General features: G+C 36.7%; 2 protein-coding genes across 4 annotated transcripts; one reads left to right on the top strand and one right to left on the bottom strand.

The window, feature by feature from the left end:
• Nucleotides 1–6,448: 6,448 nt before the first annotated feature.
• GNB1L (G protein subunit beta 1 like) lies at nt 6,449–22,153 on the top strand. Of its 2 annotated transcripts, XM_053471174.1 has the most exons (8): nt 6,464–6,575; nt 7,280–7,452; nt 11,543–11,670; nt 12,154–12,279; nt 14,665–14,821; nt 17,372–17,470; nt 20,374–20,589; nt 21,873–22,153. In XM_053471174.1, exons 3-8 carry the CDS (start codon nt 11,552–11,554, stop codon nt 22,131–22,133), a joined length of 978 nt encoding a protein of 325 aa, XP_053327149.1. In that variant the 5' UTR covers nt 6,464–6,575; nt 7,280–7,452; nt 11,543–11,551; the 3' UTR covers nt 22,134–22,153. The 2 variants fall into 2 exon arrangements, with proteins under 2 accessions (XP_053327157.1, XP_053327149.1); XM_053471182.1 differs by lacking the exon at nt 7,280–7,452 and having other exon boundaries at nt 6,449–6,575.
• Nucleotides 22,154–39,728: 17,575 nt separating this feature from the next.
• Nucleotides 39,729–62,204, bottom strand: TBX1 (T-box transcription factor 1). 2 transcript variants are annotated; one of them, XM_053471142.1, is made up of 9 exons: nt 61,977–62,204; nt 57,382–57,492; nt 54,510–54,918; nt 49,846–49,947; nt 47,754–47,925; nt 46,974–47,129; nt 43,304–43,371; nt 41,758–41,855; nt 39,729–40,129 (listed from the first exon to the last, which is right to left on the bottom strand). In XM_053471142.1, the coding sequence occupies exons 1-9, from the start codon at nt 61,999–62,001 to the stop codon at nt 39,747–39,749; spliced, it is 1,524 nt and encodes a 507-aa protein (XP_053327117.1). In that variant the 5' UTR covers nt 62,002–62,204; the 3' UTR covers nt 39,729–39,746. The 2 variants fall into 2 exon arrangements, with proteins under 2 accessions (XP_053327117.1, XP_053327126.1); XM_053471151.1 differs by having other exon boundaries at nt 54,510–54,867; nt 61,977–62,203.
• Between the last annotated feature and the right edge of the window lie 9,885 nt (nt 62,205–72,089).

Here is a 72,089-nt window from a genome sequence, read left to right as displayed (position 1 = left end):
GTATCTCTAAAGAAATGACTTTTTACATTGGGTTTAGGAAAAGAAAAGGCTTTTATGTGGAGGTCTGGGTACGGTATGTGTGTCCATACCATAAAATATTCCATGGCTAGTAACAAAGGTCACGTAAACTTAAGTAAATTGGGTTTTCTGAGTTAATTTGCTTATGTATGTATTTCAGGGAAGTTTTGTGTTTCTAATCTATTGGTACCTGAAGGAATAATAAACCTGTAACAAGCAGATACTTTGACACAGACATACTTTGTGATAGCTATCTTATTTTAATACTAGATCTTTATGATAAATTCTCACATAGCAGAGCACGGTTTACATTATGCATCTGTAGAATTTACAAATGAAACATATATTATTTCTATAAGATGATGTCTGATACATTTACATTTTTGACAAGTATTGTTTCAATGAATGATTTTCCTTTTGTTTGTAATATTTTAATATTAAAGAATGCGCTTTGATCTCCTAGTACTGGATTGGGGATCATGGTTCTGGTAAAAGGTTGTCCTAATTAAGTTGGTCAGAACATGTCGTAATCAGCTCATATGATGACAGACTGACAAGTCGATTCCTGCCAAAACCAATCTCTAGCACAATGGTTGGCTGTTCAGGGGCTGTGGAAGAGGGAAAGGTCCAAGTTTGGGTAGTACATTGAAGGTAAAGCCTGAAAATTAGTGTGCCAAAGCTATTGTACAACATATCCTACTGTATACCTGCCTTTTTCTTAGTCTGTCTTCCATGAAATTTGGGTATCCATAGGAACAACGAATAGAACAGAAGGAACATAATTATCACTAACTTTCTAAAATATACAATATTTTGTATGCTGTATGATTTAAAAGGGAGGTTATATAAATGGTTCTGATAGCTCTTTTTTAACGTTAACACAGAGGGTATATCTGGGATTCATTAGATGCGTAAGAAAAGCCATAAAATTCCGTCCTAATAGAATAGAGAGCATAAGTGTTGTTGATATATATATATATATGTCTTTGCAAACGCAACATCGTTTATATTATGCTACACTGCACTTACATAGAAGCAATATATTTTTTCATGATAGGTCACTAACAATATTGTTGGGAGTCACCATAATCATGATCTGTGTCATAGATACAAATACGCACAACGAGAAGTTATTAAAAAATAGTTTCCAGACTGATGTTCATGTTTGCCATTTACCAGCGAGTCAACCCCCCACACGCAACCCGCTGCAGAAGCCCTAGCCAGTGGCCTGAGTGCCCTGGTGCTTATGTGTGACAAAATAATCTATATTATTAAATCAATATAACTATTCAGAAGATGACCCACTATCTATAGTGGAATCCAGTTAAAGGCTGTACTTGCACTTGTATAATTCTATAATGCTATGTTGTAAAAATGTAGTAACTTGGGAGGTAAACAGTTTAGTGGAGGTCTTTCTAAGTACCTTCACGTGCCATTTGCCATATAACTAAATAAACGTTCATTGTAGAATGCATATAACCGTTGCTTTTCTGCACTCACCCCCTCTCCAAACCCAGAGTCTTTATGTACTTAAATAAGAAAACAAACACATGCATTTTCCAGTGTGAAACATCTATATTTCATGACTGCAGTCCACGGGGAGGTTGTATACAGGATAGTGCTTCAGCCCGACGGGGAAAAAAAGACTTACAACTGACAAGTGTATAAACACGGTCTTATAAATGGAAATCCAGATTCTGTTCTTGCTCAACATGGCTGGAGGCAAGTCACAGGCTTGACTGGACAAATGTCAGAAAGATATATATCACAAACTTATACAAGGCTAGATGAATAATAGGGTCATTAGAAAAGCATAAATTAGCAAGAACAGTAATAAACGAAATAGATCGTCATGGTAAAAATATGTGTACGGCATAAATTAGTTAGCAAACACCATTGTTTACACTAATTGCACAGTTATTTTAAATTGCTGACAAATATTGTCATCCTTTGGCAATAAAAAGGGAGTCATTCATTTGTTTTTCTTGGTATTTTATTATTTACATTTTATAGATATTTGCCCTTCTAATTATATTTTGTTAAATTACATGTTGTTCCTCAGTTTACTTTGGTGACTTTTTATATGTTTGTTCTGCTGTTTGCTTTCTGTTATGTTATTTTAATGTATTCCTTATACTTTGTATTGTATTTATCTGTCAGCAGTAACGGATAAAGACTATCCAAGGACCTCCCTAGGCATGTGAATTTTGGGATCCCCTTCATTTACAATGGCTGCTCCCAAGACAGGGGGTTATTACTTATGGAAAAACGAGTTACTCTTTCCTATTTACGATACTTTCAGGAGCTCTTTTTTACAGTAAAGAATGTGTGATTGTGGGCACCTAGATTAATAACTGCACAGATAAAACTCATGATAGGTCTCTAGGGTTCTTGGGTGTGTGTATATTTGTACAGTGGGGCAAAAAAGTATTTAGTCAGCCACCAATTGTGCAAGTTCTCCAACTTAAAAAGATGAGACAGGCCTGTAATTTTCACCATAGGTACACTTCAACTATGAGAGACAGAATGGGGGAAAGAATACAGGAAATCACATTGTAGAATTTCTAATGAATTCATTGGTAAATTCCTCGGTAAAATAAGTATTTGGTCACCTACATACAAGCAAGATATCTGGCTCTCACAGACCTGTAACATCTTCTTTAAGAGTTTCCTCTGTCCTCCACTCGTTACCTGTAATAATGGCACCTGTTTGAACTTGTTATCAGTATAAAAGACACCGGTCCACAACCTCAAACAGTCACACTCCAAGCCCCACTGTGGCCAAGACCAAAGAGCTGTCGAAGGACACCAGAAACAAAATTGTAGACCTGCACCAGGCTGGGAAGACTGAATCTGCAATAGGCAAGCAGCTTGGTGTGAAGAAATCAACTGTGGGAGCAATTATTCGAAAAATGGAAGACATACAGAACCACTTATAATCTCCCTTGATCTGGGGCTCCACGCAAGATCTCACCCCGTGGTGTCAAAATGATCACAAGAACGGTGAGAAAAAATCCCAGAACCACACGGGGGGACCTAGTGAATGACCTGCAGAGAGCTGGGACCAAAGTAACAAAGGCTACCATCAGTACCACACTACGCCACCAGGGCCTCAAATCATGAAGTGCCAGACGTGTCCCCCTGCTTAAGCAGGTACATGTCCGGGCCCGTCTGAAGTTTGCTAGAGAGCATTTGGATGATCCAGAAGAGGATTGGGCGAATGTCATATGGTCAGATGAAACCAAGGTAGAACTTTTTGGAAGAAACTCAACTCGTCATGTTTGGAGGAGAAAGAATGCTGAGTTGTATCCAAAGAACACCATACCTACGGTGACGCATGGGGGTGGAAACATCATGGTTTGGGGCTGTTTTTCTGCAAAGGGACCAGGACGACTGATCCATGTAAAGGAAAGAATGAATGGGGCCATGTATCGTGAGATTTTGAGTGAAAACCTCCTTCCATCAGCAAGGGCATTGAAGATGAAACGTGGCTGGGTCTTTCAGCATGACAATGATCCCAAACACACCGCCCGGGCAAAGCAGGAGTGGCTTCGTAAGAAGCATTTCAAGGTCCTGGAGTGGCCTAGCCAGTCTCCAGATCTCAACCCCATAGAAAACCTTTGGAGGGAGTTGAAAGTCCGTGTTGCATAGCGACAGCCCCAAAACATCACTGCTCTAGAGGAGATCTGCATGGAGGAATGGTCCAAAATACCAGCAACAGTGTGTGAAAACCTTGTGAAGACTTACAGAAAACGTTTGTCATCTCTCGTTGTCAACAAAGGGTATATAACAAAGTATTGATATGAACTTTTGTTATTGACCAAATACTTATTTTCCACCATAATTTGCAAATACATTCTTTAAAAATCAGACAATGTGATTTATGGACTTTGTTGTCTCATTCTGTCTCTCATAGTTGAAGTGTACCTATGGTGAAAATTACAGGCCTCTCATCTTTTTAAGTGGGAGAACTTGCACAATTGGTGGCTGACTAAATACTTTTTTGCCCCACTGTATGTATAAGTGTATGGTGTTTGAGTGGGTGTGTGTACGTTTGTATGTATGTGTAAATGTGTGAGGTTTCGGTGTCTTTTTGAGCCGGTATCCCTCCTTTTGCACTCATTGTCCACTGTGTATCTTAAAAAGCCTTTGCACCAGTACCTTGGAGTATGCACTTCAGGCTTTAAAACAGAAAGATCAGCATCCATACCAAGGGGAAAAAAATCAACTGGAAAAGGAAACATTTCACCATTGAATTATTCTTCAGCTGCAGATCAAGTTAATAATCCACCAACATCTTACTTTTATTTTTTCTCTTTAGTACAGCAGCACGGTTTATAATGTAATCCCATAATAATGTTTATCCTCGTAATAACTAAAAATCATTGTGAATAGTTTCAAGAAATGTCACTAAAAAAATCACATACTCTACAAACCAGAACTGGAAAAACAAGGTTGTTTCCAATTCACACAATTCTGCTTAACTATGTTTAGCTTCTGCCTAAGTTGTAATATTTTGATTGGCATCATATAACATTTTCAGTGTTTCATATATAGACATGTAAGTAGTTTATTTTTTATAAAAAAATTTCTATCATTTCTAGGTACACATGCACAGTTTTTTTAAACAACTCAGCAGGTAGGTTGTTCCAAACATCTTGAAGAACTAGCTACAGTTCTTCTGTGGATTTAGGCTGCCTCAGTTGCGCCTCTCTCTCTTCATGTAATCCCAGACAGACTTGATGATGTTAAGATCAGAGGGGGGCCATACCATCGCTTGTCCTTCTTTACGCTAAAGATAGTTTTTAATGGTTTGGCTGTATGTTTGGGATTGTTGTCTTGATGCAGAAAAAATTTAGGATCAATGAGATGCCTCCTTAATGGTATTGCCTGATGGATAAATATCTGCCTGTACTTCTCAGTATTGAGGAGACCATTAATTCTGACCAAATCCCCAACTATATTTGCAGAAATGCAGCCCTGAACTTGCACGGAACCTCCACCATGCTTCACTGTTGCCTGCAAACACTCATTCTTGTACCACTCTCCAGCCCTTCAGCGAACAAACTGCCTCCTGCTACATATAGCCAAATATTTCAATTTTGACTCATCGGTCCAGAGCACCTGCTGACTGCCATTTTTCTGCACCTCAGTTCCTGTGCTTTCGTGAATAGTTGAGTCGTTTAGGGTATTCTTCTGACCAGGCTTCCCTGGGTCCCACTGTTTTCTGGCAATGCTGAGCTGATGGCACTGCTAGATATCTTCTGATTGCAAAGGGAAGCATGATGTGTGTTTTTATGTCTTTTGCACTAGACATGTGCTAATGGTACAAAAAGAATTCATAGTAACTTTTGTCCACGCCCACTTTCACCCTCACACTCTCTGAATGTTTCCCTACTTTCTCGGCCAACTGCTTCCAAGTCTTGCTGCTCCGCTTCATCTTCTCTCTTTGCATCTCTGCGGACATGACCTCCCAGTGAGACTTGATTAGTATTATGTAAAAGTTTGACAAAATTTTGTTCTGTTTCAACAGCCAGTCTCTGCTTGGTCATTAAGTCCATTTTTTAAGAGTTTGTTATAATCTTTTTTTCTGCATGAATGTAGCCACTGGCGTAACTACAGGGGTCACAGCTCTAGGGGGCCCGGTGCGACCCCTTCTTCCTGTCTCCCTGTGCCGGTTCAAAATAGCTTAGAAAGGGCCCTTACGACTTGGATCGGTGCAGTCCAGGACCCTTTCTAAACTATTTTGAACCGGCATGGGGAGACAGGAACGTATCACGTGACCCCGCCGTGAAACTGAGGCTGCCCACGGTGTGAGCAGCTGGAGGAAAATCTGCAAAAGCGATGAAAGGTAAGCGGTGGCAGGAAGTGTATGTATGTATATATATGTATGTATATATATGTATGTATATATATATATGTGTGTATGGATGTGTACTTGTGTGAGCATGCATGTGTAGTTGTGTGTGTGTAAGTACAGGTGTGGGTTAGTATGGATGTGTAATTGTGTAAGTGGGGTGAGATGGAGTGTGTTAGTATGAGTAAGTGTTGTAATTTGTGTAAGCGTGTTTACATATGTTGGAAGGGGTGAAGACCAGTTGTGTGGGGGCAATGATGGCACAGATTAGCTGTTGAAGTTGGGGGCCCCGTGATTTCTAGTTACGCCCCTGAATGTAGCACTTCATTGAGCGCTGCGAAGAGAAGTGTAAAGTAGACTTATGACACACAAGCACACAGCGTTTGCTGATACTGTGACACCCCGCCACTCCACTGACTGTACCCTTTTTTTATCGTTCCCACCTGCTCCGTTATGCTTCTACAACTATACTCCATGCACCAGGAACAGCCTTTTCGAACACGGACGCCGACTGGGCGGAGTCAGGAAGCTTTTCCCGGCGCATGCGCGCAGCTCAGTTTCGCTACCCGGAGCTACAGCCGCTAGATACCGGAAGGACCGCGCTGGATGACGGAAATAAACAACCGTGTGGCAAGAAAGAAGCACGCCTGCGGAGTAAAGACAGAGACATGGATGTGTGTGTGGCCGCATTGTGTTTTATGTAGGTGCTGCTTGCTGCGTGGTTGCAAGTTTATCAATTTACATTACGCTTGAAGCGTGGCTTTGAGTTTACATCCATAGCCCTGCTTTGTAATCACTTTGGCGGCTCTGTTCATAGTTCCAACGAGTAATAACCCAGCACTGTTTAATTAAAATGGCTTTTTTTAATATGTATAATAAACACGCAGTCGTAAAGTGTGGACTTATTACTGCTTGAAATGGCGTTGAATATAGAGAAACAGAGAAACCCCCTCTAAGATCACTTAGCAGTGCCTTTTTGATCCCATTAAAGTAAGTAGAGTCATTTTGATGAAAAGTTTCTCTTTACCTTAATTACTTATGACTTTTTTCAGGTTGCAGAGTAGTATTTTTTTTCTGTAGCGTGGCAATGAAATACCGTATTGTCCTAATGGTAGTGCAGCTGAATAAGTGATGGGTGGAAAAAACATTTGGTACAGAGAAAATGTAATGGATAGATGGAATCTAGAACTTTACTTAGCACACGTTTACATATGAGTAGTGAGTATGTCCTTAATCTGTTGGAATCAGACCTTTAAATTATTCCTTCCCTATTGATGCATCTTTGGTCATTCAGTAGGTTCGCCATCACCTGCGCCACAATAATTGGATATAATGGTATTTGCCCCGTTGTTTACCATCAAGGCTCAATTTGCCTAGCAAATGGTTATTTCCCATCCTTTACAGAACTGGAGTCTGTTGGAAGCAACGGTGTGATAAAGGTGGGCTGATCTGGTGGAATCTCCTTGCTAATGACAGAGCTTATCAGTGTTCTGCTAAATTGCAAAGTTTTATGGAGCGTGTAAACCTGAATTCAACAGATAAGTAGCTTTTGTTATTATGAGATGCTCCAAACACAGGTATGCTTTTCAAAACATTTCATTCACGTTGGATTCTCACTGGTTTTGTGTATCCAAAAATTCCTCTTACTAATAAAAGCCCAAACCTTTAGAAGAACAAACAGTGTTTGTTTTTAGATGAGCCAAAGCAGTTTCTAAAATGTTTAATATATAGCCTTGTAATATATATAAAAAAGTTTTTATTTAATAAACTGTTCTTTTTTTCATATTGTGCATTGTGTGTGTACATAAGGAGGTCAGTGTTTAATTGGTGTTTCCTGGTGAATGATCTAGTTAGCAAGTAAATGAATACACACATGCTCGTTGCAAAGTATGTTGTGGAAAGACAAACAGGAGCCTGACACGCATGTGTGTACAAAGCTATGGACGTCCAAACATCCATGATTACACTAAAAGAAGCAAAATATAGGTAGAACGCGTGTGTTCCCACAAGGGTGGCATTCTTTTTACTCCCTTGGCTCAAATGCCTTTTAGAGCATGCAGCTTTCATTACCCTGATCATTCTGATTGAGGGTCATAGGAATTGTCCATTAAGTCTCATCATCTCATTTTTTTAAAATGAGAAACAATATTCATATAACTTTATGAATGTTTATCTTTGAATGTTGTTTGTGGGGTCACATGGACTGATCCCAGCATGTTGGTGTGATCAGACTTTTTTTTAAAGCATGCTGGCCTATTCATCTCATTATAGATCAGCTGGCAGCATGCTGAAACCTATATTTTGTTAGTAGCCGTTTGCTTTATAGACTGACCCCCCCCCCCCCGACTAAAGGCAGCAATAGTTTTTCTATAGAGTAGCCGCCAAACATTTTCTGACCAATTAAAAGTATTCTTTATTGTCCGGGGGAACCTGCTCTTTTGGCGCTTGTTAAACATGCTAGACTTCCCCTGCAGTTGAAGATAGTGGCTACTGACCAACTCAACAGCCGTCCTGCAACCCCACTGCGCTGCTGAAAGTCTTTTTTTTTTTTTCTTTCCCCCCCCATGGCTGCTTAAAAAAAAAAAAAAAAAAAAAAAAAAAAAAAATAGGGGGGCTTGGAATGTCACCAAATATGTGATATGTGGTTGGCTCCTGGGTTCCGCTGTATCACAAACATGCTGCAGTTCAGTATTTGATCCCTAAAACCAGCCCATTCATGCAAGGTTCACTGTATGAAAAGGTGCTGCCTCACATCCCGGCGCTCCGCGGTGTGGTCAGGGGGTGCAGCCCTCTGTCAGACCTACGGCAGCGCACAAGTCAATGTGGAAAATTATGACATGAGACTCCTTCATATCCCTATCTTGTATTTTAACATATCTCTGGTCAGATCTTGCCTAGAGTATTGTGTCCATTTCCGTAAACCCTATCTTGGGAGCTATATAGACATTCTAGCGATAGTTCATCATGGAATACTAAAATGATGAATGGTTTCCATGATAAAGACTAATGATTTAAAAATATATAGCTTGGAGAGCAGTAGGGAGAGAGGGGGCTAGGCCAGGAACATCTAAATACATCAATAAAGTCCACAAGGGTAGTGTATTCTAGTAAAGTAGAAATGTTACGAGAAAATTTAATATAAAACAAGAGGGCCAGAATCTGTAATGAACATTTGCTTCATTGAGAAGACGATAGATAAGTGTATCAGTCTTCCAGCAGAAGTGGTAGAGTTTAATAAAGTGATGGAATTTAAACGTTCATAGGATATTCATTTAACAATATTTATTTAACAAAAAATAAAAGTTCCAAGTACGCTTTGAGGTTTTTAAGCAGGAAAAAAGTGGGTGGACTACATGAGCCTAGTGAAATAGCTTTGTGATCCAAGTAGAGATCTGACTGCCATTCTGGGGTCAAGTAGGAATTTTTTTTAGTTTGTTGCAAAATTGGAAAGAGCTACAAACTGGGGTTTTTTGCCTTCTTTGGATCAACAGCAATTAACAGATGTGGGAAAGGCTGAACTTGATGGACGCGTGTCTTTTTTCAGCCTATGTAACTATGTAGCCTAATGGTTCTTAAATGCTATCAAATTCAATACTTCTGTTTCCACTGAGCACAGGGAACCGCAGATTTTAAAATGAGACTTTGGAGGATAAAAGCAAAAGAAATCCGCCTGTATATGCGAATGCATCTTTTTAAACTCACAGCAAATTGAATCAGATTTTGTTGCTAGTGTCCCTTTAATACTTTTGGCTCCCCTATTCTTAAGCCACACGCAATAGCAAACCTATGCTATGGACCTTTCCCATGGTTTCTATAGAAATATTTATATCGCGGATGTTTTCAGTAGACAGAATGTTCTGCAGTGTAAAGAACAGCCAGTTAACTGGTAGCCAAGAGGTACAAATGACAGACAAAAATACTGATTTAAAGAAAAAACTTGCGTTCTGACACATTTAGAGTATAAGAATGATGAATGTTTATGTTAATGCATGGCTTTTACATATTAGAATGATTAATGCTTATGTTAATTTATGACTTTTACATATTGATTAATTGCATTTGTTTTACTGGCTGAAACAGTGCAAGTGGCAATGAGATCCATATGTTCTCTGGCAAACGCTTGAAAAATCATTACAATTAGTTTTCATTTTATTTCTGTAGATCAGTGTTTTTTTGCACAGCATATAGACTGCAAAAATGAAAGAAAAACAAGTCTTAGCTAATTCTTACAGTAAAAGTGGTACGGGCACCGTCTTTATTATTGCCCTTAGTTAATTATATGCTTGAATTGACTGACTTCTGACATTATTGTTCTTAATAAGTATAATATTTATTATTAATAATAGCACTTATTAATTTTATTATTTAAAATACATCCTAAAGTTTTAAATAGCTGAAGACTTTGTGACCAACTCATTGTTATTTATCCAACAGTCATTTCTAAGAAGAATGTATTTTATCTACAGAGTTTAAAGTATCAATGGATATTTTACTTTTATAAACATGGTATTGTAATTTATTGTGGCTGTAGAACACTGTGGTCATTTTTGGGTCCCAAAAGAAGGACACTTTAGAGGTTATATTTCCAGAGATTTTGTGATATTTAGCTGGTACCCATAGCAACCCTAATGTATTCTACTACTGGAATATAGGCTGGGAAAACAAAATCATATAATAATTCTCTATTTTTTTCCTGTATCCCTGAAAAAACCCCATTCTTGTATGTTTATTATTGGTTGTCATCAGACAAAACATACTTAAAGAAGTCAGAGGTTGTTTCTCACTCCAGTGAATGAAGAGAATGAGCACCCAGTTCGTGTTAGTCGCTACGGATTGCAAGCTCTTATAAACAGGACTTGTTGCAGCCACATACATATATATATATGTTGGTTTCTGTAAATTATTTATATTTTCATTATAAACATACAATCAGTGTGAAATGTTTTGTCATTTTACATGAAATAATGTTGCCACCACATGAGTATAGTGGTATAAATTGTGGTTTTATTACTATTTAGTGTAGAAGTGGAATGCATTGATAGCAAGTGTTTTTGTTTCCTAAATGTGATGTCAAGTGAAATGACAGCGTTGGGAATGTTGGAATTACTGACTTACTGACTGGTTCCTCCTGTGGGAATACGCACCGTGCTTTTACTGCAGTTATACCTCCTGATTTTGTTGAGCAGTTGCGCAATGTCTCGTACTGTCTGATGGTTTGGGGTTGGTGTCTCAGCCAAACGCATCTAGTTTGTAGAATTCCCTCCTACACACACACACACACACACACACACACACACACACACACACACACACACACACGCGCAAAAATATCTCACCATTACTTTCCTTGTAGCCGCCTTCTGTTAGCAGGATTCGGCAATTTTTTCTTTTGCTTGTGGGTTAACAAATACTTTGTGATCTGTTCTGAAAATAAATCAACATTCTTAACAATTCATATATCCAAGATGCAGTTCTTAAGCAAGGTATATAGTAGGTGTAGTAGTATTTGTAGGGTGTTTTTTCCCCCCCTTTCAATATGAATACTTCTGCCCACATTAAGATTTTAAAATAGCGCATAATTGAAACTGTAGACAATGCAGAAATGTTTGAAAGCATTGCAATGTTCTTATGATCTACTTGCACTTTAATATATGTTTTTCTCTGTAGATCTAGCTAATGATGGCTCTCCCTCCGCCAGCTCCAAAGTTTGATCTCAGAGGAATAGGTTCAGAAGTAAATTGCTTGCATTTCAGTTGTGTGGCACCCGACCCTTGTCCACCAGTTCTTTTTTCTGGGTGAGTAACCATACTGTTTCCTCCACAGAGATGAAACCTCTAAAGTTATTACACAGACATATAAATGTGAAGTAGGCAAGAATGTACTTCCCAATTTGTTAATGTTTGTTCAAAATCACCATCAATGGTTGATTCTGAAGAAATAGATGTGATGCTACTACTAAAATCCATTAAAACGCAGGAGGACAATAGCATTCATATTTTCCCAAATCACTGTCTTTTATGGTGGGAAAAATATGTCTGTTTTATTTATTCTTTATTATTGTATAATAAAATTTTGTAATAAAATGACAATACTGCCCATATGTATAATTATATTTTTGTAGGTAGTATGACTATAAGAACAAATAGGTTAGCAGGACTGGTAAATCAACGTATATATATTTTATCCGGTTGACCGTTGCAGTGATTTGTTCCATGCAGTTCTGTGTGAATGGACTAAACGGTTATAGTTAGTACTCATTCAATCCTTGCCATTTGCAGGGTGACTAATGGACTGGTCCATGTGTGGAATCTCACTACTCGCAGAACGCTATCCGTACTTGATGGTCACGGTGGAAAATCTGTTTACTGGGTGCAAGCACTTCACAACAAAGACTCACTCCTAAGGTAATCCTGCCACAATAAATATCACAAGGTCATATGTTTGTCTTAGGTTAATCTTTACAGCCATTAAATGGTCATTATATATGTTATGATCAATGTATATTCAGGATTAATCACATGGGAAAAAAGCAAACTTTTAATACGTTTTTGTTATGCATTCACTGGGGAAAAAAGTCCTTTTTAATGCATATTAGGGTCCATTTGCCTTGATTCCAATATATTTACTACATGCAAATAATTGCATTTGTTCTTTTGGTATTGGATTATTTTCCTTCTTCTTCCCTGGAAAGCAGGACACATACTTAAGTTTTCTGGATATGCTCTGTAGCCCTCCCATTGAAATCAGTTCATCTGGCGTATATGTATTCCCATATGTGTTTTACTTAAATCTAGGAGTGGAAGACGTAAACTGGATAAAGGAGAGTGTATCCATGGCTTAACGGTCATCAGATTAACCCCTTCTTGTCCTGTTTTTTTTTTTTTTTTTTATATAACCTAAGGACCAATTTAAAAAAAAAATAATAATAAATAAACATTTTTACCATATCCATGTTAAAGTGTACATCATTTTGTTCAGGAGAAGTGGGGCCTTCTTCTAAAACCATAGAAATACATAAAACATAATTATTAGTGAAAGTAGATTAAAAAAAATCCTACTAAAATAGAAGAAAAGTCAATATAAGCCTGATCCCCCGTGTACAAATTAAGGACGTACCAGTATGTCCTAATGGGCTTCTTGCCACAGGTTTTAAGGACATACCTGTACGTCCTAGGGGGACTTGAAAGGATTGAATGAATAGTACAGTCTGAATAAGCTAACTAATGATTGCTTGCCATCTTCTTTACTGATCCTTCAGGCTGTGCAACACTCTACTTTAGCTTCAACAGCAGTACAACATTCCCCATGGAGTTTTCATGTTTGAAGATCTACTAAAACTTTAAATACAGACATAAATGCAATATGTAACAGCAATACTATAAAAACATTACACCACTATGAGACTGAAGTCATAATGACCTTTCTTGAGGCATTATGTTTCTAATTTTCTTGTTATTCTGCATTTATTATGTCGTACTCAAGCTACAGGAGCCCACATTTTGCTTTCGAGGTAGTGACATTTTGTACTAATATTCAGTTTGAGTGAATCCCTAAATTGTCTATAGGTAGTCGAACTAGTGGAGCATTTTATTGTGTTGGTGAAACTCTGGAACTGCAATTGCCATTATTTCTAAGTAGGTTGTTTGAAGCAATTTCATGGCTCCATGTACCAGATGATAACTGCAGGGCAGAATTGCAATCACAGTGCATCCAATCTTTCATGGAATCATTAAATCTGTTTAATGAAAAACATGGGCTGGATATGTACTTGCAGTTGCCTGTAATTTTACCCTGACAATAAGTAGCAATTTATTACTTTTCTTTGGCAATCTTTTGAACATTATGTTCTGTTCAGAACATTAACTTGAAAGTTTTATTGGTTTTATTGGTTTATATTGATTGCATGATGTGTGGATGTTAAACGGAAAAGCATTAATGTGGTAGCACTAATCTGTGCAAAAGGTTTGGAATCCCAATGCCAAGTGGCAACAGGATAGGCGAAGATTCTAATTTGTCTTTCAACCAAGATTATACCACAGTTATAATGGCGTGTTAGTTAAATGGTCCGTAGGGCAAGAGCAATTACTGCGTATGTACAACAAGATTTCTTTCAAGCGCATTAATTCAGGGGTGAAATCCACTGGTAACATGCTATCCAGGAATTTGGAAAGCAATGACTTTAATAAATGAATCACTAGTGGCTGGATGTTAATGATTTCAATCCCTAAAAGAAGTTATTTAGATGTCTAAAAGCCCTCAATAAAAGTGAAATAAAGCAAACATCACGAGGAAAAATATTACCATGGATAACAGAATCAGATGTTATATATGTATGTATGTGTGTGTATGTATATATATAAATATATATACACATACATACATGTAATATGTTTGATGAAGAAATAAAAGTCTGATTCCTGCCAAATGTTCAATGTTGGTCAGTATTTGCTTTCACATTGTGAAGCTGCATTATGTTATCACATAAAGCAATTGAGAAAGTAGAAATAAAGTATTTTCAAGGTTGTCGACATTATGCAGGGTTTTTTTTCCCCTTTTCCCTGCTATGCATCTTCTTCTTTAATCCCTTTGATTCAATTGATTTAAAATTGGCTTTGTAATAAACATTTGGCTGTAAGATCGTTTGAGCCGGGCCCTCCTTAACTCCTGTTTCTATAAGTCAAATACACACTACTTGTTGTATCCTGTCTACCCGTTGTACAGCTCAGTACTATATTTAATAATAAATAATAATAATAATAATAATAAAACAGCTCCTTCTCTTTTTTTAGTCAAGGCAGAGATCTACAGATTTGCACGTGGAACTTAGCTGAAGGGAGGAATGAAGTGATTGACTCTTTACCTTTGGAGAGTGTCGGATTCTGCAAATGTTCCTTAGTAAAAACTGAACCCATTCTTTTGGCTATGCCAGGGAGAGAGAACTCTGAGGTAGGAAATGTCCTTATTGAAAAAAGAAAAAAAAAATGTTATTTCAATATTCTACCTTTCTGAAGGTTCCAAGGCCATAAATACTTAAGAAGGGTTAGCATGCATTTTTGGTTATAACCTCTTAAAGTGATTTAATTGCTTTAAATAATTGTTTATACCTGTAATTTCTAAGTTAATGATTTGGCAGGGTCCGATATGTAATGCTGCCGTGGCAGTACATAAATGTAGGCACAGGCTCCCCAAAGTCTAGAACACTCCAAAAATAATGAACCAATGTTTTTTCTTGAACAGAAAACAGTGTGAGAGGCAAAATTTCAAGCCTGCCCACATCAAGAACTAAATAGCTGTCTACACCCAACTGCTTACCCTGTAAAAATGAATTAAAATGTCAATTAATGTCAGCACTAATGATGGGTTTAATAGCACTGCAAATTGCATGCATGGCTCCAAGTTTTTTATGCGGTAGTATCCGGGAAGAACCAAAGGCTGTGACCTAGTTTTGTTCCTATTGAAGTGATCGTCACATATATCTTTCAATTCAATAGAAAGAAGACGTTACAGTTGATTTTATATCCCGCAGCGTGCGGCTCGTTTGATGTAAGACTGCACCGGGCACACTGTAGAATTTTTGAGATCACAATAAGGAATTCATAATTTATCTAAAGTAATGTGTAGTGTTACACTGTGGATTGTCAACCTAACACTGTAAATATTGCCATCTGGTACCACCTCTGCCATCACAAATCCTCATTTAACACTTCCTAATTCCAAGATACGCCTTGGGTCTCAGGAAATCTTTATGCTTGGCTGTCGCCCAGTACATGATTAATTTTATCTGCTAGGAGCCTTATCCCAAGTTACGTGATATGGGCAGGCATTTATTTGTTTGTGGCTGCGTTTACGAGTTACACACCGTTCTCTTATTATGTGGCCAATTCTATTTAAAATAAAAATTACATTCATTTGAAAAGGGTGTGTGCCTGGTTTTAGCCTCGTATCGCCACCCAGGTACAGTGGTAGCCTCTGGCAAACTAGAAATCTTTTTTTTCAGTTTCCTTTGTTTAAGGTTCGCTAACCTCAATGTTAAAATATGAAATTATTAATGTTAAGATACAATACTTGGGCTTCTGTTTTTTTCTTTAAAGAGAGGTCGTATTTTTTTAATAAATATATTAAATATTGTTTATTTGAAGTAGAGTAAAGGTTCCTTATTTCCAAACTCAAACTTGCTTTTTTTCTGTGAATTTTGCTTGTTTCATCTCTTTCTGATCATTTCATTTTTTAATCTCTAGATTGTAAGCTCATTAGCAGTCATCCTCACCCGTCGTTTCTGTATGTCATCTTGTTATGTCATATACTAAATGTTAAGTCCTGTCTACCCTTTGTACAGCGCTGTGGAATATGACGGTGCTCTAAAAAACAATAAATAATAAGAATAAGACATGCTGCGTGTGACATAACTACCATGTGTTCATTACCGCGCTCGTGAAGGGGGCCAGCTATTGTACTAAATTGCATCTGCAGAAAGTGATCCCATTGATTTCAATGAGAACGCTTTCTTGTCAGTCATTGGTTGCATGAAATTTGGAGAGCTGCAGCTCTGTAGCGTAAATGGCTCCCCCAAACACACACAAGCGAAGATTCCCTTTAGTGTTTTCCGACAGGGATACAAAGAGTTCCTGGCCTTTTGCAGCCCCAAGGACTGGAGTTTTTAACCACTGCCGTATACTGTTACTCTTCATACAGCACTGAGTGAACTGAAATATCACCGCTTTCTTTGTTAAAAGAGTTTAAAAAAAAAAAATAAAAAAAAATGTTATAATGGTAAATTAGATGATTGTATGTAGCAGAACAGATTATGTGGTTGTCAGTATGTTAGGGCAGAGTTACCGTTCACAGGGTCCTATTTTGGTAATATATACTGTTTTACAAGGTTGTATGTGATTATATGGATTGTATGTAGGATTATATGTAAAATATAAAAAATATCTTGTGCATCGGTCTCAGAAATTGTCAAAATATGCTGTTTACTATTACTTAAAGGTAACCTATGTTTTGGCAAACGTTTAGGTTGATGTACTCAGCAGATATAGAATATTCATGTTTGTCGGAATCCCTCACTTGTCTCTCACAACTGCTCAAACATTTTTTGTTTGCTTACCGATATCCTATAAGAAGCAGTGGATGCTGACGCTCACCAAAGTATCCGTCGCTGAGCTGCGGGGAAAGTCAGCTACAACATTGGCAGCCTATCTCTAAAAACATCCTGGTTTTTCGATATCGTATGACTCTGCCAATAATCACAGCTTTAAAATTGTGTAAAATGTATTTGTTACTCTCTTTGCATAGGGACGTGGGAGTTTCCATGCACCAGTCTTATTTCTTCTATAGAAATAAACAGTACTTTTTAAGATAATATGAGAAGCCGTACATATTTACAGTATATTGTATTGTCTAATGTTTCAGTATTCTTTTTGTTCTCAGGGTACAAATTAAGATTTCCCAGCTTTTTATTGAAGCAAAACCAGTGACCTTGCTTCCTCTTCACAGGTTCAAGTTTTGGATCTGCTATCTAAGAAGATTGTCTGTTCAATGAACCCTAAAGGAGATAACAGATGGGGCATGGCTATGTGCATGAAATTATGGCAGGTAAACAATGCAGCCTTCTAGTCTTTATTGTGACAGCACTAGACATTGCTAAATATTGCTCTTGAATGATGAGGTTTTCTTGTCTACATGGGACTTACATAAACCTTTGCAAAGTCATCGTACAGCTGCAATAAGCCTCTGTGGGAGCATTTCAACACCGGCGTTGTTGCACAAAAACATCTGTATGTTAGAAATAATGCTAAATACAGATATTATTACGCATGCTGAAGAAGCAACACAAATACATGATAGTTTAAGAATAGGTTGGGAAAATAGGTACTCATCTTTGAGTTGTATACAGTGGAAAAATAGGCTTTATCTCATTTTTACCTCCTCCCCATTCCCTAGGTTTTTAGTTGAGGTGTGTTCAACCAGGTGGGGGGTTTCCAGACACAACCCTGATTTCTCTGGTAGGTTCGCCAAAGGTTTAATAGGGTTCTGGGGTGATCTGCCCTAAAATCAAAGGGGTTGTTAGTAAGTTAAAGCAGATATATGTAGGATGCTGGGCACATGAACAACAGAAATAACTGGGGTGGGTGGTAAAAATGAGCATGGAGACATAACAATGGATACTCCAAAAATGTAAGTCAGTAGGCTCCATATGACCTGTTTAAAGACATGAAGCCATTATTTTTTGATACCGAGGAGAGAACAGATTGCAGACTTCCTTCCAAACAATGTGCTCAGTATCCTGTTTCTGGCAATGTTTAATTAGAATATTTTTGTATAATATTTAACGGCTACTGCTCACCGTCCGTAAACACCATTTCGTAGGTTTAAGTATACTGCAATGTAACATGTATTTTTGGTGCGTGGCTTGGCTCAGCCCAGCTCATTAAGCATGTTGGTCCTTTGGCCCTTCCTTATGTTACAGGCAAGTCCAGCTTTGCTCTGTCTTGCATGCGTTGTGGATTATGGCTTGTTAGAAATAAGTTTTCTTCTGCTCTATACAGAGATATCTATATGTGAGAACACGATATAAAACTGAAAAATGTTGAGCTCATATCTAGTGGGCTATGAATATCAGAGGAGTTCATGTATCTTGATATTAGATGCTGGGCGTCTGATTTATTAAGTAACGTAATTGCTTAGATAAGGAATTTACCTGTGAATAATTGCAGCTTTTTAATCACAAACAGGAAAGTGCATGATGTTTTGAAAATGTGCTGTTGAAAGCTTTATGACCTCCAGGTATTTTGTATAAGCAGGTTAGGTAGCATTAAGGAGGGGTAGAAATTAACATAACCTGTGAATACAATTAAAAAAATGTACAGTGGATATTCACAATCATGTTTTTCTAGTTAACAATGAGAAAAATAGCTAAATGAGTGGAGTTTGCTGGTTATTTAGTCTACCAGGCTTCAAGCACCGCTGGGTGTACTGCTCATGCACCGTCTTTACAGGTTTGTGCACTCCCGTTGCTTCTAGCATCAAGATGTGTGGCTGTTCTCTGCCAGCTCCCATCCAATATAATGGTCCGTTACTACGCTAAACGGACTAATGTACCAACAAACCAAGCCACTCTGCAGATACACATAGAGACACTAAGAAAAACTGGACTTTAGTTATTGTTATCTTTTACTTATGTAGAGGCAAAGAGGGCCCTGCTTGCACGCTTACAATCTAAAGGGGATTAAAAGGACTGGCAAAAATGTACATGATTGTTCCTTTAATCAAAGTCTTTGAAGGATTATGGAGGCCCATGAGCCTGATACGAATCCCTCTGCCTCCTGTAGTTTCTGTATATTCTGCTGTAGCATTCCATTGCTTTAATGGGGTGTATAAGATATCGGGCAGAACACGGTAAAAAGCACGGCAACGATCATAGAATGTACGATAGCCAAACAAGTAATTGTGCACCCAAGCTGGAATCTTCTCCAAGTGTGAATTCTAAGGCTAGAGTGTTAGAAAGGGGGCTACATTTGGGCAGGGAGCCTGGCCTTTGTGGCTCAGGTCCTCCCCTTAACTTTAACTACATTTTTGATGGAAAAAAATCTCAGTGTCTGGGCGCTCTCTCCTGTGTTATGTGTGTGAAAAAATACAAATGCATCATGATTTCTCAGTCACTGTTTTGTGCTGTTTATTTTTGTTACTGTTTGAATGGTTTGGAATGTAATGCATTTCAGGGTGAAAAGCATTAGCAGGTTAGAAGAAAGGTAATAACCTTCGTTTTCACTGACTGCGCCTGAGGATTAATGAGTAGACTGTACATACTGCTTGACAGGGCTGCAGCCACGTCTGAGGTTTTAAACTTCACATTTCCCTCAGGATTTTAATTGTGACTTGACCAGTTCCTGCCGAACTGGTTACTATAATTCTTTCCGCTAAGATGATGAATCCTTTTCTCTAGAAAGTGACACACTATCCACTGAAGTTCCATCTCCTCAGAGTTATTTCAGAGGCTAAAATGGATGAGGTGTCTGGTCAGAATGTCATGCCCTTTGACATGTGACATCATTAATCAAATTATCCCTCTGATTGGTTACAGTACTGGCCAGACTTCATATTAACCTTTCTTTCTCTTTTCTTTAAGCAGACAATCTTTACAAAAAGTTCAGTGCTTACATTTGGTAACTGCACAAAATACCACTTCTGTTGTGTACCGTATAGTTTATTTGTTCCAGGTTCAAATCTTTACTCATAACTAAACTATTTCTTCTGTGAAATGATCATTTGATTTCCTTTCGTAGATCGAGAGCAAGCATTCAGTTGTCAGATTAAATAAATGTGAGGCATTGCACGATCAACAATGTTTAACACTTAAATTTAAAAGTTTGTTTTTTGAACTCGCCTAACATTTGATTTTTAGGATCAAAGATGTTTTTGTTGCAACTTTGTATAGCTTTGTTGTAACTTTGTATAGCTTTGTTGTGAATGTTTTTGTGTCTCTGTTTTTTTTACAGCCTGAGTCAGGGTCCAGTCCATTGCTTCTTGTTGGATATGAAGATGGCTCTGTGGCCCTCTGGCATGTGATGGAACACAAATTGTTAAGCAGGCTCACATGCCATAAGGAGCCTGTTATGAGCCTTGACTTTGACTGCAAACAGGGCAGAGGGGTTTCCGGATCCTCTGATAAAATACTAAATGTCTGGAGCCTTGACGAACAGCAGAACCTTAAGGTGAGTACCATCCTTTCTCATCTACCCATACTACGTTTTACTAGCTGTCTCACGGCTTAAAAAAATGGTTTTGTTAGTAGCCCTTAGCCAATTAATCACTAGCTAGCTTGCAAGGCTGGGGCCCATGCAGAGTCCTTTGAAAAGTCTGACGTGACTGCTTTTCTGCTTGTTTCTTTTTACTCTCAATTTGACACTTGGAAGCCAAGGCCTGTGGATGCTGGAAACTCCCAAAAGAATATTAAGTTGCCACACTGATGTCTTAAAAGATAGCATCCATTAAGTTATTTTGTATGGTTTAATAATGTTTTGTTTTTCTTCATTATTAGAAGACTGTACGTTTTTGGATCTTATTTATATGTTCTTAACTGCTTATTTAATTAAAAGTCTCAATATTTTTGGTGTAAATACAGAAAGGCTTTCTCCAATAAAAAAACCAAGACACAAACATAATGATTAAATTGCACGACGTTGTAAGGCACTCATGAAATCTGATCTCTTCCATGAGCCTTATCTCAATGTATTTTTATTAATGGTCTTCAAGGAGCATTAATAAAATAAATAAATGTCCCCTCTAAAAAATGATAGCTGTAGTGAGCAACATTAGGTTTTCTTTCCCACTCTCTCAGTAATAACTCAAACCAGATGTGGGAATATTACATTCCAGCTACCTGAGCTAATGACATCACATGAAAAGCCACGCTTTGGCGCGTTATTTTTACGTGTCGGGAACCATGTGTTTTCTGCATTGCTGGGTCGTACTGAAGTGCTGAATGTGTGCCAAATAACACTTGAGAAAACTAATCAAAATAATTAGACTAAAATGAAAAACTCTTAAGCAGGTTCATGTTGCTCATATAACAAGCATGGCACTTTAGGACTAGACTTCCAGAGCAAAAATGCAATAAAATATTATTATCTTTTATTCAAGGGTTGTTCAGACTTAGACAAACCATTGCGTGAGTGAAAGAGGGCCTGCTCGCAAGCTTATAATTTGTAAATCAATAACTGGTATATTTCAAATATATCTAGGTTTTCTTAATACATTGTGACTTTGTTTTTGTATTCTAATATCTGAAAACGGTGACACCTGCCAAGGTTATGAACCAAAGAAAATATGTTGACATTGGAAACAAATTGACATGAAAAGGAAATGTCAACTGCATCTAAACTTGGAGATAAACATCAAACATAAATCAGCAACACCTAATGCACCTTAACCATTTGTATGTGTATGGTATTCTTTCAGTATATCAGGTTAAGTGTAATTATTGTGGTTTTTTTAGGATTACAAATCACAAGTGCTGATCAATCCAGGAATTGCTGATATTGTTCTAAGGTTGGACAGGAAGATTTTAGCTACAGCTGGCTGGGACCATCGTATTCGAATATTTGGATGGAAGAAAATGAAGCCTTTAGCAGTGTTACAGCACCACACTGCAACAGTGCACTGTGTGACTTTTTCAGATCACATTAAGCCTGAAGACAGACTGTTGGCTGCTGGCTCAAAAGACCACCGCATCAGCTTATGGTCAATATATCCGTAAATAAAAAACATAAACAACAATGCCCTGAAAATATTTTTTTTCCGCTTTAAAACTACCTATATTTAAGTATGATGTTTCTCTTAGATAAAACATGAGCTGCATTATCCAGCATGTTAAGCAGATACCTCTTAGTAAATGTGTTATTTTATGAGTGCTCTTTTTTTATTGGTACAATCTCAGTACCTGATTTTGTGCCATAACAATTAAGCATTCACTGAAAAAAATATAAATGAGGCAAAATTTGACATGATTATTTCTAGTAAAATATTTAGATATTTATCAGTGCTATGAATTGTGTCTGTTGTATTTAAAAATAAAAAGTGTTAAATTCAGAGTAGGGGGCATAACACTTTGAGTTTCAAAACTAGACAAGAAACATTTTTCCCTATAAAAACAGCCAGCCTGAGACTCTGGCTTCAGTTTAGCATTGTGTTATAGTTGTGTAATAACTATTGTTTTAGTATATACAAAATGTCATTTAACCCCTTAAGGATAAGAGGTTGTCCTTAAACCCATTAATGACATTGTGAAGGGGTTAAGTGAAAATAGAACTCCCTAAATACTCAACAATGAGGTATAGGCTAACATTGAGATAAAAATCGAAGTAATGTCCATCTTCAATCTAGGATATTTTATGTCCATCTTCTTCATCTTCTCAAACGTTTGCATACCATGGCAGAAATTGTGAAATGTTGGCATTGATTTTGAAAATATGACTGATCATCCAACAAACTGTACCGTATTTGCTCGATTATAAGACGACCCCCCAAATCTTAATATTAATTTAGGAAAAAAAGAAAAAGCCTGAATATAAGACGACCCTATAGGAAAAAAGTTTTACCAGTAAATGTTAATTCATTTAAACTATTTTTTTTAATAAAAGCTATGATTGAGAAAATATTTTGGTTTTATTTCCTTCTATTTTCCAACCTGCCCCCCAGTTATGCACATCTGCCCCAGAAATGCCTTATACCCCCTATATGCCACTGTGCCCCATGATATGCCTTTTAACCCTCTAAATGCCACTGTGCCCCATGATTTGCCTTTTAACCCTATATGCCACTGTGCCCCATGATATGCCTTTTAACCCTATATGCCACTCTGGCACTTAGAGGGTTAAAAGGCATATTATGGGGAAGAGTGGCATATAGGGAGGTTTAAGGCATTTCAGGAGGCAGAGTGGCGTATAGAGGGTTAAAAAAGCATTTCTGGAGGCAGAGTGGCATTAAGGGGGTTAAAAGGCATTTCACAGTGCACCCTGCCTCCAGAAATGCCTTATGCCCCCCATTTAACACTCCCCCCCGCCCCACTTACCGGTACTTCTGAGTCTCCTGTCATGTAGCTGGGGCAGCGTGTAGACTCACGCTGCAGCCGGAGGGAGGCGTGGCTAACAGCGAGGGTTGTCTGCGTGCATCGCGCAGACATTCCCCGGCTGTCAGAGATCAGAGTTCCCCGTGCCGGTGCCGCATGCTCACACTGTTTGGTAGGCCTCATTTTACACATTTGTGTTATTTGAGCCTGGGACTAGCTTAGCGTACCAGCGTTTTTCTTTTCTCTGATTTTCAATTCAAACATATTATACTATGATTATATTTTTCATACTTTATTATTACTCTTGGTAGCATAATAATTATAATAATAATCTCGATAAAAGATCTTTTACTTTTGGTCCACAGGAAGCAATAAAATATGACCCATCACATTTTCGATTAAGGTATTTATAAGCATGACTGAGAGATGATCTGCTCGGCGATAGGATGCATCTCCTCTGGGTTTATGGACAAGACAGATCTCATTTCATCAATACATTACTAAAATCAACCTACTGTTTTGTCTTCTCATGGTGGTCTCCTCTGAACATTTCCAGGACTTTGCATATGGTATCCGTGAACAAAAAAATACTTGATGCATAATTTGGCTTTGATAAAAGGAGTCATAAATCATTTAAATGCAGAGAAATATGACTTCGTTTCAATTCAGCTCCCTTAAAGAGAATGATAAGGAGCTTTCAGGATCAAAGTTTTTGTCCAACATCTGCATGTGTAGTGTAAGTCAACATTTAAACATTCGGTGAGGTCAGATCCTCCTGTTCTTGTGTACCTTCAACATATGATATCCTTTTTTCCTTACAGGCTACATATTTGAGACAGTATTCTTTCCAAGACCAATAAAGAGGTAATATAGGGCCTTGGAATCCATGAGTGAAACTTTAATTTGCGTGTTAAACTCCAGTTCTTTGGGCAAACTGCCAATCAAACGGCATGCAGTTCCCAGACCAGATGGCAACATCAACATGTCTCTGTGAACTGCAAGATTGCCGAGCTACTGCGAAGGGGAGTAAATTTGCTTCCAAAACATTTTGGCTGGCCTTGCTCTGTTTATAAATGTTATCACTATTTAATTAAATAGTCTTGCTGGATGTGTTTTTATTTAGGATTCTGTTGAATTCATCTTTTGAACACCATCATTTCCACTGCGTGGGGGTTACTGGTAGAAAATTGACAAATTTCCTTATTAGCCTTCACTTTTTCTGGACTTTGTAGGGATATGGCCACATATCTGTCTTACTTTATGGATTAGCGGACATGACTGTAAAACTCTATTCCCAAAATAATTATACCAGGGCCCGTGAGGAGTCTGAATCAGGGGCCAGTGAACAGAGAGAGAGAGAGAGAGAGAGAGGTCTAAAATGGTGGCAGCCCTTGGGCCACTTTAATAGGATCCAATTATTCTGGGGCTTAAATATAAGTGCCCAGCTTTCCTCTCCTGATGTCTATAAATGAAATTGTGTAAACGTAATAAGTGTGTAAAATCACTCTGCTACCTAAAACTGTCATAGGTGCCAATGATCTTGCTTGTGGTGTCATTTGGCCTAGAACAGCATTGAATTAGATCAGCTTAGTATTCAACTCCGTTAACTTTGTGCATGCTATCCAAAGCGTTTTTCAGACGGAAACAGAGATTTACATTGAAGTAAAGTCGTACACAAAAGTCAACTCTCAACAATCCAGAAGAAGCAACTGCTTCTCAGATGCTTGGTTATGTAAAATAACTTCCTATTTGGATGATCAAACATGTCCCAAACCAAAACCGACAAAATACACAAAAATGAATATATTTTTGCATGTTTATTATCTACTAAAATATGTAAAGCGTGTAACTAAAAAAAACATACTAATGCTGTGAATTAAAAAGAAAACGACCCACAAAAGCCATTATAAATAACAATGTGTATGGCGAAACTAGCAGATAACTCCCAACACCTAAAATCAGGAAAGACACTTCAGTTTTGGAGGTTGTGGTTCAATGGCAAGAAGCAGGGATTCACAAAGATGTTATGTATACACATTATTGTGGCTTTCTAGAGTTGTAGAACACCCATGCTCACCAAACATTCTGAGCTCTAGAAAAACAGGGTCATGGGGAAAAACAGAGACTGCCTCTTCTAAACATGCATATATTGGAGGAACGCTAGAAAACGAAGGGTCCCATGAAAGCCAATTAAATAAATGCAGTTTTAAAGCTGAACTTGGCTGTAACGTTCAACTTGACTTTTACAGGATTTGTCAAATTTAAGCTGATGATTTCTACCAGGAAATAGATACCTACTTAGGGTAAGTGGCAGCCATATTTTGCAAAACAATGGCAAATGCTTCCCACAGAAAGAAATGGGACAATAGAATATATTCCTGAAAAAAAGTACGTTACCAGTAAATCTCTCACTTGGGAGCATGAAAAATGTTTTTCTCACTCCACCAGAGAACTGCTTATAGATACAGAGGTGCGTCATAAACATTTGTATTTAGCCATACAAAATTGTCGTTTGTATTCTTTGGTTGTCTAACCCTAGCCACACCTGGTTTACTTTCAGAAAAATGGCTATTGTCCCTTGTCTATTCCCAGATGATCATTTTTTTCCTGTTGGTTTTGATGGCATGCAGACTTGGCATCACACTAAATAGAGACATTGAATTCCGCCTGCATTATCTCCAGAGTGCATCTGTTTTGAAGTATCTTTCCCTAGCTTACAGGAAAGGGAATTGAAGTAAAGATGTATTTTATGTTTTGTTGAAATGAAACAAATGTGTGAGACAGTGCTGAGAAAAAGGCAAAGTCTCCGTACTGCGGCAGCTTGTCTCCCCTCTTGCTCAGAGCGTTAGTTTTCAACAGGTAATAATGAGGTGTCTTTGGAAAAGAGAAAAGAGCCATCACAAACAGCTAGTGCAATTGTGAATGTATGGTTTTGGGGTTTGTTTTAATAATTGCACTTAGACCAAGCCATTTTGGCACTAATTTGTATTGTTATTTATGTTGTTAATATATTAAAAATGATACTGACTATAATATCTTGCAAACAAGTATGAACGTGGAAATTCTTATGTAAATATTTAATATGTGATATTGTGGAGAGTCAAGTTGCCATAATGGCTATTATTTTGAGTAAACATATATATTTCTGCCCTGTAGTATGTGACATATATAAAGTCAATTGCATTCATCCAGTAGAGCTTTTGTGAGGTCAGGCACTGATGTTGGACGAGAAGGCAGGGCTCGCAATCTCCGTCCCAGTTCGATGGGGTTTAGGTCAGGGCTCTGTGCTGGCCAATTAACTTCCTCCACACTGAAGGGGACATACCTTTTGGACAATGCTATGCTTCCAAGTTCACTGGAACAGTTTGGAGAAGGCCCTTTTCTATTCCAGCATGTCTGTGCCCCAGCGCACAAAGCAAGGTCCATAAAGACATGGTTGGATGAGTTTAGTGTGGAAGAACTTATTCTGAAATAACTATATAGCATGGAAAATAAGTATATTTTATTAAAACTCTCAGTGCCCTGTTGTGATTTATGCTACATTATGTTGCTCTGTACAATAGGGTAACAAAGCAAATTGGTATGCAATGTTGTACAAATGTAAAGGAGGTACCAGGGCGTAAACAGTTATTTCCCACTGTGATTTATCAGCTGTAGGGCAGATGTCTGTATATAACATCTGATGAAGAAACTACTGCTAATGTACAAGTGGTCTTTTTTTGGCAGAAGGGCATTGTGCAATAAACCATGTATCCTGTAGAGGGCGCCTTCATGTCATTCAGCAGCAAAGCCAAGATATTAACCTTTTGGCTGCTTTAAGAGTAAGAAACTAAATGTCTTCCAGGTAGATACATTGCTGTAGATACTGTATATGTACAGCGTATCCCTTTTTTAGGCCTGGATTTAGCCTAAATATATATATATATATATCTATATTTAAAGTTTACTCTCTAATACTACCAAGTAAATTAAATGTAAAGCCTTGCTAAATCCTGATGGAACATATGGTACGTTTACTACTGGTTACAAACAAAAACAGATTAAACATGTTGTTTCAATGGCCTAACTATACATTTTAAAGTGTCAAACATGGTAAGCTTGTCCTGCAAAAACAGCAAATTACTAACATTGTGTAATGCTGGACCAATCATCCCTTCTTGCAGGTGCAAGCAAATGCTTGTTCATCCAATTAGTAAGACCCTTTGACAAAAAAGGCACAGTCTATATAAAGTGTTGATATCTCTGTGTTTAATGGTGAAGGACTGGACCTCCAAACCCCATTAAACCTTTAACATAACATTTTTTTAACCCCTTAATGACAAAGCCTGTACAATGCCTGTACAATGCATTGTTTTCAATGGGTTTTGGGACCGCCCATTGTCCTTAAGGGGTTAAAAAAAAATATTGCATCATGAAATAGAATAATATCATTTCCTTTCAATAGTACATAAAACATTGTGATGGTAATCTTGTGACAGCAGTATTCGGAAGTTCAGATTTTGATGGTCACCTATAAGGTGGACTGTAGTCTACGAGCCTTTGCTGCATAAAAGTAAAGTCAGACAGACTAAAGCAAACACAGCTGCTTCATTCAGAGTTTGCTTTTCCTGGTTTCAGACCATCACGCTAAGGGAGCCACAAGCTCCCAAATTCTAAGTACTCTGACAAGTTTTTTCCTGTTTTAGTTATAACTCTGTAAACCAATGGTGCTGCTAATGGCATAGTTGAACTATATATATATATATATATATATATATATATATATATATATACCGTATATATATGATGTGTGTGTATGTGTTTGTACCGGCTTCATACTTGCAGATTGGGTGAAATGCAACTGTAGATATGTTACTCTCTCATTAATCTTCATACATGTGCTTTACAAGGGAGGCAGAGCTGTACAGACCAGGTTGTGCCAGATTATCTTGCCTTGGGTACCTCAACCTTTGGCTAGTGTATGATCTGTTTATCCTAAATTAAAATTGTATGCTCAACAATCAAGTCACTTGCGAGAAATAGTTTTACTCATGGTTATCACCTCTATAGTGCTTTCATAAGTAGGGATACACGTATGTCACTGCCTAAAAGGAGGTAGAGATCCCCATGCCATTGCCAATCACATGGTATGATATGCCAAACATGTGAAATCTAAGCAGTGATGTTAAATGAATAGTGTGCATAAATGCATCTGCCATTCATGTTCAGCAATAAATCTTAACTGTCTGTAATGGTAAGTATAAAGATTTCATATGTCAACTCAATGATCTGAGGCTTAGGCAGGCATCGCCAGGCATTGTCTTATACCATATCTCAGCTGACCTGAGATAAAAACCTTTGTGAGCAGAAACATATAGTAAATTGTCTAAATATATAATTGCATGATGTTAATTGTCACTCTATTGTTCCATTTTTTTACATGAACATTTTTTTCATAAAGTATTATTAAAATAATATTAAAATATAATATAATAATTTTGTGGCACTATCAGAATAGGTGAGAGGGGGATTTTACAATAATAACTAGTAACAACAGAATAAACTGACAATAACATTACACATGAGTTAGGGTGCAGAAGGAGAAGAGCACCCTGTTCTTGCAAGTGCATGTAAAATGTTGCCATGTAATAAATGGGATGTATATCTAATTGATTCATTTTTGTGAATGTATACATCACACATACTTCAGGGCAGCAACATATGATGTTCATTTGTACATACCTGGACACTCTCTGGGTTTGACCCAGTGTTCACCAGTAAAGCACAGTGTCCCCAGGTCTCCGTCAGGTAATTCCTTCTCTCATCAGGGAGGTGTTTTTTTTGCCACGCCAACCCTTTCGCCCATGTTATGCCTACCTTATGCCCACTTTCCCTTGCTCTCTGTCTACTTCTCTTCCACTTAAGGCTCTCTGGAGCTAGCCCCACCACTTAGATGAGAAAGTTCCAACATGTGTACGTGTCCTGAAAAAAATGGTTGATATGGCAGCCCTTGCTGTATTTGCACCAAAACTGTTTTTTTTCCCCTCACTTCTAAGATGTGCCCTGTTGTGGCAGGTGAGATTTTTAGGCTTTTGCCAAAATACTCAAAGGCTTTGATTACTTAAAGTATGTATTTGTAAGGTTTACTGGTATTTTCTCCCCTTCCATGTTTAAAACTAATCATGTGATTTTAACATTTTAAGTCATCATAGTGGAGCAAAGGGACTCTCGCTCAAAGAGTTACAGTTTAGGATGTTCTCTATTCGCCATGGGATTCAAGGTAAACAGAATTTCGGTGAATGAGTAAACATTCAGGGCAGCTCTGTTCAATGCATCTGGAATGGGAGGTGCCGACTTATTCTGTTATTCTGCACAAGTTGAGTTATGGGAGCCGTATGATAAATTAAGCCTGTCACTCCCAAGGCATGCTGTTTTTTTTATTCCAAATGAGTATACTTTATAGACATTTTCTAATTAGCACATGAAACAATGTTTTCATAGAAATGTGCTTTTCATCATCGCATTTTTACTAAAATGTAATACTTTGCACGTATGCATTTATAATCGCAACAGGAATGTTTTGTAAAAAAAAATTGTGTGCATATGTGTTTACTTATGATCGTAATGGTATGTCTATAGCTAAAACAAACTTTTGCTTTATTATGTGTGAAGCTTGTAAAAATACCACTAAGGTTTACCAGGCAGGAGGAAAGTTGCTCAGCGCTTGGCATCCTCTGGCCTTGTGTGTGTTTAATGGACAAGGAGACTAAACGCCCATATTTCACTATATTGCATTTAACACTTCATCTAAGGGATGGCAGAAGGCAAGGCCAGCTAAAGGGTTTATGGAGCCCGAAGTAAATCATGTCTCTTGCACTACCACTGCATGTTCACCACTGCTTATGAAGTTCATGATGGTGCCTCCTATAAGTTGTGTGCCATAGGCAGTTGCCTAGTTAGCCTATACATTTGCCCTGCAGTCGGAGCTAGTTTACCTCACTATGTAGCTTCTGGGATGGGAGAATATATATATATATAGGGATTTTTACCTCATATATAGGGATTTTTACCTCAGGGACCTTCTAGCAGGTACTATATATATATATATATATACATATATATATATATATATATATATATATATAGTACCTGCTAGAAGGTCCCTGAGGTAAAAATCCCTACCCTTTATTCAGTTTGGATACACTTAAGCTACTTACTGGAATCTTGGATATGACTAATGGCTATCGATTCAATAAACCTCAAGTAGGCCTCACAATAAAAACCAGGGCAATAGCACTTCTGGTATTTACTAAAATGACATGTGGCCTACTTGAGAGTGTGGTATTTAAGGAAATGTGTTATTTAAACTAGATGTAAATGAAGAATTCCTCATTTCCTAGGATATTTCCATGGTAAATTCAAATGCATCTTCTCCGCAATGATAGGCAACCCTGAGAGACTTGGTGTCTGGTTTTCTGCTATTAAAGTTGTCCTGGTAAATCCCCAATAGGAAATTTGCTAAAACAAGTACAATATAACTGTTCTGAAAATGCTCCCAGTGAGAAATTTTTGAATATCCGACCTCTGCTTTATTGAATAACATTTGAGGATTATAATTTTTTCGCCTCCGGTCTTCTTTTTCGAGTTAAGTTAACACAGTTTTCTCTTGGCGCAATGTTAAAGAACCGACTCTTAAACCACTGAATTGAGTTGTAACAGATAAAACCAATAAAAATGATTTCATATTTTCGTGCTCACGTAACGGGGAATCCCCTATGATCTGAAACATTATTTCTTATTACTAAGCCTTGGTTCTAAAAATTTACTTGGTATGTTTCACTACTTAAATAAACAATACCTTACATGCATACAAGCGCTTACATGACCAGATATGCATCGCACATGATCTTTATTACCGTATTCAAATGGATGAAAACAGTAATAGGTGTAATATTTGTTATTTAACCTTTTTTACTTAATGCTTTACACATACTGAAATACAAAAGGATATATCATAGAGAGAAAACTGTAGGAATGTGGCTGAATGCATCTGAAAGCATCCTTGGAAGGGACTGTGACATTTGATTTATTTTTTTTCTTGTAGTATAAGTGTGTGTGTGTGTGTGTACACACATATGATTGTATACATACATATACATACAAATACTGTGTATATATACATTCATTCATACTTATAACTAAAACAGTACGTGAGACACTTGTTTAGAAAGCAGGACTACCTAGGGTCTGTCTCCACTCCCTATAATAATGTTTTTTTGCAGTGGTAGTGCTTGATGGGTAGAAAAACATTTCTTTAAAATGCCTTGTCCTGTAGGTTCATTAATCATGTGGGTGCTGAGAGCCGGCTAGGTTTGGCTTGTAGGACTGCATGGTTTCCTGCCAAAGAGGTGATGTTGGATATGGGGGGAGGGAGGAAGACACAAAAGGGATCCGAAAACTGGTAGAGCTTGTCAACTGGGCATTAGTTTCTAGTCAAAATATACAGTCAGAGTTCTTAAAATTCCTTCATTCTAAATGGACGTGGCTTGTGCGCCCACAAATGGTTCTCGTTTTCTTCAGTGTCCATACATATGTGTTTATCTTGCATAAGTTAATGATTTTTCCCCAAAAAAGGGGCAGTGCTTCAGATAACAGGCATATATTTGCTGCATAATAAACAGTGAGTTTTAGCGGTGGGGGTTTTTTTATACTTGTTTAATATATTTAATCAGCTCATATTTTGGGTTTATTTGAAAGGTAATTATTTTTATGGAAAACGTTCATGATGTCCACAGTCTTATTATTACTGTTATTTTATTCATTTTTTAATTTCTGTTTGGTTAAAGTTTTCTCTGAAAGTCAAAAACATTTAAGTAAAATAAATAAATAAATAAAATTATCCATCAGTTATTATATTTCCCTGTCCAATTATGCAATAAAACACCCTGAGCCTTTTTTTTTTTTTTTAAACCCTTGTATTTATAATTTTTTTTTTAATCTCGACGCGTAAAAGATGATGTTGTCTTGTTCATTTTTTGCTGTCATAGAATTAGTTTGTCATATAAAAATGGGGAATTCTAAACTATACATTTGATAATGGATAGATTTTACTTTTTAAGCTTTACATGTTTGTGTTAGTTTTTTTTTCTTTTTGTGCTTCCTGGAGAGCATATGTTGGACTCCGTGATCAGAAAGCACACAGGCTTACCGTTCCTCTATGAACATGCAGTAAGATTATGAAAAAATATTCTAGGATCATATGTCATCGCCCGCTGGTTCTTAAAGCTGGGGTTGTGACCTCCCCAGAGGGGGTTGCAATATCCAAGTTGGGTGGTCCCCAAGTCTCTGCTTTTAATTAGTGTTCCCCCTTTTTTTATAATACAACCAATGAAGAAGGAGTTACAGTAAGTTAAAAATAGTCTACTTTCTATTGAAAATGTTTACTAACACAAGACAATATCATGTGTTTAATAGTGAAAGGACCACATGTGGCCAAACTTTACATCTGACTGATCGTTTCCAGGTGTTCCAAAGCATTAATACATTATGAATATATACATGGTAATGATGTTTAAATTAGTCAATGTTGTATCTTCATTAGAAGTTGCAAATCAGCTGTCATTTTAGTATGGGTAAAGCATGCAGATGAGTAAATGCAGGCCCTGCATCAGTGGGCGATTGAACGCTTCGATGGAGAGAGGTATAACTTGAAATATTAATGTTTATATTTTAAAGTGAGACATTTTCTTAGGTAAAAAAAATCTAGTTCTATATTTGTTTATTATTTATTATTGATCATATCCCATATTCTTGTTCATGCCCAGGAGTTATTTAAGTATGACATTCCAAACTAACTTTAAAGAGCTGCATATGACTTTGGGGGGGGGCATCTGTAGAGGTCCATCCATGGGACTAGTGGAGGGCTGAAAAGCAAGGGCCCAATGTTCAACTCCAGCTAAACGGCCCAGTAATATTCCAGCTAGAACATAATTGGTAGGCAACAACTTCAAATTCTAATCACCAACATGCATTCCCCGAAGGGGACTTTATAGGTAACCCTTAAGGGATACAGTGACTGTGTAAAGTCTTTTTTGCTAGACAATTTGGTTGCTGTCTATAAAATTGTAAGAAAATGGTTTCCTATTATCTTCAATGCAGAGCAGCCTCCTACCCCACTTTAGCACACAGCATATCCCAGAGCTCTACATTTTGTGGTAGCAGACATGACTGCAAGAAGTGGTGGTCGTAGGGGTCTGCTGAAGGCGGCACAGACCTCAGATTCCAGGAATGTGTCACCCTGTCCCAATGGCATGAAGGAAGACTTATAAAAGTGGCCTGTCTTGGGTCCCATGTTAGTATCTTGCCCTTAATGTTCCTTAACAAATATTTTACTCCTTTGCTTTTGTTCCAATATTGATGTGATGTGGAAAAGTCAGTGCCTTGGCAATCAAATGGGAGAAGAACTGATGGTGTATCATTAGAAACCAGATTATTGGTAGTGGGCGGATAAATTGTATGCCCCTCTGAACATTTAACAGTTTAAAGTTAAAGTAAGTAGAGAGCCTGACACATCTAATTCTAGTAGTAATTTGTATTTTTTTATCCAATGACAGAAAAGCATAAAATGAGGTAATTCGGAAGTTTTTGGGTCAGTGGAAGCAACATGTTACTAATATATAGTGATGTCACATAATTGTTTTTTTAAAAAGTACATTTCCAGACACTGAGCCATTAAAATGATTTAATTACCTTTCAATATTTACCATTTTATCCAAGTTAAAGCATATATAGTTTAAAGCGGTAAACCAACCAACATACCTGAGCCAAGCAGAATTAGGATTTTTTTTGTCATTCTTATATTTTTGCCAGATGTCCTTATTTTGGTAAATCAAGCTTTGCTATCTGGAAATCTGATGGACATTTTGGATACTGCTGTGCTTCGAACTTTATGGCATCAGTTTGGGGAAGGTCCTTTCATGTTCCAGCATGACTGTGCCCCGGTGCACAAAGCAAGGTCCAAAAAGCCAACATCCGTGCTTGATACCGGTGGTTTTGGAATGGGATGTCCAACAAGCTTATATAGATGTGATGGCCAGGCGTCCATCTAATTTAGGTCATGTAGCATATATACATACGTGTAGTTAGTAAACTACGGCAGATCTACTTTAAATAACTTAATGGAAGAGGTAACATTTGTTCTTCTTCTGTTCTTTTGACCTTTAGAGATGTGAATATGAATTATAAAATATTCAGCATGTTCTCACACAGAATTAAGTTGCAATTAGAATAGGTTAGTATATTCCCCAACTTTTTAAATGGACAGATAGGGAGTGTGATAAGAGTTTGGTGCTTGCTTTCAGCCACACCAGAAATATGACCTTTTGGTTTTGGTTTTATTTGTAAAGCACCAAGAACCCCCCCCCCCCTTTTTATATATATTCTGATAATGGCCATACCTGGATCCCACTGCATAAACTGTTTTATTATATTCCTTTTTTTTGTTTTTAATGATCATATGTTTTCTTTCTTTATTACATTTTAAAAAAATCTATAAAATGTGATTTACAGAAAAAAAATATTGAAGTACTGCTCACTCATAGAGCCTACAATTTGCTTACCATTGATTGTAAAGGACTACATAGTACATGCTCGATCCTTGGAGTAGCTACTAGTCTTTGTTTAAAATGGCAGTGACTTTTCAAAGGAGTCAATGCCTTTCTGATGATATTGTAAGATAACTTATGGCTGAGTGCCAGGGGTTTTATGATGTCCATTTAATTCCTTGGTGTATAGTCATACCCCAATAGATGCTATACATAGTGGTGATACAAGCCAGAAAAAATGGAGAAGAGACCCTGCCAAAGATGTTTGAGATAGCTTCAGTTCTAGACCCTAATGTGCACGTCTCCTAGCAAAAGTGTCTTATTTCTCAATGTCTTTAAAACACTGTTGCTAGAAAGAGGGCATTGAGGTTTAATAAGTAGTAGTAATAATAATCATAATAATAATAATCATCATAACAGATTAGAAAGGACAGACATAGAAGCTTGGTAATCTCCTAGGAGAGGGTTGTGTAGACTGGCAGGACCACGTGCAGCTTGTGGGTGTTGGAATTCATGAACTGTTTGTTTCCCTTGTCTGAGCAAAGTGGTTTTAATGTTCTAATTCGGAGTACTAAAGGGCAGACAGAGTTAATGCCATGAATATTTAGCCAACAAGGTTGGAATTTCCTAATAACATGGTGTTCTGTCAAATAAAATGTGGTAGATGAGTGGAATAACCTTCCAGCAGAAGAAGTAGAGGCTAAAATAGTGGGAGGAAATTAAGTACTTAGAACATTTTAAGCCTGCTTTATATAAGCATGAGTCTGAATATAATGCAGTGCAAAAAAAAAAAAAGTTTAAGTCATAGAAGTCACACAGGTAGAAATAATGACAGAGTACAGGAAAAAGTAAGATGGCAAACAAGAATAAAGTTAAATGCAGCACTTATTCAGGTACATTGTGAAATCCAGTTAGATTCATGTTAACCATGTGTATGTTTATTCAGATTGAGTCAGACTAATTGGAAACTACTGTGTAATATTGAAGACCTCTGCAAGTTCAGATTCAACTATATGCAGCAGCATCCTAATGACAGTAATGATACATTTTTAGGATGCTAAACAGACCAAAAAGATGTTGTGCAGCAGCCCATCGAGCATTTCCCAGGCCTGCCTATCACAACATAACATTTACATGCCATTATTATTATTATTTTTATTATTATGTTTTTGTTTATAGAGCATATTAGTATAACAGTGCTCTTATTAAGTAAGGTTTGAATAGCTCACGTGCGCTAGCAGCAATTTAGACTATTACTGCCTGAATAATTATAAACAGAAACGGATGTGGAGCTTTTGGTAGGGGAAAGCCTTAACGTGTGAGTTTTCACTGGGAATGCTTTTTGTATATATATATTTCACTCCATCATCTCTATATTTTTGGACATTTGAGCATTTCTGCTGTGCGTGCGCAGAATGTAAAATAAACAGTTGGTGATATAACGTGAGATTAATCAGTCTATTTTGGGAAGCCTTCATGTTTTGTGTTGTTTGGTTTTGTAAGATCTTGCACTGGGGGGTTAACAAGTACTTCCTGCTCTTAAACGAAATGTGTTTGTGCTATTAGCGTAATTGCGTCACTAATTATTTTCCTGGGATCTTTAAGGGGAATCTGAAAGTCACTGTTGGGAAATATTTAAGCATTGTATATACATAAGGGTTTTTTGAAACTCTATATACGTTTGGAACCTTCAGCTGTTCCTTATGGAAAGTAAAGTTTTTGTTTGTCATTAGGAAGTAATATGAGTTAGCCATCCCCCTTGTATTGTTTTTTTTAACGTGTCTGATAACAGATGTATAAAAAGGAAAGAAAATATACAATTTATTCAAATTGTATGTAACAGATATACCAAAAAAAATTGTTTGAGCCGATAAGACACAGGGCAAAAAAAAAATGTATGGTTTATTTTTATTTCTTTTTTTTCCAGTATTTACTAATTTGAAGCCTTGGGATATCTTTTTGCTCTGAACCTACTGGTATGTGTGCAATCTTGGCATGTAACTTATATTTTGTTTTGTACCGCAACACAAATAACGTGAGCATAAGACAGAGAAGCTCTAAACTAATTGAGATGTTTTCACTACATTTACAAACTGGAAACGATTATTCATATTCAATAAACATGGAAAATAAAGCTTTCATAAATACACAAAGAAATTGAAAGAGGTTCGCTGTCCTCTGCTGAGCTGGCTTGTATCTGCTTAAATTCACGTCACGTCACAATATCATTTTTGTTAATTTATTTTCTATTATAAGACCGTTTGCATTTCTATCTTAAACATCATAAATGGTAAAAATCTAATAATCTCTATACCTCTACTTATATTAAAGCCATGTTGCCATGGTAATTGTCAGTCATGCTGGCCTCGATTAACACAGTAACATAATAATTTAGGATGGAAAAATACCATCATGTTTCACCGTCTACCTATCCTTCCTGCTATTGGAAGTGGAGTTGCTGAACTATGATTGGACTTTCCCGTAAGGGTGGCCTACTTTAACACGCCGTTGGGGTTTATTCACTAAAGAGAATGTTTACAAGGCAGTTTGCAGGAGAATTGTGGTTTCGACTCATTGTGGTATGTTGCTCAGTGTCAGAGAGCTCAGTTATTGTGGAAAAGATGGTTTGGGGTTATGGGGTCCCTCTATAAATGTGATAGAGTAGAAAAAATATTGAATAGAAGGTGAGGTTATGGTAGGACCAACATTACAATGGAAGGAAAGATGCTGGTATTCCTATATTTCTCTTAACCTATGCGATGGCCACTATTGTTCTGGTGTTTTAAAACAATCTATTTGTAAACTTAAAGTTAATATTAAAAAATAATTGAATAAAAATAGAATGTGTGTATATATATATATATATATATATATATATATATATAATGTATATTTCTGAGATTAGTCCAGATTTTTTTTTATATCACAAAGTGCTCAACACATCTTCCTTGGGTACCATTTCCTAATGGAGGTCACTGGAATCTACTAAAACGTTGTGCATTTCAGAGTTTCTCTGCACAGGGGCTGCTCTAAATTATTTGTGCGATCCTTAGCAAACGATTTAGAGGACCTTCTTTACCACAAGTTATTTATTTAATTATATTACAACTTCTGATAAACATGAACATAGTAGGGTAACCATTCCGTCAGTTCTGGGCTATAATTACTCTTGTAATATACACTCTATGAAGGTCTGGCTAATAATCCTATAGGCTGGATATTTTCATGATTCTGTCCCACGTTGTCACTAACGACGATTTTTTTTCCCCAGTGAATAATAAAACACACAAAACTCTATTTTCCAAAAGAAGAAGGAACAAGTGTTTATAAAAGTAACCATTCAGTGTATTTTTTAGTTTAACATAGTAGTTTTCTACATACATATCTACAAATGTATCTACACTTTTATTGAAAATTTCCTTTGGTTGCATGGAATAATCTTCCTTCTTGAATTCCAGGGTTGTATAACATGCAAAGAAAATAAATAGCAAACAGAACTCTTTTCCGAGAAATAAATAAATGCGGGTAGCCTGTTCAGCCTTGATGATTCAGCAGATCAATAGAATACGATCCTATCAGACACTGGTGGATTGAGCAACTGATCAAACGCTTTGGCACAGACCAATACACAGATCTACTACTGCTCTCTTACAGGATAAACAGACAATAGTGAAAAAGTAAGAAACCACAGCTTAAGTCATCACATCAAAAGTTCTATGAGAGGGTAATAAGACTTTTTTTTCCCCAAAAATCACTGCAAATACATAATATTTGGAGTCACAGAACACACATTTTGTGGTGAGTCATTGCATTACTATGTAGGATGTGGGTGGTTCTAGTTAAATGGCTCTGAAAGAGCACAGTGTAGAAATAACTTGCAAAGGCATTGCAATATTTTCTCATATAGAACTGCTGACACGCTCTAAACGGCGTACAGCAGGTTTATTATACTGGATAATGAAGTTTGGTTGTGGGGCTCGTGTTAACACAGCAGTAAGGTAGGCAGGGGTGGGGGGCCCTATGATATACACAGATTGTCAAAGTTATTTCGCTCTTAAAGATTGTATTGACCACAAACAACTGCTACTGCTTTTTTTTAACACAGCAGATCACTCTTCCACCGAGTCAACTCAATATTTATTTTCAGAAAATAAAATAACAGCAAAACAACAAAACCCACATGGCTTCTTCGTAGCAAAGATGGCGCACTAGAGCCCTGTAAAAGTCAATGCTCTTCATGGACGGGTTTGAATTAGGGATCTGTGTAGCAGTGCAGTTGCGGTGATGGGCATTTGTGCATCCACTCCTTCAGACTTCTAAGAAGACATTAATCTTTGGTTGGGAGGGGGTGCAGAAGCATGTACAGTAGTTGCTCTTTTACTCTTCTCAAATGTCTGTCTTCTTTTCCAGTACTGCATCACAACAAATCAATGACATGTTGAACTCAAGTGCCTTTGTTGGCAGAGCCTGTCCTTTCTACTGATGTCATATCTGAACAGCCCCAGCAGGATTAAGTGGAAGATCCAGCTTGCTTGTTAGTTGCAAGAAAGTTTTTCACAGATCACAATAGAAGCTGGAAAGGGTAACTTTCATTTAAGCAGTAATGTAATAGCCAAAGCATACACTACTGAATAATTAAAATCATGCATAAAACATCCATTGTCAAATAATCTTAAATAGTCTTTCAATTTTTTCAAAGTCGTTTTGTCTTTTTCAGGTGTTATCTTGGCCCGTACTCATAACTACTGGGTGCACCAGCTGCTGAGTACATGTTGGCTGCTGGGTTCATATGGTGGTGGTGGTAGCCATGTCCTCTGATGCTCGGCAAAGGGTAAGGGGTCGGTCTTGTTTTTGCGCCTAAGTAGTGATCATAACTTGTTGGATATTTGTAGGGGTGGTGATGGAGGGGTTCTGAACCCTGAGAATGGGGGTCCAAACGCAGTTCATGTGGAGGGCTTGGTCTGCCAGTGCTGAGAGGGACAAGTCCACCTGGCACAGGAAGGGAAGGGCTGAGAACTCTGGACATGAGCTGTTGGTGGGCTGCGTCCCCATGCAGAGGTGTGCCACTAGTATCCCTCTCGTACTCTCTTCTTCCGTCCCCATCTGAAAGAAAAAAAGCATAATTAACCTTCAACTGTCACAACATAGACCAGCTGTAAAATCACATACTGGTCCTTAGATTTACAAGACAATCATTTCTAAAATGCCAGCGCCTAAAGAATGTGACATATCTACATGTAGCCTGCATCAGGAAGTGTTGGGGAGAATACGTTTGCTTACAATAAACCAAGAAAACATTTGGTGTATAGAGTTCATGTCTGTCTTTTCCGTTCTTTCTCATCTGTATCACGATAGCAAGTGTGTGTGTGCATTTATATATTTATGTATGGGTACTCTAACCATAATTTTGGAATTAATATAAAACAATTCAAAATATATATTTTTTGTGTAATCCCAAGGTTTTTTTTACATGTACATTTGTATTTGTTCTAGCCCAATAAACTAAGGGACCTTCTCACTAATGGAAGTCCAGTGGTAAATTAGTATTACCATAAGTTGCCATTGTATCCCAGAACTACATACAATGGCAACTGCCAGGTCATTAGGTAAAAAATAATTTTTTTCCATGGGGTTTTGAATTGAAGCAGATTTTTTGTTTCCTTAAGGTATCTACATATTTATACTATCCCAAACCTTGGTAAATGCACAAGAGCTATTTTGATCTATTTACAATTATTTCCTTTTACAGGCTGTTATAACTTCTTGATCGCTATGATAACCATTACATACAACATCCCGTGAGAAAGTGACAACATGGAAAGAATGTAAAGTGATTGAGAAAATAAGAAAAAAAGAAAATCTACTTTTGTTATGATTACGGTTTTGAATATGGTGGGTCAGCTCCCCTTTTACTTTGTTAGTAAAATAAACATAGGACTTTCCAGTGGTTCTAAGACAGAAGCTAGCAACAATAAAAGGGAATCTAGCTCAAAAGTAAACTGTTCTCCTTTACTCTAGAGCACAAGGGGTGGGTGAAGAGAATGGGGGACAAAAAAAACTATGTCCTCAAACCCTCCAATCCATATCAATGTATACAACTTAAACCTGTGCATTCTCCGCAAGGCATTCTTATAGGGATGAAATCTGAATGAAATGACTGACAAGTAAGTACACGCTTGAAATTTCTTAAAGTTGTGTAACACAAAACAAACACAGACTATACATGGATTTGGCCGGTCCCGAGTGTGCTATAGAGGATGGGCCCCTGAGTGTCTCTACAACTGTTTACTCTGCATGAGTGAAAATAAATACATTCAAAAAGTTCCCTTGTGTGACAGTTTTGAACTATCCCTTGTTAGTTGCAAGAAAGGACTGTGTGCGATAGGACTCACCAAACATACTAAAAGTACTAAAATGTAGATTATATTCTGCCAAGGCTTTTTAGTTAAAAGGAATTTTAACTAGAACCTGTAAGGCTCATTAGAGGGGATGCGGCCACTTTTAAAGACAAAGGGAATATTTAAGATAAAATACTGTTTTTAATGTTTGCTGCTCATCCATTAACATCCAAGAACAGACGTTCAGCATTTTCTGAATAGTAATTGGAATCATAAATTATAAAAACCGTGAAAACTGCACATTAGATCAAAAGCTGCAGTTTATGAGCTTCATAGAGGCTCAGTACTGTGTTTAGATGTTTAGCGAAGAGATATGTTTGCTGTTTTACTGACCTTTTTCACTGCCATTCTGTGGAGGAGATGAAACAGGATTCCTGGACCTTGCGAAAGCACTCATAAGCGGAAGAGATCCTGGTCTGTGATTTCTGGGCCTGCAGGATTACAGGGATAAAGTTCATTTCGATGTTACATAGTATTTCACTACATGTGGGTCTAGTCACTGAGCCCCAAGTGTAATCTATTGAAATAGGTTAACTAAACTATGGTTCACCCCTTTACAACTTGACAAGGATAGCCCAGCAAATTCAGTATTAGCTAAATAGCACAAACATCCATCTGAGTTTTGGTGGACAAAGTCTAAAGTGGTGGGTTTCCAGCAGAACTTTATAGGAACCAGTCACAAACTGGAAAGACACTGGTTCATGCATTCAGGTGTGGTTAACGTGACTCTTAGTGGACTGGACATTGAACTGAGAAGGGCCTGAGCATCAGAGATATACAATCCAAGTCAGCTGGGAATGACTATCACAAAATGTAGGGTTTGAGGGTGTTCTTCTAACATATTAAAACATATGTGGTATTTGATGAGTGTCTTGGCATTCTCTAGTTATTGTGTCTGTATTATCTGTTTTAAGACAAGTGAAGTCAAAGATGCTATCAGAGACAGGACATTTAAGGCAGTTTTATAGACTGAATCCTCTAAGTAGTTGACTTGATTTATGGAGCTGATGTTCTAGCATATATGTAGTTGAACAAATTGAAGACATTATTGTACTAATATACCCAAGAGATCATTTAACTTTTCAATAAGACTGGAAAACAATTATTTCCAAATCCCACAACTCAATTGATCATTGTAGAATGGGAGGAGGCATATTGGAATACACATTATTTTTGTATTTATAGTTTCATGAACTGTTGGATATAATCATAAGCCTGAACAATGCACAATGGCATATGCTGCTAGAAACTTTACAACTAATTATTACAAGAAGGCCATTATATTTTACATTTCAGTGCACTGTGATTATAAACTCTTTAATATCCTGTGCAAACACACTGAATTGAGGACACAGGCAAGCAGACACTTGCAAGCACAAACTCCAAGGTCATGCAATGCAAAAGGGATATTTGTAAAGAATTGGTTGCTGTATTTTATGCATTGGAAGCAATGCAAATACAAACTGAATTTACTTAATCCCTTAGCTGTCAGTGGCTGGGTAAGCCCTTGCAGAAAATGAGCTAATAATACATACTATAAATTGCTTCTTCTTTATACTTGTCTATTCCCAGCCCATGTAAATGTAAGAAGCAAGCCACAGTGTAGCCAATTACCTACTATAAATATCTGCCTATTAGCTGCACTAATACTAATAATAACTGTTAATCATTTAAATATATCCATCATCCCTTTGAATACTATGCTTCAGTAACATAGTTATGCCGGTCTTAGTTACATAAATAATTTAATTCCAGGTTTTATATACACAGTAGTACATTTTGCAACATTATAAGTGATGATAGTTTTGCTTGGGTCCCTAGTCACTTATTGTATAGCCATTACTGATAATAAAATAATGATTTGACCGATTAAACTCACCAGTCCTCTGGATCGCAGTCTCGAAATCCTTTGGCGAATGGGTTGCTTGCTATTTTAAGCTGTGTTATCTGTGGACAGCAAACAATCACAGAATTAACAAACAAAAATAAAAAATAAATAAATAGCTGATTTGTCTTTTTTTTTTTTTGGTGTTTTAAGCAACTGATTTTAAACAAACCCCTTCACTGTTATTTGATCGCTGTGTGTATAGAGTAACATCCAGGAAAGTCTATAAATGATGGGGTGTTGCAAACTGACACAGACATTAACCTAAACAGACTGCAGGGTTACTTAATGCCCCCAATAGAATGTAGCCTAGGAAGACCCCGTTACAAAACAGCTGCTCTCCCTTGTAGCGATTTCTTGCATGGAACGGTGTAACGTTTCTAGCCCACCAGCTGGGGGGGGGGTTGGAATATGTTGTTGCAGAACCTCTTTAAGAACAGTTCTGTCAATCATTTAGGGGACTGAAGTTAATTTTTTGCAGTCCTTTCAAGGAATTGAGATCGTTTAAGATCAGCATGTAGCTGGACGATAGTCTATATGTTCTGATTACGGTGGCCAATAGCAAGTGATTTAAAACGGTGCTCTCTAAGAGGTTCTGCAGCAGCTGTGGAGAAGAGGATCTTCTCTGTTTTAGAGGTTTTTTTATTTTAATATTTGATGGTAAATGGGACTCCCCCTAGTGACACTTTAACTGATAAGGCATATAACTCATCACATTAAGCCTGCTTCAGTGTGACTGTACCCCAAATTATCTGGACTGCCAGCAGTTCCATAGTGACAACAGCACAACAGTCCCCTTAAAATCCTGAATTGCAAACCGGTTTTACATGTGAGCTCGTAGCAGATAGCATCACCCAACTGTTTAAAACGGCACATAGTTCGAACATATGGTTCTTCTCTATATGTAGAAAAATGTAGTCAGCATGCTCTGCTAATACTTGGTTTTAGAAGACAGCACAATTAGACTGCTTGGGGAAAGGGTGGGTGTGTAATATGCACTTGTAACAATATACCATATTACAAGCAGGGGTGACCAGCATAGCAGTTCAGATAAATCGCTGGATACATCATATGTGAGGATTTGTTTCATTCATCTGGGACAAGGCAGTGCATTTTCTGTATTTAAGTAAATCCACGGATAAAGCATGTGATTGTGACTTTCCGGAATGGGTTGAAAAACAAACTTTAAGCCCCCTTCAGTGACAGTTTCAGACTTAGAGGTCAAACTGATAGAAACCAGGAGAGAGAAAGAGAGGCAGTGAGAGGGGGGGGAGAGAGAAAGAGCAGCTGTCTCAGGTCATCAGGAACATGGCAGCCACAGCATGGTATAAAGCTAAACCCTAAAGCTCTCTGTTTGGGGGAAAAGCCTGCTTATACATTTTTTTAGGGCAGTTACAGATCAATGGTTAATATACACAGTAATATACACAGTAATATACACAGTTTTACTAATTACCAGGTTCACACACAAAAAATGTTAGCCTGTTATTTTTGTAGCTATTGATGGGATATCTTGGCCCACATGAAGGAATGTAGTTTTTGTGTGTTGTTATTCTCTTTCTAGCCTTGACAGCCCCTTTGACTTTGAAACATTATAGCCCTTCCCTATCTTGTGAAATCTTTCCTAATTAGAGGCACAGACTCTCTGAATCAAGTCACATAAAAACTCCTTTCCATCATGAAATGTGGATTAATCAAAGTTTATGGTCTTGCTTCAGGACTCACCATCCACTTCACTACTTTGGAAAGATTTCACTCCAGAGAATACTTGTAGGCTATGCCATGGATTTAAATGAAATCATTTAATTCTAATTACTTAACTTCAATTTATTCCACTATATTTTCCTGCTGTTTGTATTTTTAATAAAGGTTCTTCTTTAAGGCATTTAACCCCTGTAAAACCTAGCTAAGTAAGAGTGATGCGTGTGATTGTGTGATGCATTATATAAGTGTGTGTGTGTGTGTGTTTCCTGCTAAACTGCTCTCTGAAGGAATGCATGGGTGGAAATGACCAGAGATTGGCATATCCTTTGTTGAGGGATTTTTGACCAGGCCAGGCACATCTAGGTAAACAGAAAATCAGATTTGTCCAAACACTATTTGACTGACATTTCACAGTGGGGTAGCTACAGTGGCTGAAGTTCAGTGGATTGGGTTTACATAGGCTATAGGATCCCTCTGGGGTTGACTAGAAATTGCAAATATTTAGCTCCTGATGTTCCTCCACTAGCAAATCTTAGCCTTTGCTATCTGGACTAGGAAGGCAATTGATTTAGCAGATGGACAGAATTCAACAATGTCCTCTCTGCGCTATCTGACGTGCTGACATTTCTAAACCTTGGGCTAGATTTTATTATCTCTCATTAATGTATCTCAAGTTTTATCTCCAATGCCCCGTCCCCAGGCTGTAATAGAGAAACGTGGCTCTAAGGAAATAGTGATAAGGCTTTCACAGATGATAGTCCCTTTAATTGGAGTGTTATGGCTTGGCATATGCACGAGGCAGAATAATTACTAATTATCTGCCAAATTATTAATCCATGCAGTATTTGGGATATATTGAGAATGGCCAGCCTGAATATCTGTAATATGACAAATCAGTCTGCCGCTTTCCTGCCTGATGCTTTCACCAACATAGCTGACAGTAATTTATTGCAGTGTGACACTACATTTGACCCATTGCCTTCCAGTGAAAGGGTTAAATTTGACTGTCCTGTTTCTGAGACAACGTCCTTATATTTTCTTGCTCTACATGTTTTCCTCGCAAAAAAACCTGCATTAGACAACGCTGTGGGATATGATGGCGCTATTATTATTATTATTATAATTATTATTACTATTTATACCACAGTTTTTAGAGATGAGAATAATATATATTTTTATACTTAAAAATAATAAATTTGTCAGTCGTTTTATTGTACACATGCAGAGTAAAATGCATACGTAACCTAGTGATTTTTCAATAATTATTCGTAATAAATGTTAACCTTAAGTAAAAAAAAAATAATAAGGAGAATTTACAGTCCTGGACATGGCATTCATTTTTCGCCTTACTGAGTAGCGATTATTATTATTATTATTATTGTTAGTAGTAATAGTAGCAGTAGTTGTAGTAGTAGTAGTAGAATTATATTATTATTTTAATTATTAGAAGTAGTAGTAGAATTATTAATTTTATTATTATTAACATCAGGCTTTGGTTAACATGTTCTCTAAATGGTGAGTTATGTAAACATGTAAACACTAGTGATTTTTTTTTTTCGTGCGTGTACTGAATCTGTTAAATGCATCTTGTCTCGAACTGATATTAAATTGCCTAAATGTAAAGTATTTTCTGCTTCTGTGTTTACTTAGTAATAGTATCTGGCCATATCTGTTTAGAACTAATGTTTTTCTTAAAGCTTCCATTCTTAATGAAGTGGCATGTGACGTGCATATTGATCACAGGGAAATCAGAACAGTAAAAGGAAAAGGCTGTTTATTTGTAAACCCACTCTCCTTTCTCCTGGCTTCGCCATTCACATGCTCCTAGGTTTGGCTGCTATGCATTAATGTTAGGGGGTTATTTTTTTTCTTTTCCGGACGATCATCCATCATTGAGAAGGGTAAGATAAATGATGTATTGGAGTGATTTCGTCTCGCTAATACACTCCAGAATACTCACCCTGTGGTTCTGATATGCAGTGACTGCAGTGAAGCGGGTTTCCTCGAACACAAACGTCTTAAAGTTCTCCTCCGCGTATTTCTCGCTGTCCTTCCTTGGATCCACGTACACGACGTGGAAGCGGGGCTGGTATCTGTGCATTGAATTCAGGATGATCTACAAAACACAATGAGTGGCTTCAGTCACTGAAAGAATGCTTTGGCTTCCCAGCCCTGCCCATGGAGATAGCCAGGGCCAGAGGTTATCAGGGCTTTATTCTTGTATTGAAAAAAGATAAGTATATGGGAAAAAAGCATTAAAAGTAATCAATAATATGAACGATTAGTACCAGCATAAGCTTCAAATTATCTCTTTAGCTACCAGAATGCCACAAATCTAAATAATTAATACACCTTATAATAAACAGCAGCCTTGCGAAAGGTACATGTGAATCTAAGATTGTGTTAAAAGGAGGCCATATCTTATAGAATGGGGTATAATATAACTTGAGGCTGCAAAATTGTTGTTAGATATGGCATTTTCATACTAGGGTTAGGCTGGTACAATGCTCTCCGATTAACTAGCTCGGTGCCAATGAACACCTAAACTCTTGAACTGAAAGGGTTAAACAGCGGCAGATATATTTATTGCAATCATACATCTTTTGATGGTTTCAATATACCATTCTGGCACTGACTGGGTTAAATCTATACATAATAACCCAGGTGCCCGTATTCTCTAAACTAGGCTAAACTAAATGGCTGTTGAGGCCAGGGTCAGGCTGTGGCATTTTCCACTCACATGGCCATTGTCGTCCAGCAGATTGTTGGTCAGCTTCAGCTTGTCAAAAGACACGATCTGCTTCATCCACTGGGCACCTTTGGCTGGAGAATCCGGGTGGTAATGGACCCTCCCTGGGGTAGCAGGGTCAGCTTTGCCTGCCACCAGCCAAGAGGAGCTATGGAAGGCATAACTAAACGAAGGAGAAATTGGATCTTTATTATAATATATTTATTATCATATAAATAGCATAAGAAAAAAAATGTGATGATTTGCAAAAATGTGCAAGTTTTACGAAAAATGGCATTCACAAGCAGCATCTATTCTCAGCTATGGGATGAAAGCTATACAATAAATATTACCAGATATATATTCTGACAATTCTCACCTGTATAGATTTTATAAACTGTCCATTTGTTCTCCAAAATCAAAATCTATCAATTGCTTTTTTATATTTGCAATCTGAAAAACTAGGGTCATGGGGTTTTATCTGTGCTATTATTATGTTGGGTGATTCTTTTTTTTAAAGTTAATAAACAAAATTCTAAATGAATGGAAAATGCATCTATGTCTATATCAATGTAATTTATTTTAAAACAAATCAAGCAATACATAAGAACTCGTTGCCTCATGTAATTATATTTTTAGGGCAGAACATTTACAAGGAAGATTAAATACTTTAGATTTTCATATAAATTAAAACGAAAGATATACCAGGTCTCTGCTCTAAATAACCTAATATAAGGGGTTAAACCCACACGCTTAATACCCCAGGGTCACACACAACTTTGTCCTATCCACTCATTAGTGTATTGGAAATAACTGTTATTTATTAATATTCCCCGTTTAATTTTGTCATATTCCACCAAAAACTGCTTTAATGCCCCTTAACCCTTGCCATGGTGATGTCTTAACGTTTTCACACGGCAGACGGCTTCCCACAAATTATCTACATTGTAAAATATACATTTGGCTGAAAAAATACACACACAGTGGACCCTGAATGCTCGACTCCGACAGCATTACATTTATTTATATTGCGTCGGCAGATACCGTAGCGCTGTTATAATAGGGGCAGTGAAAATATTAAACACAGACAATTTAAAATGATAATGACATTAAAGGACTTTAAAACACACCGTTACCTAAGAAGAAGAGGACCCTGTTCTTGTAAGCTTACAATCTATTGGAACCCCAATTATATGTTTTCCAATTAAGTTTCACTGCCCCATCACTGAAATATGATTGAGTAATTGCATTGCTATTAATATTTGTACTGATATATCATAATTATGCCCTGCATATTTTCTACTTACATAATGATGCAACTATACGAATTAATTTTTGGTCAAAGAAATGAAATTATATGTCTAAAAAAAATCCAAAACTTTTTGCCTTTAATAAATACAATTAAAAATAGCTATGCAACTGCACCTATAGATTTGCATCTAAATATATCCTCTGATTTTAATATTAAACTATTTAATACAATTGAATAGAATGTTATTGTACATATTGAACCGTCTGAACGCCATCTGAATTCCTTAGCCGTTAGTATGATTTATTTCGTTATTTTTGATCTATACATGTTGTTTGGACTTCCCTAAGTGCTTGTACAGATATTCTGGACATTGTTTTGTTAGATTAATATCTTGCTAAGAAGGCATACAGCAAGTTGCCGATAATAAACATGAATGTACATTTCTTAACTCCCCTTGTATATAACCTAAATGTGTACTCTGACGTACAAGAGGTTCTAATAGAAGGCAATTGCCAGAATCAGAAGATATATTATACACTGAAGGATCGCATTCTTTCCAGCTGCGGAAACATACATTTTAGTCATTTTTATGGCACTGAGCTCAACCCGGAGTGTATAGGACAAAAAAACAAAAAATATACATTTGTAATTCTGATAACCCAATATATATATATATGTATCTATATCTATATCTATATCTATATCTATCTATCTATCTATATATATATATATATATATATAAATATACATATATATAGATATAGATATAGATATAGATATATATACATATATATATAAATATTTACTTTGTAAAAAATGTTTCCCCAAGTTTTCATAGTTTATTTGACTTACCGATACCGTTTATCGTCCACTGGCACAAAGTCCATTAATAACATGTAATCAGCCATGGGATCCATCCCAAATATCTTAACCTGGAAGGTGGGGAACATACGCCTGGAAAGAGAGAAGCCAAACTGATCAGCTAAGGGAACACCGGTCCCTTATAGATACACATGATAAAAAAAATCTAATTTACGAATACGAATCACGCAACAATAGAAAATACACTATTTTTTAAAGGCACATTTCTTTCTGTCAGCTGAGGAATTTAAGTGACATTCCCTTAGATTGATGACTGTTAATGAAAAGCTTTTTGATTGCACGATTATTGTGGTATCAGTTTCAAAGGTTTTGAATAGGGAAGAGACTAACTCCAGGCTACATTGATTTTTTCTCTTTACTGATAACAGTAGTGTTGTTATGGAAAATCAAAAATTCTTGTTTTTATTTGTTCTCTGCTTCGCTTACACTGGTGTACTGCTCTGAGGATCAACCAAGTCATTTACATTGTAGGGACTGAAACGTTTAAATGTTCTCACCTTAAATTAAATATATATTATATATAACATTTATATATAATAACATTTCAGGGTGAGAAATTAATCTTTACACACCCTCACTATATGAATGGCCACAATCGCCGTAGAAGAACCCACAATTTATGGTTTGCCTGGACCTACCGAGACAACTACTTTTGTATTTATATTTCTATGTGCTGCTGAAATTTGTATTTCTAGTTAATTGGCAGAAATAAAAATGAGTGGTGGCTAATTTATAGTGCCCCTGAAATGTAGACTAGATAATTAACTAAGTGAATCCCTAACAGGAATGCAGAGAAGCTCTAAGGCCACTTTAAGTTGCCAATTTTTCCTTTATCCTGGCTAAATTATGAGTGAGGTGTGGGTGTGAGGGTTGTGTTATTGATTGCAGAGCCATGGTTGTATTGTCACTTTAACAATGCAGAGAAGGACAGGTTAAACACAGACTTGCTGCATGGGGTAGATATTTTCATGGCCAGTTCAATTTCTGAAAAGTGCTTTTAACTAATTTACTCTTTAAGCAAGTTTCAGTGGAGTCTGAAAGTAACAAGATGTCATTTCTTAAATTCCTTTCACACTATCCACAAACAAAGCCATGGATCCTCTCTAACCAATCTTTTTCCAGTCCCTCTGGATTTGCTAAAAAAGAATATGCAGTTTGTAACTGGAGAGGTCGTTGATGTTGATCTAGTTCTGGCGTGAATAATTAAACAGCTTTCTCAAATTATACCCTGTTTAATTTCTCTACAATGGAAAATCACTATATAATAAATTATCTATCTACCTGCTGTATAAACCCAATACAGGTAAAGGAAATCATTAAAGGTACAGAAAATAGCTTTTGAATTGAAAACACACCAACCAGCTTTACCAATTACTATTTACATAAATATAATAAATATACATCTCAAATAATTGTCTAGACAACTGTTACTGCCGTTAAAGCAATGCTCGTGTTCTATATTACTTAAGTTGCTTTGTTCCTCCCGTAATAGAGCATAAATGCCTATTACTTCTGAATTTTGCGCAAATTAATTTTGAGTTAATTAATTAACTTAATTATAATTAATTAACAATAAGTGCAAATGAACTCTAGATTATTGTGATGCTGGCCTTTTGTGATTTTCCCCCTTTTAGATGTGAAAATATTCTTAATTATTTTTTAATGCATTTTTTTGTACTCTACACCAGTACTGATATATATTTAAGTACTTTTTAATATATATGTATTATATTATATTATTAAAAATATATGTATTTTTAAATGATTCTCTATTATACAGTCCAAAATTATATCCCAAATTCCAGATGCAATTTATGTTATTTTGAGACTATATATATATATATATATATATATATATAAAATGAAAATATATTTTTAATTGACATAAGTTTTGCGATTTACTTCCAAATGCTTTAATTTTTAGTTCCATTTCATTTTACAAAATGATTATAGTGCTGAATAACCGTGATTAATTACTGATTTCCCATGATTTTCTAGCAAACACCTCCCGCAGGTATTTAAATAAAGACTTAGCAAACAAGGTAAAGTGACCGCTAAAAAGTCAATTTGATCAATCACATGGATGCCGAAATCCATCAACCCAAAAGGCAAAGAAGATTTTATCGGGACATTTATCACTGTAATTCGATTAAAAACGAATTAACCGTTTTTCGGTGTACTCATCGCACTAATTATCTTTCAAATAATCCCACTTAGCTCACTGCATTTACGATTTCTACTTAACACATCTATAGCTGTTTAAATGGATTAAAATGTAAGATTTTTTTAATTAGCAGGCCAAATTAATTGCACCGAATACATATAGGAATTGTTCTACACAGTCATAAAATATAAACTGTATCACCAAAACTGGTCATAAACATTAGTTACATTTTCACATATTTATCAATCAGCTATATGCATTTTTTTTACCCAGAAGTATTTCTAATCCAAATAAAACGTGCCCCCCAGTTGCTTTTAATGCTTTATTCTATTCAGTCACCTGTTGTGAAGTAATTGGATTCAGTAACTTGGAATAATATTGACTCTGTGCTTTGAGGGGGAAATGAGAGCAAACACGAATTAACCGAATACACTGCCAGGAGAGACAGGGGTTTCCAAAAGAAGCACAGGTCAAACCCAAAGCAAGGGTCTGTATTTAATTTGGGACCCCATGCACAAGGCCAGGTACGGAAAAAGTGATGCCTGAAGAAGAGACCTAGATTGTCTTGAAATCTTGCAATCTATTACACTTCAGCTAGCCAATAAAGTTAGCATATTTACTAAATCCACAATTTTTGATGCATCAGCTAAAGACAAGGCTACCAGCACCAAAGAACTGATACTATAAATACCCAGGCTACCTTTGCTCTACATGGGGTCAGTGCCTCTAATACACACATATGAGGATCCAAAAATTATTACACTGGGCTTACAGTGATTTCTGATACCTGTTTTTAGTAAATCTGAAGCTGTGTTTGTGGCTAGGGTTTATACATTGTTTATTGCACAGTCCCTAGAATCAATCTGTTAGTTGAGGTTGGGATAGATATGATTTTATGAGATACAATATTATGTATGGGAGCTGTACTAGACTAATACAACAGAGATCTCAATTGTCAGGCCTTCATGAAGTAAGTTTGACAATTTGTGCTATACTAATATTTTAAAATGATGGAAACCATAAATTAATGGGTGCTCTTTGTAAACAATTATACAATGGTCTCTGATAAAAAGTATAGTTTATATATATATATATATATATATATATATATATATATATATATATATATATATATATATATAGGATGGTATTTTTATTATGTTATACTGTATAAAATTAGTGTCTAACATGTCCCACAGGGTAATGAAGTTATGCACCTTAGATTTTGTGTATTACTTGCATTATTTTAATTTGTAGCCAATTATACAAAAGAACATCGCTTATTTTAATCAATCGATCAGAATGGTACCAGAAGTGAAACTTAATAAAATTGTAAAGCAACATTTTAAAAAAATAAATAGGACACATTTTACAAGAATACCAAAAATTGTTACTCTTTTATATATATATATATATACATTTACATATATACATTTAAAGGCCTGTATTATACAAACGTTGATGATTTCCCTATACGTGAATAAATACCCAACATATATTCTATTAGTTTTTAATTCCAGATAAAAGATAACTAAGGTGAATTTTACATTTTCCTAATAATAATAATATAATATGTTAAGTCATTTATGTTGTGAATGTAGCTGAGTGGGTAGCAGTCATTAAGCAGGCTCGCTGTGGACTGATCCTGACTCGGTAAAGTGACTCGGTAAAGTGTTAGCTCCAGATTAGTCTGTCCCAACTCCCTTCTGGATTCAGTATTTACACGCCTAGTCCTTTTCAGTATAGAAATCTGCGTATTTTTGCAATAATCCTAGGGGTCTTTATGCAAAGAATCACGGCTAGGGTGTGTGGTGACAGTACGCTGAAAAGGATTTTCAAGAAATAAAGGCAGGGGTATTAAGGAATATATAACTTCGGATCAGCGTTTTCACAAGGAATCTGCTTCTAAAATCGCATTGTTTAACGCCTAATGCTATAATGTTCCAGAACTGTTTATTCTAGACTCAAACCAGAAAAGAAATGTCTGAAAATACGGGTCTTATATAGATGTGTATCCCAGTGTCAGTATGTTTAGAAATACAAGGAAATAGAAGGACTAAACCTTCCTTTCTTCACTTAATATAATGTTGGGGTGGTTTGAAAAAGACAAGCAGCTGGTGCAATTTGTCCTGCTAGAATATGAAATCGAGAAAAAATTGAGCTTTATGTGGGTTATTTCCTTTTCACATCCTGTATGCGAATTAATACAATTAAACCAAGAAATATCTCCACTATGAAATCATATTTTCCATTCCCAGCAGCCTTGTTGGTTGGACAGACCTGTTACCCCCACCCTAGCCATGGACAGTATTTGGTTTTGAGTAGATCTCTGGCAGGCTTGCAGGGTTTGGTATGTGATCAGAGAAGCAACAGGTTCAACTGAAGAGGAGGACTTCAGCAAACATGGAAGTAAGAGGACGCTTTCAATTGTAATATAACAAACAAAGCCATATTTTAAGAAAGTTCTTACCTTCCAGCTTTGGTGACTATCATCTCCGTGCCCAGCTGGTTGAACTCATCCCAAAGAGCCTTCATCTCCAGCTGGACTGTAATGTTGGCCACCTTGGGGTTCTTCTTCACTGGTGCCTTGTTAGTGCTGTTGTTGCTGTTGCTTCCTGGGGTGGAAGAGGAGGAACAGCTGGAGGAAGAAGCTCCGTTCTCAGTCTCCGGGCAGGCATGGCTGGAACCAGGGCCAAAGCTGTACGAGTGCTGGGCTGCCGAGCAGGGCTCGTAGTGAGCTTCGTGCTGGCTGTAAGGGTCCCCAGGTGAAGGGGAGAGATGGTAGCCCCCTGAAGCATTCAGGCTGCTCAAACTGTTGGCCGTGAAAGCTGCAACATCGCAAAAATGGGACAGCTGGGTGAGCCAGGGGCTGGAAATTGCTGAAATCATTCCAAAAACACAAAAAAACACAAATAAAAAATAATAATAGGAAAGGGCAACAGAAAGCAGAGTGGGGTTTCAAGCAAGGTCGGCCTCTGGGATATCCAAGCACTGGTGCAGCTTCTCTAAGCCCACCCTACCCCTCCTAAAAGTAGTCTGTGCACTTGGGAAAGGTATTGGGGGATGCAGAAGGTTCCTTGCTGCCCCTTCCTTGTGTTTGCTCTGCCCAGTAAGTCACACAGAGGAGGATCTTTATGCCTTGAGCCGCTAATGTCCCAGAATGATCTGAAATGAAGAAGACGCGGGCAGCATTCCCGGGTTGCAAGCAATGCCTGCTCTCTGGTTGTAAAGGGTCCTGTCTCGCTCTGTCCAGCCGGGGCTCTGCGGGCCAAGTTCTCGCAGTCCAGAGATCCTGCTCCCTGCGCGAGCTGCAGTTCTGCGGAAAAGCCCTTGGCTACAGTGCTGAGAGTGAGTGTCTTATCTCCTTTCCTTGCACAGACAGGCAGGGCCTCCCCTCTCGCCACAAAACCGGTTCCTATTTCTATTTAGATAAGCAAACGGTGGAACCTGCAGGTAATGCGCCCTTTTCCTCGCCTGTGGGACCCTAATGGGATGATTGACACAGAAGTGCCTCTTCTTAACAGTTTCCTCTTCATGACACCCACTTTTCACTGCAGTTATATAAGGCGTCAACCTCTGAATACCCCCTCCTCTCTCTCACTTCTGCCCTCCCCTTCCTATTGTTAAAACAATAGACATACACACTTGTAGGGACCTCCATCCACAACAAAACAAATAGGGCATTTTTTTTCTCCAACTAAAAGCAAACAAGAGTCACCAATGGGGTGGAATAACGCTCCCTACATACCCTCCCTGCCTCTTAATGCTGAGGGTCTGGAGGGGCTCATACCTTGGGCTTGTCCTCATGCCCTCCCTGGATGCATATTGTAAGCTATATTCATAAGCAGCCTATTGCAGATAATGACTGGATTAAATGCATTGGAAATAAGAAGGCTGCTGGGATGGTCTGTATTTAGGTAGGTTTCTGTAACCCCAAGTAATACAGTTTAGTCCTTGTTTTCACTGGTAACAAAATGATTGCCCTTTTTTCTGACACTAAAGGGGTTCATTTCTTCTATTCTTTATTGTCCCATATATAACATTTGAAAAAGAAGATCTTGAACACACTGGGTGCCATTAACTTTGTATATGGGGACTATTAAAGGTTCGTCATAGGTTAGGGAGTCTATCACTTGTTATATATCATTTTTCAACTAAGGAATCTATGCCAATTGCATTTATTTATTACAATTTAAAAAAAAAATATTCCTAAATAAAGTCATGTTGTTTGTACTATTTATAAGTCAAATCAGTGTTTGTCGATCGCTTTATTCGAATACACTATACGTTTTATTTGCGAAGTGGGTGATAGGTAAAATAAAGATCTTTTTTAATAAATCGCTATTTAGATTTTTAACAACTCGCTATTTGCGAAAACCAGATCGAGTGTGAAAAACACACATTTATCTCCTGTTTAAAATAAATTGTATATTTTTGATATAAGCCTTTGTAATATAAAAATAAAGTCACATTGTCAGTATTTAATTAATGTTGTATTATAATTTTTTTTAAAATATTTTAATGTTATTAAAAATAGTGTTAAAAAGTATGAAGTATTTTTTTGCTGTGATGCTATATAAAAGTAGCATTCGCGTTATATACCGGCACATGTAAAATACATTCATGATTCCTTAAACAGAATAGGTGTTACATCACGTGTTCGTGTCTTCTGTCCTCTTTACCTGACATGTAAGAAACTCTGCCTTTACACATAGATATAGAGCCGAATCTTTAAAATGGCAATATGCATCCCAACATAAAGTTATAATTTTGTTTTAATTGTGTACAGAATAATAGGCGACCCATTACTCTGATTCTATGTGTCATAATGATTTGAAATATTTAATTATTTTTCTTGGGGTTATTAGTGGATTTTGGAGTCACCATTAATTGTATAGGGTTTACTGGGTGTTCCGTGTATGTTTTATCTGCGATTATTGTCTCCATGAGTTAGAATAAAGATGTACTTTAATTATTTTGTTATCTTGGTTTTTTTTTTTCTTTTCTGAAGCCCATGTGGAAGGTGACAGCAGGGTATGGACACTCTACAAGGTCTTACTACATGTTCTTAGATTTATTTTAAGGGTCTGGGTTTGTTTCCATCTGTTTTTAGAAAATAATTGTAATGTCAATGCGAGGAACCCGCAGAGGGATGTCCTGCTGCCTTTTAGGTGGCAATAGAAGTGCTTGGAGTGTTGGCACAGGCACCCTGTGGCACTTTGAAGTGACTAAAGAGACACTTTTTTGAACGATGCCAAGAACACGTTGGGCTGGTGAGAGATAGGTGCTGGGTGTTGTGATTAGTGACAGGGACACCGCAGGGTGCTGATGAGGACACTTACCCTCCATGTCCCTGGTAACTGCACTGAAGTGCATTCTCATGGGGTGAGGCTGGAATCTGGTGAGCTTGTCCAGGGCAGCGCTCTGCTCCTCTGTGTCCGCTGGATCTGAGGCTGAAATCAGAGAGGCGATACTGAAAGCACTGGCTTTGGGGGACAGAGGGAAGCTCTCTTCCATAAGGAAGCAAAGGCAGCAGCAGCTCTTCCAGCCCCCCTCTTCCTCTAATATCGCTCCATTCAGGGGAGAGGAAGCTAATCAGCCAAGGGCAGAGAACCCCCTCTAAGCCACACAAGAGGAGAGCAGGTTAGAGATGAACTCCATTAATGAGACTAGTTATAGTACTCCTCTGCCCTTGACCTCTGCAGACAGACAGACAGACAGACAGACACCAGCTCAGTTAAATCTGTGAGGTTTGTCCCGATCTATCCCTGTGATTTACCAGGGTCTCTCCAGCGGCCCTATGTCCCCAGGCTCCCTCCTGCAGGCAGTAGCTGGGTGATGTCACGGAGTGTCAGGGCACGGAGCTCCCCGCCTCCCGGGGCAGCCTGATGTTACTGCACGTTCTGCGGGATGGATGATTTAAATAGACCGCTGTCAATCATAAGCACCAGTGCCAACTGGAAAATACTCCGAATGTCACAGCCCAGGATGTCCGGGGGTCTGCAGGACAGGTTTATCCAACATATCGATGGATAGATGGAGAGATAGATAGATAGATATCGATGGATAGATAGATAGATAGATAGATAGATAGATAGATGGATAGATATAGACAGATTGATATCAATAGATAGAGTGATGGGTGTATATATATAATATGGGAACAGAGGTGGGAATATAGATAATAAATAGATGTAGTTTGATAAATATATTATAATGATAGATTAATAGATGATATATAGACGCAGATAGATAGATAGATAGATAGATAGATAGATAGATAGATAGATAGATAGATAGATAGATAGATAGATAGATAGGTGGGATAAGTGAGCATGATAACATTTATGTAGTCATTGCCCATGTAATTTTAGGACATTATTTTTTATTTTTATGGCGTCTCCCCACTCCCACCACTCCTTTTAATCGTTTATCAACTAAATGGTCCAGGTGACGTTTAGGCAGAGAATTAATTCACTATTTATTACCTAATGTAATATGTCAAATAGAGCTGCAGAACTAACTAATTAAACACATGATAAAAAACCATAAAGATCTAATTCATGCGCTAATCTAATCTAATCTCTCTCTCTCTCGATATATATATATATATTAAACGTAACTAGTTAATAATTGGAGTATCTGAATAGTTTCCCGGAGATCATGCGGTTCTAGTAACTGTACACAGCGCGGCCTTCGCTTCAAATTATCGCATTAACGGAGTTCGGATCGGATGAGTTACTAAATAAATTCAATTTCCACATCATCCAAACATCCAATATCGGGTGGGTGTGGGGTGTTTTCAGTTAGGAAAAACAAGCTTATTATTTAAAACCTGCGTGCCATATCTAACCAATCAGAATGTTGATAGAATGTATATATATATATATATCTATATATATATCTATATATCTATATATATCTATATATCTATATATATATATATATATATATATATATATATATATATATATAGAGAGAGAGAGAGAGAGAGAGAGAGAGACATTATTAAGGCAGAGCTGGGGCAATTCTGGAGCAGCGGGGTACATCTAGAACAGTGTATAGGACACAGAAGACATAAAAACATGTCACATTATATATATATATATATATATATATATATATATATATATATATGTGTGTATAATTATACATATATATATGTGTGTGTGTATATATGTCTATACATATATATAGATATACATATATATCTATATATAGATATTGATATATATATTTCTATATACATATATATAGATATATATGTGACATGTTTTCATTTCTGGGTCCTCCAGAATTTCCCCAGTTCATACATACATGAGTTCGTTTCCCTACAACTTCTCACAGTTTACGGCTATTTCACCCCCTGAGGGGTGTGAGTTATGTATTTGTCTGGCTTTAGTGTCCATCCTGAGAGATATTGGGTTAAATCTCGAATTACCAACGGGATCGATATAAGCGCCCGTAAGTTTACCATGTTTAGTAATTCCCTCGGTGCGGATCAGGTCCCGGGACCACTTTCCGCTGGGATTTACACTTGTTGCGGGGACAGAATGCTATAAATCATACCCGTGCCAAATCAGCGAGGTTAACCCCTTCGACGCGGCGCACTAACAAGCATCCGTCATGGCAATAAAATTCAAACTTGTATCTTTAATTGTCATAAATATTTTGGGTTCTGGTAGTTACAATATCCAGCACTGAAAACATGTGTTTATAGTAGAAGTCAGACATTTAGTTGCTCCTTTCCGTATCCAGACAGGCTGGGCAGTGATAGTCAGGTAGAGATAGAGGTAGGTTGGCGATCATAGTGACCTGGAATTCACGTCAATATTCAGCCCAAACCAGGGGTCTTGCTAAAGCCACATAGGTGTACTTATAGGAGAAAAAAAGAACTCTTGCTCTGTAATATATATGGTAATACATTCGTGCATGCATAGCCTTTATAATATATTATAAAATGTATATATAGTATGCCCTGTATTTCTCTCACCCACTCGTTCTGCTCTATTTAGTACATTTGTACCCAGGTTTCCACATTCTTCTCCCCTGCCCCATCTTGGATTATTCATGTTCTTGCTATATAATGAACTGCTAATTGACCCTCCACTTGGGAAAACCTATTAAAGGGCAGGACACCCCGCAGTCGTCGCCACAGCCTATGTTGGCATAACGCAAGTACTCCTTCTATGCCATTTCAGCGCACCCATCCTACCTCCGACCTGGGTATCTCTAACAAACGGACATCAGCCCCACTTCACGGTCTCAGAGGGGTTAAAGGGCATGTCATTTATCACCGTTGGATTTGTCAACACCCACCTTTGTGTCTTTGTTATTTTTTCCTGTTGCCTTTATACTAAAACGAATAGCCAGGGCAGGAAACCCAAGTCAGATCAAACGATATGACTTCATAATGCTGCAACTAAAGAAACACGAAATATATTTTTTGCAGCTTTTTAATCAAACGTGAATATTCTGTTTGGGGCATGGAGTGCGAGATTAACCCTTCTAGACCTGTACAGGGAGGCCCGAAGGGTTCATGAAAGATTGGGGTGTATAGAAGCCTATAAATGTAGATATACGAGGAATAGGCCACAGCTGGACAGACATCTAGTACATAATGTATATATTATATAATGTCACTAGGGATCTTTGGTGCATCTTCAATTTAAAGGGCACAGAAAAAAAGTGGGACCAAGTCTGCTGTAAAAAGTCATCATAATTCTCTAGTAATGAGATCCTAAACACTACGCAAATTTCCTTCTCAAACCCAATGAAGATACCGTGACTATCACCCAGTCTTCATATTAACAGATGAGATTATTTATTTGTTGCAGTCATCGGCTTTTCTCAATGTAATTCTTATTTTTTAATTTATAAATAGGAGTAAAAACACCTATATGTGCTGTTACTTGTATTATTACAGAGAACATTGCGGCCAGTGATTGCTTGACCACAAAGTATCTACTTAATAAGGTTTAATATTTTCAATAGATTTGTTGCACTAATAATATATTCTGCGGAGTAGGTAAAACATATACATATATATATATATATATATATATATATATATATATATATATATATATATATATATATATTAGTTTAACTCTACTTAGCTAGTGTATTAGTGTGTCACATTTATGAGGGGAGAGGGGCAGAATGGGGTAGAATACACCACATTAAATTTCCAGTCATCTAGCTCCTATAGAAATGGGCTCAATACCTCTCTACTCACTCATAAGCACTACATATATATTTATATATATTTACAGCTGCAAAAAAGAAAAAGTTGATATTCTTGAGACACTATTACTATTAGTTTTATTATTTATTTATTTTTAATTATGTCAGTCTTTGGTGTAAAACAATAACCATATACATTATCCAATAAAAGGAAACACGGTGATATTTTTTAAATTCATTACAGCTTTGTTATGACTTCTATTAATTGAAGGGAAATTCCTATGTTCAATTGGCTATTGGAGGCAATTATGCATATACAAGATGCAAATAAATAAATAAGCTGTGAATTCAGGGACAAGTACAGGGTAATTGACACTAAATATTTGTGACAAGTAAATTTTTGATCTATACATTCTGCTGTAGTGCAGAAAACAAAACCAGAGGAACATTGTTCTCTAAAGATCTTAACTTGTGTGTGGTTGTGTGAGATGAATCGACCCTGAACCGTTTAGTGATCAGACAAATCACTTGTCCATTTAGGCGACAATAGTAAATAAACACACCTACATAAGTACCGCGCATCATCCTTTAAACTATACCACCTATGTTCTTCTTTAAATATATATTGTTTCTCAATACATATATCTCCCTGCAATCAGGGACAGGACCCCCGCACACCGATAATTATTAACCCCAAACCTGTGCATAATTGTCCAGTCTATGAGTCCATCTTATAAAAGGAGCCACTTACTTCTCAAGTCACAAGGTGAAAACATTCACTTGTCTTCAGATCGGTCTATGTCGCTGGAATCAGACCTCGGCGGTCGCTGATTATTTATACTGTTCCCATCACAGCATGCAGTCCTGGCTCCTTTTTCCTCTTACCCTATAAACTCAGCATAGGATTTCTTAAGAGAGTCTTAATGGACCAACCACCATGTCTGGCACTCAGTACATTTTTTTTGCTTCTATAAATTGACCGAGCGCTAAACATAACACCGAATCCACAGCATAGATCGGCTGCTTTAACATTTTCAGCTAGCGATTTATCTCGTGGAAGAGTCTGTTTGGGATAGATGTAGGGCACGCTGCTCGGGAGATGGAGAAGGAGTGGGCATTATCCACGGGCGTTCAATGCTCTCCCTAGATAGTCAATGAGGCTCTTGTTTCCCATTCGTCTCTAGCGCCTCTTCCGTCTGGATGCAGGTGAATAACTCAACCTCCTTGTCTTTAATGATGCTCTAATCATGTAATAGCAGAACAAGCGCATTCACATCCAGTCTTTAAAACACTAACAGGGATGACACAAAAGTAGACATTTAAGCACCTGTGTTCAAGAAGGGAATATCTGACTACATGAAATTGAGAGGGTTCCACTCAATTCTTGTTCAATGGCTTTCAGCTATTTACTATCCCCTTGCCAAAGACTCAGCATTTAGTAGCTAAGGAGTTAATATGATTTTTTGGATGCTCTGTTTGATCTTCTGAATGAAGCTTCGCGTTCTCTTAACCCCTTCACTGTCTGCCCTGGGATCATGTACAGCCCAAGAAATCGTAAAGAGTTATTTGATTTTTTTTGGCGATCACTTCTTTACTATGTTTAGTAAAAAAATAACTCTGGGGAATTCTTAAAACAAACACACAAACATCAATGGAGTCTGTCTCTATCTAGCTATCTAGCTAGCTACATATACACGTGCATAGGTTTCTCTGTGATTTATGCATTTTCTTGGTAATAGTCTTGCAGTAAATCACAAGTTCCTTGGGGGTGTTCATAAGATGTCACATATACTAAGAGTGTTGATTTATAGGTGACAGTTTAGGTGAAGACACACGGCTGCTTGAGCAGAATCACACTGCTCTAATTTATAGCTCATTATATATGAGCAGAGCTGGTGCCATGAATCATATCTCTGCATTTATAAATCTGTATTTATTTATGTATGGTAAATTAATTTATAGTGTCCAAAAGATCCCCTAGCTATTTTATAATAGGTTGATAACATTAAGATTGACAATATAAATTTGATAATGGCATTGAAACAGATTAAGGCATAAATAATGGGAAGAGGGACCTGCTCTTGGGAGCTTACAAAATATTAGGGAATTTACATATGCATATATTCCATGTGTATGTAATATGTAAAAGTAGATGCACATGCACAGAATCTGAATTCTGCATAGTTTCCAATGCAGTTTAAACATTCTAGGCTGAGACACATATATACCAGGCAGGATGTAAATAGCCTGTACAAACCATTTGCTGTTTATATGTCTAGGAAAATGTAAATACCTGGATAAGAGTTTTATTTCAGACTAAAGCATTTGGCGCTTTAGGGATTCATTTGTGGGATGAAAAAAGAAAAACATGGATTATTTATATCAAAACAATTCACCAGCCACGTTAATGGTGTGTAATTAATGCTTAACTTTGACCTTCAAAATTTAGACTTTGGATATGTTGATATGGATTACTGAAAAAGTATTTTATTATTGTTACTACCTATTATTATTACTACTATTAGTATTATTATTTATACTATAGTGATATCATTTCTTAATTACTAATATACACTTTGTAATTTGGGGCACCAGTTGGTTTCAGGTACAACAGAAGTTATATGGTGTGTGTGTATATATATATATATATATATATATATATATATATATATATATATATATTAATACAATAATTATATTATAAAAGTTATAATAATTATAATTTGTATTATTTGTAACAGTTCAACTAAAACTTTAGAATAGATACACGAGAGCCTTTTATTAGCATAATAAAGGAAGAAGAAAAAACTGAGTAAATATGAGTACAGCCATCATTAAGAAGGAAAATATGTGCTATTACTTACAGTATAACGTATAGAAGCAATAAAGTGGGTATAGTTTAGGTATGTGGTTTGGACTTCCCCAGATACAGTATAATGGAATTGTAACATAAACCAGATCATTCTAGATGTGAATGTAATATGGAGTTACAGACTCCTTCAGTCTCCATATTCTCTTACAGGTTTTCCAGGAACAAAAGATTAAGGACCTACATCAATTAAACCGCTATTAATTAACCTCTTGTATACAGTGCAGAACCTGCAAACTGTATCCTCCTTATGAAATCCTAACTCTATTCCTGATAATATGCTTACTCTATGGTTTGCGTAACACTATCGTAATCTTTATCACCTTTAGAGTCTGTTTTGCGTTTACACGCGTGGATCTCGCGTGTAACATACTGCAGCGAGGCTATATTTCACAAAGTTATGAAAACAAACACGCCAATTAAATAAACACAGGAATGTGAGCTATAGCTATTGTATACCTATAATCCTTAGACATATTGTATGTTACAACCATAGTACAATTCCTCCACATTATTTTAGTCCAACGGGTAAAATTTCGATTACTTTAATAGTTTTAGAGGGTTTTAAAAAATCATACTTTTACATTTAACATACATTTTGCCAGAATAAAAAAAAAAAAGTAAAATAATATAAATTATATAAAATAACAGTTTTAGCAACAGACATGTTTCTCTTAGTACAACCTTTCTTCACAAACCTGTAATTATAATTGATTAACTGTAATTGTTTCGTTTAATAAAGCGCTCAGTATGTGTAGAGAAAACGTGAGTGTTTTGTTAATGCAATTTAATGATTATAATATCAATTATAGAATCGACATTAATAGACGTTACCAAAACGGCCAATTAATTCAGAATAACAGTTTTTGGGGAAAAAAATGAATTGGTTATATTTATCTTCATTTAATAAAGCAGGTGTTAGAATAATCGCCGATTTAACTGTGCCATTAACAAGGGACATATTTAATATCCACATTTGGTTGCTTTGAGGAGTAGCTCACTGAATCTTTTGTAATGCATTGTAATACATGTGGATACATTCTATAAACGGAACACAAACGGAATCAATGAACACAAGCCTGTAACAGGATCAAGATCAGCTTCATTTGTGGGATAGAAAAAATCATGTAGCTCTCAGGACCTGAACCTCTCAATATTTGGGTGCATTTTCCCTTTATAGCCTTGAGATAAAATTATAACAGCTTCCTAAGTATAAAGAGAAATGTAATCTTTAATCTGATTAAACAAGACCAATTCTGATCCATAAAAACACACCATCTTATTTGCATATTCACTCACCAGTAGATTATGTGTTTTAAAAAAAATAAAAATAAAACAAAAATCTAAGTACAATACCAAAATTGGTTATTATTTTATCATTAAAACATGACTCTATCTCTGGGCTATAATGATGTCTGAATAAAATAGGAAAAAAATTATGCACCTGGATCTTGCCAAAATATGACGCTTGTGTGACATTTAGTGGTAGAAAGAAATCAAGCGATTCGACCAATTCATTGACAGCCAACACATTAAATTTCGATGTTAAACTGTTAAAGATACAGAACGATATATATTTATCTGTATAAATGTATGCTTACAAGAACATCTGAATAGATCAGAATAAAATCTGTATCCAGGGTCTCATTATAGATCGTAAACAGACGACAAATAATTACCTAGATTATATGCAATCTAGATGCGTTTCGGGTTGGTTATTCTTCATCTGTTATGGGAAAACAAGCATTAAAAATTGCATTGGGCTGTACATGAATATGCTCCTGTTTGGGTCGGTTTAGTGAAACTCTCCTGTAGAAAAGAAGGTGTTTTGATGACACATTAAAGCTGGATTTCACTCATCATGTATTTCAGAACATTGTATATTTTTGGAACCGCTCTCATCAGACCGTTATTTGCATATTTCTAGAAGCTGGAGAAAAGGCCTCCTTTCCAGTTAATGCTTTCTCAGTCAGTAAGTCATTAATTGGGGAACCTGCACACTACTGTGATCCGAATTCTTCGAGTTAATGAAAGCTACTTGAAAGGCAGTGTTTAGGTTGTTTGCACATTTCTGAGCAGTATGAAAGAAAACTTTTTATTAAGCGTCAAGAAAGAAATTAGATTTGCCATGAAAAAAAAAGGCAAAACAAAAATTTGGGGGAAAACAATGTTCCCAAGGGAACTGAGACATTCCTTGCTGAATCCAGGTGCACATTCTCAGAGATTGTAAAATAAAATAACATTAAGTCCTTTAAGCATTAAAGCGTGATAAATTCGCCTTGAGTCACACCAGTGCAACAGAGCCTGTTGATAAAATAGGGAAAAAAAATAAACATAATTATAATTATTCATTTTAATTCTCTCTGGGGACCTACAGATGTGCATATCTCCTTCACACACTGCGAGATCTATATGTTTCCCGTTTGCTACATTCATACCCACAACCATCTGTGTTTTTGTGGTTAAAGAATTCACCAGGAAAAGGTTACTTGTATTTGTGGTTGCACACATCGATTCACATATATTTGTGCATTTAACCATTTGTTTTAATTTTTTTTAAAGCCAATATACATAGAAAACATGACGCGGTGGACTATGTGTGTGTATGTAGGATGATAGATGATGAATAGATAGTTATAGAAGAATGAAAGATAGGTAAAATACCACTTTTGTTGGAACACCGTTCCACTTATCTACTACCCTCCCAGTAAAGGGAACAGCTAAGCCTGCAAATAGATATAGATACATATATGATTGTTATATAGATTGATATAGATAGATCATCATATTATGCATCCCAATTTAAATTGTATGTAGAAGAGCTTGCAGGGCAGTTGTGTAACATCTCACTGATCAGGGCAGCTTCCATCCTGCTTTCTATCTCCTAATCTTGGCCGGTAAGTGTCACACACCTTCCGCTTCAGCCTTCTCACCGCACACTCCTCTCTAGGAGCTGCCAGAGACTTTCATCAGGGATAAAACCGCTTCTTTGTCCAAAACCCACATCTCTCATCATCTCAGGGGAAACCCTATCAGCCCTGGGAACATGCTCAGATGGATGGGTATTTTTTGTTGTTCAGGAAATTGTGTTTTATTTGGTATTGAGGGGAAAAAAGAAAAAAGAAATCCATGTTTATAGGAGTTTTACATTTTTTTTGTCTGCTCAAACCACATACATTTTTTTGTCCGGAAAAAAACCCCAGTACATGTATTTATATTTTTCCTCCATAATTGCTGCATTTTTTTCACAATGAGGAAATTGTTTTTGCTAAAAGTTCATATACAGATAAGTTGATTATTCCTTGAAGGGATGTCAACTCTGTTTAATGACATTATATTGGTTAATGACATTATATTGGTTAATGGCATTATATTGGTTAATGACATTATATTGGTTTGTGTACAGAGATGGATGGTGTGGATCTGTAAGAATTAGTCTGCTTTACCACCCCACCCCACAGTTTATCAGTATGGACACATCACTGGGTGAGCAGGGCTTGTTTAAGTTATGGGTACGTTTCACTGGATTGTAGCAGATCTTAATACACACAAGTCAATTCATGGCTCAGCACTCAGGCCCTGTCTCCATGGCCAGACTATACCAGGAGCCAAAAGAAACGAGAAGCACTGAAAGCTGATCCTGTGGGAGCCTGGAGAGGGTAAAGCATGTTCTCCAAACACACGCACATGCCCTGCACTTAGGACCCCATCTTGCTGTATAGGTGGGCATGTTACCAAAACACATGGCTAAATACAAGCATATCACTTATCACAGAATGGGCACCAATGCACAGATCGTGTAACTCTCTATACATATACATTAATGCACGCACATCTCTCTCTCACACGCACACATATAGATAGATAGATAGATAGATAGATAGATAGATAGATAGATAGATAGATAGATAGATAGATAAATAGATAGATAGATAGATAGATAGATAGATAGATAGATAGATAGATAAATAGATAGATAGATAGATAGATAGATAGATAGATAGATAGATAGATAGATAAATAGATAGATAGATAGATAGATAGATAGATAAATAGATAGATAGATAGATAGATAGATAGATAGATAGATAAATAGATAGATAGATAGATATAATGGACCGAATAACCTTACAAATTGATGATATAAATTATAAATATATTATAATTTATGTAATATAAGACAAAAAAAATTACACAATCTATACTTACCATACAAATAAAGCCATTGCATACATGTAGTATATACAATAGAATAACCTAATAACTATAATATTGCTTAATAACCTCAGAGACCTAATGAAGGGCAATAAGAACTATTAGAGGTCTCCAGGCACGATAATATTAAAATAAATGGAAGGATTCTCAGACAGATAGCTTTCTGTTTCTATTAGACAGCTTCACCTGCCTTCGGGGAATGGAGTCCTAACAGAAATATTTCATTGCAAATTCCTGCCCAGATCCATAATAAGTCATTCACCGCTGGATTTCTGCTCAATAAATATAGCCCATTTTTACTGCTTTGTAAACAGACCAGGTAACTTGCTGGGGTTTGTGGCTACATTTTTGGGACAGTTCACAATAATCAGAACTACTTACACAAAGACTTAGGGGCATCGTTAACTCTTATTAGATGTTTAATGGCCTGCAGTTTATATATTAATATATATTTTAACGTATGAGCAGGGCAATAATCCCTGTGATGGTATTTCTGTAGAATTAATCATTTCTGAGACCAGGGCAGACCTTGAGAATATACAATAAATTAGCTCAGCTAAGAGTCTCCACATTATAATTAAATGGTTCGTTTGAGTCTCCTTGGAAAGACATTTAATGTTTTTCATCAGACCTTTCGCTGTAATCCACACCTTACATGTATCAATAAACTTGCGAAGGAGCGCAATAGGTCAGCAGTCTATAAAAAATGTACTAAGGACCAACATCACATTAACTCTTTGAAAGCCTGACGATAACGAATATATATACCATTTACGAGTTCTATGAGGCCCATTAGGCACATATTCAAGGTTATGAATACAAATACCCTGGTGAAAATAAGTTAGGTGGTGTTATCTCCATAGCAACCAAAATAATTATCTTCCAGACTGGACATTTTTTTGGCCATAACCACTTTAAAAACTTTGTTCAAGAATCACTTTTTTTGATACCTAGCTCACATAGTTTTTACTGTACTTAAATTACCACACTCAAAAATTATCCATACATTTATCCATACATTATCCATACATTTGTATATAGAAAAAAGTTACCGGGGCATAAAGTTTACCCTATTTCTTTAATTGCAAACTTAAAATACATTTGATATTGACACTTCTACCACAAGATCTCTAATATCCTTGTTTCAAAATCATCCTGAATATGATTACATGACTTTATATAGTTATATCTTATATTAGCGCAGGTTCATCAGATAAAATGAAATCTGTCACTATTTATCTCATTTCCCATCGCAGTCTGTGTGTCTATTGGTTTTGAATTACTTTTAATAGATTTATCTCTGGCATTAAATCAAGTCCATTTAGCATTAAAGTAACAGGGTTGCCCTCTGCACAACTGATTTGGTTATTTATTAATACAGAGGTTGGGTAGAGGGTAATTTTACATAATAAACAGATAGAACACGGTAACAAGAAACGTGTGCTATACCTTTGTAAAATATTGGAGTATCTGGATTTTTTTTAAAATAAAGTCCTCTGCTGGTTAACATTCAGAGCAGCTCATACACAACAATCATTCTGTGGAAGTAAATGAATCAAGCTAAGGAGTTTGTGCTAATCTATATGTATATATATTTATATATAAAATAATCATTCATTTATTACCCAAGTGTGAAACAAAAAATGCATTTTTTGTTTCACACTTGGGTAACAAATGAATGATTATTTTGCTGTAATAGAGACCGGCAAATGGTTTATCTTTTGACACTTAATGCAGGAAAACTCTGAAAAACACACTGATGCCATTCCCAATACAACGGTGACAATACAACATAGGGTAACTAAAGAACAGATTGGTGTGTTATCTCTAAGGCACACACCAGAACAGAAACAGTTAAAAGTTGACACGTTATAACAGCTAATTATGAATGTGGCCATTATTCTCCAGTCCTTGTGATACTGGCCTGGCTGACAAGCCGCTAATTAGTCATTAAATGCTTTCTCACAGAGACTGTCGTGTTGTGTTGACATCATTATCCTACATATTCAGATTATCCCTGGTGAAAAGCGGTGTAAAGCAAAGGTTCCTTCGCGTTACGTCAGAATAAATACACTTCTAGCAAACACCTCTCCAGAAATTGGAAGAATTACATTAACCTCCTCACCTCTGGCCCCAGCAGTGGCTCAATTTAAACACAGCCAGCGATAACAACCCAGCGCTGTTTGAAGCTTTTGTAGATTAAGAAGCAATAATGTTCTCAAAGCTGTCAAGGTTCAAGGACCCAGAATGACTGAGCCTCGTGGGCTCTGCTATATAAATATGATTTGAATAGGACAAGTCAGGGAGCAGTGTGCATTTAGACTGCAAGCTCCTCTGGTTAGCCAGTATCTTTTGCGGTAGGGTCCCATAATCATAGATACACGCTTAAGTAAAAAGGGTAACTAGGATCGTTGGCGCTAGAAGGGTTAATGCATACTAGTCGCCTCCAATCAGGGTAACAATAATGAAACATGTTACATGCCTGGCACCTGTGATACTATTAATCAACTCTTTAATCAATTTGCTTCTGTAAATTCAAATTATGTGATGCACTACTTGTTATGTCCTGTTTTCCATTGTACAGCGCTGTGGAATATGATGGCGCTATATAAACCAAAAAATAATAATCCCACAATGTTCAGACAACTTTTTTTTTTCTGGATGTGTGGTTCATATTCTTGTTCTAGGGTTTGCATAATCTAAAGCAATATACAATACAAAATATTAACTAAAATAGAGGCGTTTGGCATTAACCCTGTTCTTTTCCTGGGATCATATTATTAAATTGTTACTGTTTAGTTAATTAATCTTCCTATTATTAGGATTTTTTAACACGTTGTATCGGTGGCTGGGCTGTGGTCATTTTGAAATCCAATTTTTTTTGTACTATTGTGCAAATTGTTAATTTTCTAATACTTTTCTAAATCTAATCTTATCGCCATGAAATTGAAATGTTTTGAAACAATTATTTTTATGAAGTTCAATGTCACCAGTAAAATAGTGTATTATTGCAGATGAAAGAATGGCTGCTCCATTCTACATGGGATGGTTTAACCCTTTCTCTCTAAAATATTTACAATAACTTAAATAAATCCCTATTTTATATTAGGCTGGAGAAAAGGTGGAAGTGGAAAGATATTTTTTCTGTAAGTGAAAACTTGTATTCCCTTGCGTGATGAGTTTTGTTCATAGTTTTTTGTTTTCTTTCTTTTTTCCCATTTGCTCAAAAATCAAAACCCATGAAAAAGTAGTGGAAAAGAGAGAGCTTACCTCCTCCTGCTGGGTAATTGCTATCTGGAGACAGGAAGGGGGGAGTCAGCTTTCACTAATTATTTTCCTAAGTCTCCTAATTAGGACTAATTAGCAAATAAATGTTTTGGATCACGATTGTTTGCCCGGATATCTTCTTTTAGTATTCTTTTTTATATCCAAAACAAGTTGATATGCACGAAGTGGAAGCAGACTATATTCCTACACTTCTGCTGGAAATATCATCTCCAAGACTTATTAGTGTGTCTCCTTTCTGTAATAAGGAAACGTGGAAAGTGGGAGAATAGAGCAGCAGCAGAATAAGCTATCTTTTCATCAAATAATAATGATTTTTTTGTGTGAAATATAGGATGATGTACTGGAATCGTCTTAATATTAAGGGGACATAATAATAATAATAATAATAATAAGAAGAAGAAGAAGAAGAAGAAGAAGAAGAAGAGGAAGAATACAAGTAACATCCACTTGTCCAGGCTGTGTAGTATTATATGAATAATACAATTATATTAT

The sequence above is a fragment of the Spea bombifrons genome, chromosome 1 (genome assembly GCF_027358695.1).
Source record: "Spea bombifrons isolate aSpeBom1 chromosome 1, aSpeBom1.2.pri, whole genome shotgun sequence".
In the NCBI taxonomy this organism is placed as follows: domain Eukaryota; kingdom Metazoa; phylum Chordata; class Amphibia; order Anura; family Pelobatidae; genus Spea; species Spea bombifrons.
Note: the sequence above shows the minus strand (reverse complement) of the source record. Positions and strands in the feature narration are given on the sequence as shown.

What these genes read in the sequence shown, in the direction of transcription:
- TBX1 (XM_053471142.1), bottom strand. Translation starts at nt 62,001, where the DNA reads ATGTTTTCACCTTGTGACTTGAGAA. An exon ending in AGTTACCAGGGACATGGAGG is followed by an intron (nt 54,919 to 57,381) that starts GTAAGTGTCCTC and finishes GAATGATTTCAG; the next exon opens with CAATTTCCAGCCCCTGGCTC. An exon ending in ATAGTCACCAAAGCTGGAAG is followed by an intron (nt 49,948 to 54,509) that starts GTAAGAACTTTC and finishes CTCTCTTTCCAG; the next exon opens with GCGTATGTTCCCCACCTTCC.
- GNB1L (XM_053471182.1), top strand. Translation starts at nt 11,552, where the DNA reads ATGATGGCTCTCCCTCCGCCAGCTCCAAAGTTTGATCTCAGAGGAATA. An exon ending in TGTGCATGAAATTATGGCAG is followed by an intron (nt 17,471 to 20,373) that starts GTAAACAATGCA and finishes TTTTTTTTACAG; the next exon opens with CCTGAGTCAGGGTCCAGTCC. An exon ending in ACGAACAGCAGAACCTTAAG is followed by an intron (nt 20,590 to 21,872) that starts GTGAGTACCATC and finishes TGGTTTTTTTAG; the next exon opens with GATTACAAATCACAAGTGCT.